The 72,089-nt window shown below is 32.6% G+C and overlaps 6 protein-coding genes and 2 long non-coding RNA genes across 14 annotated transcripts; 4 read left to right on the plus strand and 4 right to left on the minus strand.

Annotated features, from left to right (window-relative positions):
- The first annotated feature begins 2,982 nt into the window (after positions 1 to 2,982).
- Positions 2,983 to 5,644, plus strand: LOC101245657 (two-pore potassium channel 5). Its single transcript, XM_004240596.5, has 2 exons — positions 2,983 to 4,146; positions 4,861 to 5,644. The coding sequence occupies exons 1-2, from the start codon at positions 3,155 to 3,157 to the stop codon at positions 5,006 to 5,008; spliced, it is 1,140 nt and encodes a 379-aa protein (XP_004240644.1). The 5' UTR covers positions 2,983 to 3,154; the 3' UTR covers positions 5,009 to 5,644.
- Positions 5,645 to 7,551: 1,907 nt separating this feature from the next.
- LOC101263322 (uncharacterized) lies at positions 7,552 to 10,155 on the plus strand. 6 transcript variants are annotated; one of them, XM_010323559.4, is made up of 7 exons: positions 7,552 to 7,681; positions 7,916 to 8,002; positions 8,580 to 8,672; positions 8,995 to 9,110; positions 9,496 to 9,522; positions 9,632 to 9,773; positions 9,862 to 10,155. In XM_010323559.4, the coding sequence occupies exons 2-7, from the start codon at positions 7,992 to 7,994 to the stop codon at positions 9,914 to 9,916; spliced, it is 444 nt and encodes a 147-aa protein (XP_010321861.1). In that variant the 5' UTR covers positions 7,552 to 7,681; positions 7,916 to 7,991; the 3' UTR covers positions 9,917 to 10,155. The 6 variants fall into 6 exon arrangements, with proteins under 6 accessions (XP_010321861.1, XP_004240560.1, XP_010321862.1 ...); XM_004240512.5 differs by having other exon boundaries at positions 9,080 to 9,110; XM_010323560.4 differs by having other exon boundaries at positions 7,552 to 7,671.
- A 445-nt stretch (positions 10,156 to 10,600) lies between these two features.
- Positions 10,601 to 13,931, minus strand: LOC101263710 (uncharacterized). Its single transcript, XM_004240513.5, has one exon. It carries the CDS (start codon positions 12,992 to 12,994, stop codon positions 10,901 to 10,903), a length of 2,094 nt encoding a protein of 697 aa, XP_004240561.1. The 5' UTR covers positions 12,995 to 13,931; the 3' UTR covers positions 10,601 to 10,900.
- A 669-nt stretch (positions 13,932 to 14,600) lies between these two features.
- On the minus strand, positions 14,601 to 18,343 carry LOC101264013 (uncharacterized). Its single transcript, XM_004240514.5, has 9 exons — positions 17,380 to 18,343; positions 17,259 to 17,292; positions 17,024 to 17,173; positions 16,400 to 16,489; positions 15,627 to 15,692; positions 15,415 to 15,506; positions 15,277 to 15,324; positions 15,090 to 15,197; positions 14,601 to 14,797 (listed from the first exon to the last, which is right to left on the minus strand). Exons 1-9 carry the CDS (start codon positions 17,661 to 17,663, stop codon positions 14,761 to 14,763), a joined length of 909 nt encoding a protein of 302 aa, XP_004240562.1. The 5' UTR covers positions 17,664 to 18,343; the 3' UTR covers positions 14,601 to 14,760.
- A 7,216-nt stretch (positions 18,344 to 25,559) lies between these two features.
- On the minus strand, positions 25,560 to 30,596 carry LOC138349099 (uncharacterized). Its single transcript, XR_011221631.1, has 3 exons — positions 30,480 to 30,596; positions 30,233 to 30,353; positions 25,560 to 25,838 (listed from the first exon to the last, which is right to left on the minus strand). It is a non-coding gene; the product is annotated as an uncharacterized lncRNA (long non-coding RNA).
- A 124-nt stretch (positions 30,597 to 30,720) lies between these two features.
- Positions 30,721 to 34,652, minus strand: LOC101264330 (probable protein phosphatase 2C 47). 2 transcript variants are annotated; one of them, XM_004240515.5, is made up of 4 exons: positions 34,248 to 34,652; positions 32,602 to 32,775; positions 32,286 to 32,521; positions 30,721 to 31,565 (listed from the first exon to the last, which is right to left on the minus strand). In XM_004240515.5, the coding sequence occupies exons 1-4, from the start codon at positions 34,323 to 34,325 to the stop codon at positions 30,995 to 30,997; spliced, it is 1,059 nt and encodes a 352-aa protein (XP_004240563.1). In that variant the 5' UTR covers positions 34,326 to 34,652; the 3' UTR covers positions 30,721 to 30,994. The 2 variants fall into 2 exon arrangements, with proteins under 2 accessions (XP_004240563.1, XP_019070162.1); XM_019214617.3 differs by having other exon boundaries at positions 34,244 to 34,595.
- Positions 34,653 to 47,675: 13,023 nt separating this feature from the next.
- PIIGLB1 (PII-like protein) lies at positions 47,676 to 51,378 on the plus strand. Its single transcript, NM_001247577.2, has 8 exons — positions 47,676 to 47,978; positions 48,091 to 48,136; positions 48,239 to 48,266; positions 49,112 to 49,199; positions 49,306 to 49,373; positions 49,582 to 49,651; positions 50,844 to 50,879; positions 51,025 to 51,378. The coding sequence occupies exons 1-8, from the start codon at positions 47,789 to 47,791 to the stop codon at positions 51,096 to 51,098; spliced, it is 600 nt and encodes a 199-aa protein (NP_001234506.1). The 5' UTR covers positions 47,676 to 47,788; the 3' UTR covers positions 51,099 to 51,378.
- Positions 51,379 to 58,152: 6,774 nt separating this feature from the next.
- LOC101264632 (uncharacterized) lies at positions 58,153 to 61,763 on the plus strand. The gene is made up of 3 exons (XR_011221632.1): positions 58,153 to 58,542; positions 59,152 to 59,519; positions 61,121 to 61,763. It is a non-coding gene; the product is annotated as an uncharacterized lncRNA (long non-coding RNA).
- The last annotated feature ends 10,326 nt before the right edge of the window (positions 61,764 to 72,089 follow it).

Genomic DNA, 72,089 nt, shown 5'->3' on the forward strand with positions numbered 1-72,089 from the left:
CATTTTTATTGATCTTAGCTTTTTTTTTAGTTCTACGCATCTCTGGGTCTTCCTTGTTACTAACATAATCATTTAGAGCCTTTACAATCCCATAATTCCATAGGAGTGAAGCATATCTCAAGCGAAGGGTGTCAGCACTAATTCCACATGATGGTACTTCTAATCCATCACTCAAAAATTCAGTGTATGCAGCAACAAAAATTTCATAATCTCTGCATGGTATATCATCAATCAGAAAATATAATATTGTGATACTTATAGACTACTGCTTTCTTGTTAGGCAATAACAATAACATGACTGACTTCGAGTGGGTGAGATTTGTTCTTTCCTTGGTAACATTTAAGAGCTGACCAGTTGGTTCGCTCATTTTGCTCAAAAAATCCACTCAACTCAAGGTACTTTGGCAACATTGTAGCCATATTTTGAATCTCGGATGATAATTTTCTATTAGACCTATTTGAGGACATGGAATTATATACTTTTATGCACCGTTCCTTCAATGCTACGACTGCCAAGACCCAATAAAATTCTCCATTACTATTTACAGGGACATAAACATTATCTCCAAGTGTCAAGGCAGTCCACAAGGTATACCAAACCCTTTCATTATGCCAATGATTTTATCCTCATATTCACTAGCATTGTCAAATGTATGTTTTAAAAAAATAACTAGCGGTGGTATATTGATATTTAGACTGAATCTTTTGCTTCGACTTCTTGCGCAAATAATAAAATATGATATCTACATACTGCACACATGCATCAAACAAGTGTATCAATTTAATGTATATATTCATGTACTAAACAATACATATAAAAGTGAGCATGAATTTACCTCATCATTTCAACACTTATTGAGTTGAGACATTATGTAGAACCAGTCCTCATTCCTTGAAAATGCAACTACTAAATCAAGTTGGTCAAAATCAAGTTTTGAACAATTAGCTAAGTAGTGATACTCCTTGTTTCCTCTGCAATTGTGTAATCATTATAAATAATTATTTATTGGTCAACAAGAAGAAATTCTAATAATAGTTGAACGGCCTTACTTTAATTACTTTTTTGCATGATGCTTGTAAAGACCCTCGTTTATCCATTGCGATAAGGATGACATTAGTTCAGTTGGACCCTCGCCGTCAATGCTAAAACCTTCAAATGGATATTGTCGCTTTACATCACAACTGACAACTTCAACTTTCTTCCCTTTCTTTTTCGCTTTCGCTTTTTCTTTGTTTCACCTTCTCCTTCTCCATCTCCTTTGCCTTCTTTATCTTCTCCTTCTCTTGTTTTGCCTTCTTCTCCTTCTCCTTTTCCTCATTTGCCTTCTTCTCCCTCTCCTTCTCCTCATTTGCCTTCTTCTCCTCCTTTTCCTTCTTCTCCTTCTCCTCCTTTGCATTCTTCTCCTTCTCCTCCTTTGCATTCCTTTTATTTTCTTTCTCAATAATTATAGAAAGTGTTCGAGAAATAGATTTTTTCAACCTCCTACACTTCAAAGCTTGTGAAGTCTTCTTGGATCTTTGCACATCAATATCATGAGACATTTTCTTAAAAATATCAGTGAGTTTTTTAACACGACTAATAAAATAATCATGTTGCTGCTCACATCCTTTGCATAGTCAAAAAAGAGCATTTCATGTTAGAAGATTGAGTTGTTGTCATGGATGAAGCTTCTTGTATCATTTCATCTACAAGGTAAATAAAAAAATATTAAAATTTTAGAATTCATTATAAAATAATAATAGCAGTATGTTGCAACAGATGAATAGTCTGTTGCCATAAATTAACATTATGTTGCCACATATGTACCTGTTGTTGCAAAACATAAAATTTATGTCGCAACATATAGATCTTATGTAGCAACTAATGAATCATATGTTGACACAAATGTATCGATTATTGCAACATTTGAATCTTATGTGGCAATAGATGATCATTTTTTTTTGACATAAAGTGAGATGTTACGACATATGATAACTGTTTGAATATGCACCAACATATCACTAAAATGTTACGACATACGCTAAATATTTCAACAAATTAAATATATTTTGGACGCCTGAACAACACTATATTTCTAAAATCATATCAACAAAACGGACACAAAAAGAACAAAAAAATGACTTTTCACTGAATGATAACAATACATATACATTTCCTCAAAATAAGGATTTTTTGAGTTGACTGATTTTCTTTCAAAAATAATAAATAATACACGCCATTAAGTCAAGTATTCAATTTTTCCATCTACAAAACGTTTTATTGTTCATTAATCCAAAAACTTTAAAAATTGTAAAATATTTCAAAAAAATAACCTACCCATTTCTAGTATAGTCGAACACGATTACAGTTCAGAAAGATGAGAGAGTAATGGAGGACTGGAGAGGAAGAGTAACAACTACAGAGGAAGAGTAACGACGGATTTCTAAATTTCTATGGAAGAAGAAGAACAATCCTCCAAGGGAGGAAGAAAAAGAAGAGAGAAAGAGGAAGGAGGATGAGTTTTTTTTTTCTTTATAAATGATTTGGTTTGAATTATAAAAGTGTACTTTTTTGTATTTTATAAAAGATTAAAAAGTCTTGAAAATATTAATTTGATCCCATAATTACTTAATTACATTTGAAAGAGGATTTGACCAGCTCTTGGTCAACCTGTCACTAAAAACAAAAACGAGACTTATTTGACACTTTTCCCTTAAGGCATAATATATATATTAGACCCTAAACTTGACTTCAAATTTTAACTTTAACATTCAACTTTCATAATGCACAAATAGACACTTTAACTATCCAACTTTTAAATAAATAAATAAATGAATCCTACATGACACAATACACATAGAACACCACGTAGGACAAAAAATGACATGTTGAATGATATGTAAGACATTTGTGTCTATTTGTTCAACTTTATATAAATTTAACTGTCTATGCATATTCAAAATTAAAAAGTATAAATATAATTTGAAACCAAGATATAAAAGGGATATTCATGTATTATGCTTCACTTAATTTTGTCAATATTCAACTCCACCTTAAAAAAAGTATTTGGAAGAGCACAAATTCAAAATAAAATTTCTCAAATCCAATCCAATCCAATCCAATCCTGTTTGGGTTGTTGTCTAAATCCCTAAGTTAGCAGATTTTTTCCTATTAATGGCTGCTGAACCATTACTTCAAACACACCCTATAACTGAATCAGCTCCATCGTCTCCGATCAATTTCTCTTCCTCCGATTCCGATTCCGATGATGACTTTTTCGCTCCGACTTCCTGGTCTTCCAATAACTTGCAGAAGAAGAAATTCCGCCGATCCAGAACTGCTCCTGCCATGGTTTCCGTGAATGATCTCTTTGAATCACACCCTAATGAAGAATCTGACCACTTCGAACCTACTTCTCTAGTCAGACAGGCTGCTTTTTTGCTTGTTATTTACCTCTCTCTAGGTGTAGTCGTCTATTCTTTCAACCGTGACCATTTCTCTGGAGTTGAAACCCACCCTGTTGTTGACGCTCTTTACTTTTGCATCGTCACTATGTGTACCATTGGCTATGGCGATATTGCTCCAACTACTCCTTTAACAAAACTATTTGCTTGTATATTTGTGCTTGTGGGTTTTGGTTTCATCGACATTTTGTTGAGTGGGGTTGTCAATTACGTACTTGATTTGCAGGAGAATTTTATATTGACCGGCAGCCGATTACAAGGGCAGCGGCAATTAGCTAGCAATGACCATAGGCGTAGCGGATTATCCGCCTGTATGGACTGCATTGTCGATGTAGCAAAGGGCAGAATGAGAATTAGATTGAAGGTGGGTTTGGCTCTGGGAGTTGTGCTTTTGTGTATAGGATTGGGTTCAATGGTGTTGTATTTTCAGGAGGATTTGGATTGGGTTGATTCGGTTTACTTATCGGTAATGTCTGTTACCACTGTTGGATATGGTGACAGGGCTTTCAAAACTCTCCCGGGAAGGTTGTTTGCTTCAATTTGGCTTTTACTTTCAACCCTTGCGGTGGCGCGAGCTTTCTTGTATTTGGCAGAGGCAAGGATTGACAAGAGACACAGGAGAATTACCAACTGGGTGTTGCAGCGTGAAATCACCATTGAAGATCTGCTTGCTGCTGATATTAACAATAATGGTTTCATTAAGTAAGTTTCCTTATTTCTTCCTATCCAAAACTCACAAAACCATAGTATCTTATACACTACAAATGCTGCCATAAATTTGTATACACACTCGTTTGGTTAGAGATATAAGGTATAATCATTCCACTATAATATGTAGGGACATTTTGTAGGATTTTTATACTGAAATAACTTGTTCTCAACCAAACGAGTGCTTTGATAAGAACTTGAGGTTTGGTTTCACTCCTTCATTGACCGATAGGCCACATCTTTGGGGCTTTACGTAACTCATACTCTCGCTATAATTTGTATGTTTTTTACTTTCCTTTTTAGTAGGTTTCAAAACATTGCAAATTCTTTAATTCTATTTTTTCAGGAGACATGTTAATGAGCACAACATTGAAGTATGTTTTGGTATATTTTTACCTATTTTTAGTTTAAGATCACAAGATTCAATAGTTTTTTCTTTAGTTTTTTGGAACGATCATAGTCAAACATACAAATTAAAACGTAGGGAGGCAGTATAATCTAATTATCTTTGTCCTGTTTTATGTGACAGTTTTGTTTGTCCTGTAATAATGGAAAGGAACATTAGAAGTTACTTTCATAGAAAAAAGACACTTCCTTTAATAACCAAACCTTTTAAATAAATGTGAATTGGAATATTTGGAACATATAAAAGACATAATTTGGATGGAGGGATTAATTAAAATGCTAATCTTTTGCAATACTACACAGGAAATCAGAATATGTCATTTACAAGCTCAAGGAGATGGGAAAGATCAATGAGAAAGATGTAATGCAGATATGCAATCAGTTCAACAAGCTTGACGAAAACAACTCTGGGAAGATAACATTACCCAGCCTCTTGCAGAGTCATTTATAGCTGAAATTCTTTCACTACCGTGTACTTAATCTGCTAATTTTCGAGAAAAAAGGTTAGTATCTGATGTGTATGACATTAAAGTGTTATATTGCGTATATATGTTCTTGTATGTCAAGTGTTTGAGCCAAATGTGAACATTGACATATAGTGGTATAAGTTTACCTGGAGAGAATATGTGTAAGCTATGAGAGGGAACTCTGGTGAGGAAGAAAACTACAATGAAAACAAAGGAATAGTTGTTAGAGTCATTGATTTTCTGGTGAAACCCCCATCAATTATTTGGTAGAGTAACAACAGATGGCGGTGAAGCACCAACAACGGTTAATATCAGAAGCAAAGAGGGGTGTGATAAGGCTAGTCCTCCTCGAGCCTACTCCCGTCTTTTGAATTAAGCTTCTGAGTAAGTTGGTATAGACGCAAAAGAATCAGCTGACACTAGACTACAGTTAAGAGTTTGTGTGAAAGAGAAAACATGAAGAAAGAAAAAAAATTTATATCTCTCAAAAAAAAAATTGTGAAATTTGTTGGAGGTTGTATATATATTTTGTAAAGATTTATTGTATTATTTGAATGTGTAATATTGGATTTATTTGGTATATCTATGTATAAATCCCCTTCTATATTTCAGCACTTAAACAGGCTCTTAGTGGCTCTTAAACAAGCTATTCAATCTTTCTTGATTTGAATTATGTTGGGGATTTTGGCTCATAATACTACATTTTAAATTTGATCCTTACACTATTTCAGCTAATTATCCTGTCTTATTTCACGTGTCACTGTTTGATTTCACGCACGTTTAAGGATATTTGAAATTTGTAGTTTGAATCAATTTAGATATTTGTATAATTATAAATTATTTCATCAAGGATAAAAAAGATTTTTGAAGTTAAATTATTTTTGGAACTGACTAAAATAAAATGTGTACCACGTAAAATGAAATAGAGCGAGTAGAAGTTTTATACGTATAATTTTACAACAAATACTTGCATAATATGAAAGTTTTAAACTAGGAGAACTAGTCAAATTTCAATTCACACTAAATTTTCTTTGACTATTGATGCCTTTTTTAGTCATTGTTGAATTAGTGTAATTTCAATTCACACTACAAAAAGTAGATCGAAAATTGACCTTTTGTGGTCATTGTTCAATTAGTGTAATTTCAATTCACACTACAAAAAGTAGATAAAAAATTGACCGAACGATGCACAATTTTTTCCTAATTTTATTTTTAGTAATATCAATTGAGCACTACTGATTTTTGACGTATTTCTGTAGCATAAAAATATAAATTCGATTGAATTCTATCGTTATTCAACAGGTCTTATTAAAAAAAGTATTCCAAAAAATGATTGAAGTTAGAGTCAAGCAAAATTTTTTTTTTTAAAAAAAAATCCATCAAGATCAGTGTCAAGTAATTTTTTTGTTTTAGTAATCTATCGGTTCCGACTTTCGTGGAAAACATGTTGGTTTTAATTGCGAATGATAAGTTTATTAAAAAAAGAAAAGAAAAAAGAAATACTACTAAATATTTTCTGAGTTATGCATTATACTCCTTTTTAAGATATTATTTTATCATTTTAAAATGATAGACACTGTTTTTTAGTTCATTTCAGAAAAAAATATTACTTTATTACGATTAAACTAATGTATCTTTAAAAATGCATTTTTTTAAAACTTAAATAAAACAATTAACAGCTTCATGATATTTTTTTGGGCAATTTTTATATATAGCAAATAAAAAATTTATATTTGTATGCTATAGCAAAGTTAACATAATTGCCCTTCATAGCAAACATAGAAACTGTATAATTCGTTATACATATACAGTTGAAGCAAATTGTATAAAACGAAGTGTATAAAACAAGAAAGAGAAAGACACTTGGGCAGAGAACTGTATAAAAACGAAGTATATAAAACGAATCATATTATTATAAGTGTATAGAATGATTATATACAATTTGAATTTATATAAAATGAGAAAGAGAGAAAGACAAAAGAAACTTGACAAGGAATATACAATTGAATCGAATTGTATAAAGAGAGAAATTAGATACAATTTGAAAATTGTATAAAACGAGAAAGAGAGAAAGGCAAAAGAAATTGGGCAGAGGAGTATTTTTATTGTATTATTATAAGTGTATAGGACGAAAATATATATACTTGCATGTGTTTATACAATTTTCTCATGTTGTATACAAATAGAAATGCAATTTATACATTTCAGTTCTTTTTGTATAAGCGAGATTTGGGAGAGTGGCGAGCGAGATCTGGAAGAGGGGAGAGAGGAGAACAAAAATATATGTATTTATACAATTTTCTCACGCTGTATACAATTAGAAACAGTTTTTATACACTTGTGTTTGTATAAAAAGTGAGAAAGCGAGCGAGAGATTGGAGGAGAGTGGCGAGCGAGATATTTGAGAGAGAGGTGTCTGACAATTTTTTTGCAAAATATGGAGCACAATTAAATCAAACTCTAGTTACTCCGTTTATTTTAGGTTATCATGTTATTATATATAATTTTTTCCTATTTTTTTTATATTAAATATAAAGGCACAAAATGCGTTAGAATGACGGCGGTCACATAAATGCTTCAAATTCAGTCCACGTACCTCATCTGCTAATTGTTAGCATTTCTCTGAGCGTCTCAGATCTGATTTTAGGTTAATTGTGGTAACAATTTTCTTTTGTGCTTCTTCTCATGGGTTTATGATTTGATTAGCGTTTGGTTTTCTTCTGTATTGGACGGATTTGATGTACAATCAATTTTTGTGTTTCAATTCTGACTGCTGCTTGTTGATGTTTTTATCACTTTAATGAATTCAAAAATAATTAAACAGAGCAGCTGTATGTGTTTAATTCTTTCTCGAACCAGAAAATTTTATTGTTTTTTCACCATTTTTGCAGGCACAATTTTAGATAGTTGAGATGTTGATGGATGAGGCAAAACTCTTGCTAGGCTTTCCCACTAGTTTTTGCCCCAATGCTTCTCAGGTATATCTTAATCTTACATATAAAGATGCTCGTTTATTAGGATACCATCCTTTCGAATTTTCAACTACACACCTAAACTTTGTAGCCTTGCTGTTGTCGGTTGAGAATATAATTAAAAGTAACAAAAATGTGCTCTGTCTAACCGCTTACGTTTTTAGATAAGATGGTCACACACTTCAACGTGATATTAGAACAGATAGAGGTCTTGAAAGGAACAAAGAGAGATAGGTGATGGAGAAGAGGGGGCCTAAATGTGTCATTGGTGGAGGGATGATTATTTGGTGGCTTGCAGAAGGATTTGTTATGGAAGTTCTCTACCGTGTTGTATGAAATGGGACTGGAAGAAGGTGGCGAAGAAGTGGTGGTTGTAGGAAATATTTCCAAGTGAGGGAGACGTAATGGTTGGAGAAGAAAAAAAAAGAATGAAGAAGATTGCAAAAGAAAAGGAAGAGTAGAATGAAAATGAATGATGGAGAAAACAACAACTAGGCTTACTACATAACTTTGTGAAAATTTCCTTTTTACACACCCTCCATTCATGAAACTAATGATAGTATCATATTTCAAACAAATGCAGGTCAAAGCTGCTTATAGAAAGAAGGTATGGGAGACTCATCCTGATTGCTTTCCAGTTCATCTCAAACCTAATGCAGAACTCAAATTTAAGATGGTGAGCTTTCCACTTTGTAGACACAAAAAGTGTTTACTTTCGTCATTCCTTCTTATGATACCTGCTGCTGCTTTTCGCTGAAACTTCATTTTCATAAACTTGCCATGATCACTCGGTTATGCCAAACCAAGTTAGTCTTTCGGGACCAGCGAAGAAATAATTTTTTTTGTGAGAACCAGTATCTGTATTGGTCCTTTTGGTAACTCTCGTGTTGTATGAATTTCTTCCCTCTTTCTTGCAACTATACTCTTTCTAGGAGTGTGAGCAAAAGGGTAATTCTTTGTCTTTCAAGTTTCACCTGTGTGTCTACTTTCTGATGAAGGTATTTATGTGGGTCATTTCTTTTCTATGAGCTTTCATTTTGCTGGTCATTGCTTCTGAAGTTCAAAATGCGTGTGTGGGTGCAGATTTCAGAAGCATACACTTGCCTGCTTTCTGGTAATTCTCATGTCTTAGCACATCTTCAACATGTGACAGCTAAGAAGATTCATTTACTTGCTTGAAACCTTAACTGATGAAATATCAAATGAACATGATTTTCAACTAAAAGAAAGAACCTTCTTGTTCTTTCTGCTTACAATATTGTTTCTTTTCCCCACTCATCTTGTCCCTTTTTAAGAAATCTATCGTGTAGAATTCTTTTATGATATATTCCTTTGATGCTAATAGTTCTAGGATGGAAAACACCAGATAAATACAGCGTGTGCATTAAATCGTCCAGAGCCCTATTGGAGTTCATTTTATTTTTCCAACTACATTCTGTTTTATTTGTTCCTTACTTGTCTAAGTTGGGCTCATATCTCATTTTGAATGTAAATTACAGGTGCAAGACAAGAAGGTGAACATGTAGGTAAGCTACTGTAGATTAGCTCTTTATTGTGTGTGTGCATGTGGGCGCACATATAACATGGGATCAACCCCTGATCTTATTAGAAAGACGTACCATGTTTTGTTATCAGTTGGATATTCGCGTGTTGTAAGAAGTGGTGTTCCTAGAGGAGGAGGAGGAGGAGGGAGGACAAGAAACCATGCACTGATTGGGCTTCCCTTTCTTTTTATTATCTTGGGAACTGCAGCATTGGGAGGAACAAATGTTGCCAGGTATGTTGATTTTGAATTCTTACTTGCTTGAAGAAAAGTTAAATCAGATGATCTGAATCTGTGTTTTTTTTAATACCTTCCACATCAGGGCCTACAGAAAACAGAAGGCAGATTATCCTTCTCATAATCCTTTTCTACCTTGATTATTCATAAAATATTTGTGTATAAATACGGTATGTGTGAAGTTACTCCTCCATGAAATATAACATTTATGTAATTTTGAAGTTGTTCATTATGTAAAATTAGACTATAGTTTAGGTCATGGAAGTTCACTTTTGACTCCATTGAAGCCATGATCCCTTAATCGATGTTGTAATATTTTCTTGCACACAACTGTTGCACATTTGATAACTGAAATTCATAGCCTCCCTTGTTCTAAATACATTTTTAGTGCATCACAAAAATACTGATATTTGTTCATCATAAATAAGGTATGTAAGTGACATTTTGGCCCAACTACATGGGAATGTTGCCTTTTCCTTTGTTTATACCATTGTTTATTATAAGTGTCACTTTGGCCCAACTACATGGGAATGTTGCTTTTTCCTTTGTTTATACCATTGTTTATTACGCACATTTTCTTACACCTGAGTGCCAAATTGGTATAAATTTAGGGTGATAAAAAAATTGTTCCAAGTTTTGAATCCCATCTCACATAATCTATTGGAATAAAAGTAATGCCATAAAATAACAGTGGAAAATATAGGAGAAGCTTAAGCTACTCCTTCCTTTCTTTTATAGTTTTATTTACAGAGTATCATGAATTGTTACCTATGATCTTCACAATATTTTTAATAAGTACATACTAGATAAATAATGACCACAAGTCTCAACAACATTATTTCTTTCTTTTACTTCATGCCAAAGCAATTGATCCTTCAAAATTGCAGGATCAATTGCGTTTATCCCATAACAATTTACATCAAATCTCTCTAGAGATGTTTATTTTAACATGTAAGAGACCCGAAAATAGAATACAAGAATCCTTGACCAGATCATTTTGCCGAGATACTTCTGTCGTCAGCCCGTACGAATAATATGATATCTGAACTCAATGAGAGAACAACAATAGCACCTGTTTGAAGTTCAGATTGATCTTTCTCTTGACTGGACACTTTTGTTCTACCTCAACAATTCATCCATAGTACATCATCAAATTCACCCCTCAACTTATCTCCTACTATAACGTTCCGTTCTATGTCCAAAGCAGTCATAGGCGTACCTGATGGGTGCCATGCCGGAGTTCCATTCTCATATGCATTACATGTCAGTTGTCTCAACCCACTCCCATCCAACTTCACCAAATATAAGTCACCGTAGGGTTGGTATTGGTTTGGCAGTGACACTGGTTCTGCTGTTACTCCACCCAAGTTGCCCGTGAACAGAAGCCATTCACAGTCCTTACTAAAGCATACGTGGTTTAGCCTCTCTTTATCTACTTCATCAGATCCCTCTGGCCCTGCCACGTGGATCCTACGAAGACCTGTGCCGTTTGGATGAATCACATAAATGCTGAAGCAAGTGACATTATCCGGATTGTGCCTGTTGGAAGAAAATGCAATCAGCTTTCCATCAGGTGACCAGCTTGGCATTGTATCAATCCATGGCCCCTCTGTTAGCTGACGAATTCCTCCACCCTCCAGCTCTCCCTTAACAGAATCCATAATATACAGATTTTTGTGCCCTGAACGGCCTGAACGGAATACAATGTGCTTTCCGTCTGGCGAGCAGGAAGGGAAGGCATTATTTCCCGTCTCCTCTTTTGTGAGAACTTCTATTTCTACTGGAATTTCTCCGCAATCATCGTTAGTTAGATTTAATGAATTGAATGAAACTCGTGCTATTTGGACAGTTGCTTTTACAGAGTCGAATACAGGTCCGATTGACGTAAAAATCACATTGGGTTCAGCTGGAGACCAGGAGTTGCAGAAAGCTGTACGGCCTCTGAACAATGTCCACTTCTTGGAACCGTCTGATTTGATGATTTTGAGGCCTGAATTAGCATTGAAATCATGATTAAACGCAATAAAGTCACCTGAGGGAGAGAAGGAAGGAAATGATCCATTAAGCCTCAGCATTCTCAGTCCTTTTTCTGGAGAAATTATCGGGGCCAAGGAAGGAATTGTTGCATCTCCCGATGATGATTCACCTCGGAACCGGTGATAACTGAGAAACGACGACTTAGGAGAGAAGAATGGACTGTAATGGTGAGTGGTAGGGTTAAGCAACTCGGTCACCGAATAGAACTTGTGAGACTCCACATCGAAAATCTCAATGTGGCGATACTTCGTCCCCTGTCTTCTGGTAGCAATAGCAATCATTGATTTGGAGCTGTGTGAGGCCGCTGGAGTAAAGCAATGCACACCAGGAGGAGTAACTCGAATCGGATCAGTACGCAGATTGAGTGAATCTTCAAGCAAATCTACTCTAAAAATGCTCCACCAACCATCATCAGCTTGTCGGTGAAAATAGATAGTCGAATCACCAGACCAAGTTGGCCAGCCACCGTGTTGGCACACAACTATCCGCTTTTCTGGGTCAGATTCAGGGAAAACAACAATATCAGTAGTCAGATCATGGAATTCACCAGTAGGCCAACGACGGTCTCCGTACGATGCAACCGCAATCAGGTGTCCAGACTGCGAAATCGCCGGACTATAATCAACACAGCCGTACGGAGTCAAGCGGATGATGTTACTATTATCTTCTATATTGGTAGAGTAAAGAGCGGACGAGCTGGTGAAAACTTGTTTGGGTTGCTGATGAGCTGAAATATAGTAGAGTTGTTTATTTCGAAGAAATGGACGGTCGAGAAATAGGCTATCAATGGGAGTAGGAAGTTGTTCCATCTGTACCTGAGAGGAGGGGTGTCTCAAGTAAATGCGAGGAGCACCTGATCTCTCCGAGACGAATACAAGTGTTTGATCTTCATCGACAAACTGTCCGTTGTAATTGATGGAGGTACCGTCTGTGAGGCGATGTTCTACCGGAGAATTGAGAAAAGAAAATGGAGATTTGATGGAGAAGATGTCGAAGCCATAATTGGTTCTGCCGACGGTGGAGAAGATAATAGAGCCATGTGGTGACGACTGTGAATCCATGATACTATGGTTGATGTGCTTTGCAGGCTGGAAATGGCAAATGTTATGATAGAGAAATCTGAGCTGCAGTAGGAAACGGCGACGGATCGTAAGTAGGTGGGGACTCTTCACGTTAGGCATGACGTTTTGGTCTTTTTTTTTTTGTTTTCACGCCAATTTGAAGTGGACACGTAATATACAAGTGCCTTATCCCCAAAAGAAAGAAGACAAAATTATCTCGTTCGTCCGTGAGAGGTAACAGATATATCGTAAAATGTTATTTGTGGAAGGTGACATGTGTTGTATGAAATTTGTAGAGGTACGCAAAAGCTGGCACAGAGACTACGGTTTAGAAAAAAAAAAAAAAGGCAAACAACTTTGATAGCTAAGCTTTTGTTTTAGTAGGTGGATGCTCCTCCATAGTACACAATGGAACTCTAAACTTTTAGTTAAAGTTGTGGGACACTTGTTCACGTACTGATTCTTCTTATCTACTCTTTTTTTTTTCGGTTTTAGCACTACTCATAATTGGTCTTCATTATTGTTAACAGTAAGTGGAATTCAGATCTACAAATTAGAGATTCTACACTCCACTAAAAAGGCAACTAGATTCGAGAAAACAACCATATATTATTCCATATGTTTAAAAAGGAATGATCTATTTTTTTTTTAGTTTCCTTAAAAAAGAAGGGCAAATTTTATATATAGCAAATAAACAATTCATATTTATATGTTATAACAAAGTTTGCATAATTGTACTCCATAGCAAACATAGAAAATGTATAATTCGCTATACATATATATAGTTGAAGCAAATTATATAAAACGAAGTGTATAAAATAAGAAAGAGAAAGATACTTGGACAGAGAACTGTATAAAAACGAAGTTTATAAAACCAATTGTATTATTACAAGTGTATAGAACGATTATATACAATTTGAATTTGTGCAAAATGAGAAAGAGAAAGATAAAAGAGATTTGACAAGGAATATGCAATTGAATCGAAATGTATAAAATGAGAGAGAGAGAAATTAGATACAATTTGAAAATTGTATAAAACGAGAAAGAGAGAAAAGTAAAAGAAATTGGGCAGGGGAGTATTTTTATTGTATAACTATAAGTGTATAGGACTAAAATATATGTACTTGCATGTATATATACAATTTTCTCACGCTTTATACAAACAGAAACACAATTTATACAATTCGCTTCTGTTTGTATAAGTGAGAAAGGCGAGGGTGGCGAGCGAGATCTGGAAGAGGGGAAATAGGGGAACAAAAATATATCTATTTATACAATATTCTCTGCTTTATACAATTAGAAACAATTTTTATACACTTGTGTTTGTATAAAAAGTGATGAAGCGAGCGAGAGATTGGAAGAGAGTGGCGAGCGAGATATTTGAGAGAGAGACGCCTGACAATTTTTTGCAAACGTTAATGGAGTACAATTAAATAGTTACTCTATTTATTTTAGGTTATTAGTTTGCATATACAATTTTCCGTAAAAAGAATGATATTTATTTTTTATTTTTTGGTAATATTGTCATTTCGATTTTTAACATAGCATATTTAAAGCTATAAGATTAAACAACAATTTTGTATATTAGACATAATTTTTTTTTTTTTAAAACCACAAGATTATTCAAAAGAAAGGAGATTAGCTTGTTAAACAGCAAGTCAGCTACCCTGAAAATGAGCAATGCTTTTGGGCTATCTCATGGCAGCCAAAATGAAAATGAGCAAGCTTTTGAGCAATCTCATGACAGCCAAAAGAGGCACCATATTAGTGTTGAAGTTTTATTTGATATTTGGTGTAACTGTGGAAAATTATTACAATTTCATTTATTTATACATACAACAACTACTACCTTGAATTCTTGTTTCTTCATTATAGTCTTCCTCACCTCAAGTATGCTTCTTCTCCATTGCAATCTCAACCCCACTGCCATAAGATGGACGATACGATACGTTAGCAAAACAAAGGCGCATGCATTTGTGAGGGGCATGCCATTTCCATGAGTGTTATATATCCACATAGAGTGATTTGAACATCCTTTATCGAAAAGTAAGTAAAATAGTTATGTTTCGATACATAATAGTGAACACCACTGGTCTAAACTATGTGTGACCGTGTTATCCTATAGTACTCCTATATAACCAAGAACTACATTCTTGAAGTTTTAGAAATTGAACATGACACTTTCTATAAACAACAGGAAGCTCAGTAATACGACCTAAGAAATGCCTGTGGAAACAATCTTGAGAATATTTGGTCTTTTGCTTTGATAAGCAACTCGTATAGTCCATAACAGGGGATGTGAACCAGAGCCATGCCAAAATACCTGAAACCAACTGCCCGTTTTAGGATGTATTCAAATCGTAAAGAAGTAGAGAAGGTGAACATAGATAGCATGTTATTACCACAATGGTGCCCATGGAGTGTTAAGTTCCAAGAAAGGATACGGCCACCTGCACAACAGCGCAACTCTTTGAACCATAGACGATATACATATGTCTTTTACACATGAAAACAAGCGTATGATGGGTGTATCTATTTACCAAGATAAGCAGCACACATGTAGACTCCACTGGAAAACAATATAAGAACAGCTCCATAGTATAAAATAAGTGATACCAAACCAAGTAAATTGCTGAAACACAAAACAGTTGTCTCATATTAGGCTTACGGAATTTGACTACTTATAGCAAGCATTGTAAGGAACTCCGAAAAACTTATGGGAGTTAGGGATGGGAGAAACTGTTGCACTTACAAGATTGCTCAGGACTGAATCAAGAAGAAGAAATACAGCATTTACAGAGTGCATTAATCCAATCAGCTGCCATGACAACAAAAGTTCACAGTTACAACAACTAGTTGAGTAGATAAACTGCAATTTCAACGATTAGAATAACTAGTAGAGTTCCTTTTGCTTTCACTTTGTAAAGTTACATATTGAGCTAACAAAGAAATGGATTCTTATCCCACCATCACGATTCCTCCCTCTCTTCACTGTTTAAGAGCAATAATCACAAGTTTTTCCGTAAGATTTTAAAAGGGAGATCAACTTGTTTCCTTACTCTTAGCTGATTAAAAGGTTAGATCACAATTAGCTAGTAACTACGCTCGATGTTCTAAGATGAGAACAAATATGTTCCTTAAGGACGTTGAGGAACAAAAGCATTGTGGTCATCCAAACTTTCTCATGCAAATGCCATTTTCGTAGCTGAATTCACCTGTCCTTTCCTGTTTCTCCCCACCCTCTTTATGACCTCCCCCGTCTTTTTCTGGCTTAATGAATGGCGTAAGGTCTTCAATGAGTAGAAAGGACTATCATCACACACTTTTTTAAGTGTTCTGCGGGAGCTTGGTGAGTTTATCAAACTCCTTTGATCTCTGATTACTGATTACTATTAACAACGATTCGGTACACAATCCAGACTATCTTAGATGGAACATGATGCAAACTGTTATAGTGAACTTTTGACATGGAAAGATGCTTCTATATCATTTCTAAAAACTTGAACTAAATGAAGATGAACTCACCAGGGTGAGCTTAAAATTTTCACCCGTCATAAATGGGAGCAATAGACACCAAAAGACAATATCTGTCAGCATAACAGCACCTGCACAAATCTGTAGGAAAAACAAAACAATAAACTCGAGTCAAAAGTTGTAATACCAAATTCATATAAGCTGATCAAATGAAAACATGTTATAGATATTGTAAAGATGGAGGATTGCCCAAGTTCATGTAAAGAGACTAAGTTTTTTACCCACTCTAACACCCCCTTCACGCCCAGGAGCGTGAACGGGGAGTCCAAACAGAAATTAACCTCACTTTGATATCATGTAAAGATTGATATTGGGTCTAACTCAACCTCAAAAGCTAGCTTATGACAGGAGGGTTGCCCAATTCCATATAAGAGGCCACCAAACGATTCCCCAATCAATATGAGACTTTTACAGACTCTAAGAGCTATCGTTTACTTGCTGTGATTGCTGAATTAATCGTTGTTAATGCGATTAGGCAGACAAATTCATTTAGTCCATTCACCATCAAGACAAATCCTTCCTTTCAAACTTGTTGAACAAGTTAAGCTCCCCCAACTTCTCAGAGGTAGGAAAATTTGTTAAAAACATCCAAATTTGACATTTTCGAATGCTAACCTGATAAATAATTAGCATCAAATTTTCCAAAAATCCAAGCTGTTGCTCAGAGTTACTCTGTTCAGCAGTTGTTCTAAGAAATTTATCCGTTTCTCCGCGCTGATTCGTTGTATACAACCAGCATCCCCGGGCCGATATAAAAGTTCCCAGCTGCAACAGAACACATTATAATCATCAGTTTTAAACCACTTGAAATAGGAGGAAAAAACAAACAAACAAGCTGTAAGATTAATACCGCAAAATAGATCCCAACTAAAGCAAATGTCCATCTGAAAAACAATTTAGAATATCGAATCAGTTGAGAATTAGTAAATTTTACTGAATAAAAAACAATAAAGTGGAGAAGGAAGAAGTACTGTGTGTAGAATAGGAAGACGAAGAATCCTAAGTTAACAACAGTCTGATAAATCATAAAAGCCATAGCAACTAAAGCGGAAGCTCTAAAGCTGAGAAGCCAAATAGGATGGAGATTTCTCCAACAGGGGATCCACAGATCAGTCGACTTTATAATAATAGGTTCGTTTTCTTTTCTCCGCTTGTTGATGATGAATCTTAATGCGATTGTTGTTGGTATGATGAAGATTAGAGCACAAACAAAGACTTGCCATTGAAGCCAGTAGTCTAAACCCAAGGCAGACATCTCTGTTTCTCTCTTTGTTTTAGTTGATGGAAAATAGAAGTAGAACAGAGCTAGTAGAGTATACAGGCCATGGAAAAATCAACAGGATGACTCTTTTGCAGGCATACCACAACCGATAAGTTAAGATTGGTTGGTAGTTGCCATTTCTGAAACTCAAGCTTTTGAAAATAGCCTCTCGAAGAAACGTATAATAAAACTGTGTACGATAGATTCTTGTGATCCGACTCTTTCACGAATCAGGTGTAGCATAAGATAAAGTTGTGTACAATAGCTTATACACTATTTCATAGATTCTATGTATAGCCAGAGTTTTAATGCATCAAAATAACAGTAACTAATATAAATATGATATAGGTTAAGTATTAAATGTAATAAAATAATTTAAGAAGTAAATAGTAGCTAATATTAAAAGCAAAATACGATAAAAAGAAATTTAATATAAAAATAATACTTTATTTTTAAAATAACGAACGAGAAAAACTAAACATTTTCAACGCAGTGGTGTTCGAATTTTTGTCGGTAGTATAGTCTTTTTATTACGAGCCTGTTTTGGTTTAGCCCTCCATGAATTTCAAGTACTAAAAAAATCGTTTTAGGTGTTAAAGTTTGTTCTATAATAAATTATTTGAAAAGTACAAATTGATTAATAATTGGTTAAAGTTAAATAGGTATTTATTAATGTAAGGACAAGTTATGAATAAATTTATGCACTATTTTATATACGTATTAGTTATGTAATAATTAGTTATATCTTTTCCGTAAAAAACATGTTAATTTCTTTGAACTTTAGTTGATAGAATTTTAGTTAATTTAAAATTTGGTATGTCGACTGAAAACGACCTTATTATCATTAATATCCACTTTTCCTAACTTACATTTATTTTTTCTTTGCGCATATTTTTCTTCTATCTATTTTTAGTCTCGCTTTAGCTTTTCTTTTTTCCTTTCCAAAATAAAGAATAGTGAAAAGGGAATTACCGAGTAAAAAATCAAACCATCACCAATAAGGTGAATAGCTAGTCAAATCAACTAACCTATTTTATTATCGCGTTAGTTCAAAAATTATTCCAAAAATAATAAAAAAATCATGATCTATATTTTTTCAAGAAACTCTATATAATTTATCTAGTCATACATACGTAACTAAATTCTAATAGGTTCCAATATCATCAATTTGAGTTTGTATTTTCTTCCTTCAGATGTAGTATAATTCTAATGTTAACTATATTATTTTAAAACATTAATACTAATTTACGTTAATACTACTTTGATTTTTTTTTTTAAAGTCACAAAGAACCAATAGATTGCATTTGCAAAGCAGAGGCAAGCAAAAGTACCTGCCCCACCACGTGAACAATAACTCAAATTCAGTGAAATTGGACATAAATATGTACAAAATTTATAGGTAGGTTTACCAAAGAGGACCCATGGTGTTGAGAGTTCCAAAAAAAAAGTAAAGCCACCTACACAATATTTTTCAAAGTAAAATGTGACTATATATTATAATTTGATCTCATGCAAAAATATATTTTTATTACCAGATTAATAAACCATAGCAGCAGCTCCACAACACAAACCGAAGGAAATGACTGCAAATTGAAGCGCTACGTTGATTTCTCATACAGTTGTTTATCTTATATTCCAAACATACTTAGAATAAAATTTTGAACATCTTTATAAGACAACAAAGTTTAAGAATATTTTTATAACTAGAAAATTAAAACTAGTAGCAAAACTAGAATCAGAAACAGATTAAAAAAAATATATGAAATATTTTTCTTAAAGAAGAATTGTTGTTAACATGTGTCTAAAGAATCTTACTGATTCCAACAAACTTTGCAGAAACACGAAGTTACCAAGTTTAATGAACCAGTGAAGAACAAAAAAATAGAAGAACTGAAATTGATTCACAAATCTAAAATTTGTAAAACACGTACCAAAATCTAGAAAATTTTTAATAGAAAAAGATCAAGTCCACTGAACTCACAGTGTCCCTTAAGGAAATTATTCCCCTCTAGTATCTGAGGTTTGATTTGGAATATGACTTCCCAGGGTAAAATGATCTCAATCACCAAAGTATAAATACCAAAACTTCGGTGTCAGCTAACCACTCAACGGCAGTAAAGTACGCTTAGAATATTAGATTTAGTAGTTGAAGAAGAAGTCCATTAATTCTATATTAAAATGAGAGGAAATCCCTCAATTTATAGAAAACAAAGGGTAGTGCGAAAATGTTCTTATTGTGCCTTACCGGAAAGGTTACAAACCTTTGGAAAAGGCACAATCTTTCAGAAAGGTCGTCACCTTTCATAAAACTCACAACTTTCCATAAAAGTCATAATTTTTCATAAAAGCCGCAACTTTTCATAAAAGTCGCAACTTTTCATAAAAGTCACAACATTTCATAAAAGTCCCAATTCTTTATAAAAGTCGCAACTCTTCATTTTTCATTCATACCTTTTTAAAACCCAACAATCCCCCACATGAATGGGAAATAACTCGAAGATAGAGAAACGGACAAGTATGTGTACTTTACAAGCAAGAATTAATTGCATCTGGATAAGTAGGTTTTCCCTTGGACTTTCCGTAGTGAACATATATCGGATATACTCAGTCAATCGGTAGATGTGATATCTTTGAACCGTCGAACTTTGGTGTATACCTAGACAACCATATGTCACACAATTAACGTTTTACCATTTATGGTTCTTACGGTTGTGTTCGTTTTGGCCATGAACACCTCATGGTTTCATGAGTGTATAGAGAGATGGGCTTTTGACAATCATCTTCTTTGAAGCGGCTTACACTTCACACTCACATAGGTGATTCCTAATCGTGTTATCGCGTAGATACACTATTTGGTCAACTCTGTCAAACTTAGCATATCATTAAAACCATTAAGCTTTATTAACTCCTTAACAAGCCTTAATGTTGTATCCTTGTCCCTGAGCATTGTCTTCATCATGAGAATGGATTGAGTTCGTTGACAATGCCAAACCGTCATTCACAACTTTGTTTTTCTCCTTGAATCTAGATCTTGGGATCTCCAGTCTGCTAGATAGAGTTACCGCCGTGATGACTTGTCCTAAGCCGTAAATTCATTCCCTTAGATGATCTTTTAACTTCCTCTCTACTTAGGCCTTTTTGTAAGTAGATCCGACATATTATCCTTTGACTTTACATAGTCAATTCTGATAATTCTACTAGAGTAACGCTATCATGTCTATGTCGTATATGACGAGATTTTCCGTTATAAATCATGCTCCATGCCCTACCTATTACATCTTGACTGTGAAAGTGTATGCATACTAATGCCAATGGTTTTGGCCAAAATAGAATATCTATCAAGAAATTCTGGAGTCTTTTAACTTATTCACCGACCTTATCTAGAGCACCTAGCTCAAAGATCACTGTAGAGCTAGCGATACATGTCTCTTTTGAAATATTTCTAAGAGATTGCTCCTCTACCAATAGTAAATACATATTCACTCGTGAATTTTACTTCATTCTTCCGATGATTCAATTTGCATCACTATATCTCTCAATATTGTTGGATATTGTTATAATGCAAGACATAGTTTTAAGTATTATTTTAAATACTCCAAAACTCTATTTATTGTCATCTAATGAATTTATTTGGGATCACTTGTGAACGGAATCTGTTTAAAATAACAAATGCTATATCTGATCGCACACACTATATGATATACATCGTGCTTCCCAAAAATCTAGCACAATCCAACTGCGAGTCACTTTTGTTTTCACTCTTTTGAAATGCAAAGCTCACATTTATTGGACACTTGACAATATTGACATTCAAATATTTGAACTAGTTAAGTACCTTTTCAATGCAATGAGACTGTGAAAATGCTAAACATTATGGAGTTCTACGAATTCTTATATCTAAGATCGTATTAGCAACTCCAATAATTTTCATTCCACTTGCTTTATAGCATACGTTTAGTAGCATTTATGTCATTAGTGTCTCTATTGATGATCAACATATCACCAATATACAAACAAACAATGACCTTATGATATTAATGTGAATACATTTATCACTTCCATCATTCTTCAATCCATTTGCCGACATGATTTGATCAAATTATGTCATTGTTTGGGTGCTTCCATAATGTGACTTAACAAGTTCACACTCTTTCTTTTATTTACCAGGAACCACAAAACCCTCGGGTTGTTCCATGTAAATTTTTTCCTCCAATTCTACATTTAAGAAAGTTCTTTTCACATTCATTTGATGAATTTGGAGGTCATATACCACACTAATAATTTTTGCATCCGAATAGATGTAATTCTAATTACTAACGAGTATATATATATTGACAAGATCAAAACCTTGGTTTTGTTTTTGTCTAAAGCCTTTGACACAAAATCTTGCTTTATATTTTTCAATAGTTCCATCAACTGTTATTTTCCTTTTAAAGATTCACTTTGAACCAAAAGATTTATTTTCTTGAAGAAGATCAATTAACTTCCAATATTATTTATTGACACCATCTTTTCAAAGAATGAGTCTACAGAAGACACAGGAAATGTTACAAAATCATATTCGAAGGAAGTAAATGTCCTTTAACATTTACTAAGTCTCTGAATCTCTTTATTAAGTACATTATCCTTTTCATTTCCTAGACCTTTTAGACCTTTCTCTAGACTACTCAAGTCTAATTTTACAGTCCACAGTCATAGGTCCTATTTTAATTTTTTTAGAAATAGGAACTTGGACTTTGACTAGATACCCCTACACTTTGAAATATTTCAAGTTGGATTTCCTTCCTTTCCATTTATCATATGGAAAAGATTGTATTCTGATCAAACAAAATCGTTTTCTTTCTAAAAAGATAAAACTTTTTGTTGTTCCTTTTTGCAGTAAGGATAGTTCCTCCACACAAGTTTTTTATAAATCCGAACTTATAAATAATACATCCATCATTTCTTTCAACGTTCGGTTTTTCATTAGATTGAGGTGAATATAGCACTAGTTTGATGGATATTCCAATTTCCAAACATATTTCTGCATAATGAGATTTATACTCTCCATTTTTATCACTTCTTATATTTTTTCTCACTGATTTTCAACTTTGATATTACATTGTCTAGACATTTCTATTGCTTCATCCTTACCATTCAGCAAATAGACATAATCATTTCTAATGCAATTCTCAATAAAAGTAAAAAATATTTTTTTCCACCATGAGATGGTGTTAACTTCATATCAAAAATGTCAGCGTGAATCAATTCTAAGGAATTATAATTCCTTTCAAGAGATTTATAAGAATGCTAAACATACTTATATTCCACAAAAACTTGACATTTTTATTTATTGCACTAAAAGTTAGGCAAGACTTCTAAGTTGATCAGTTTTCTTACAAGGTTTTGTAATTGACATGCCTTAAGTGTTCATGTCACAAACATTGACTCAAGCAAGTAAGAACATATAAAAACATTGAGTTTGAAAAGCTCTTCGCGAGGTAGCTTTTTCCTCACTAATATTTTGTTCCTATTTCTTATAATTTTGTGTGATACAAACATTGTTTAGATTGTCAAATGTCATTTTCAGAAGGACATTTTCATAACTTTCAATGTGATTGTTATAGAACTACCTATGAACAAAGTTTCATTGGGTTCAATAAAGACAATATAGTCCAAATGTTATTTTTACAAAAACATAACAAATGACTATTCACCAATATTCATGTCTATGCAAATACATTTATTATAATAGACATATCTTTTCATGAAAAATCACAACATTTTAAGTGATATTATTTTTCCATAATAGAACACAATTATTTTGAACAAGTATATGTGTAATTTGGATGTTTCATACTAGTCACACAATATACTAGTAATAGAGAAACTCAACAACCACACTACCAAATATACTCTTAGAATTTTGTGGGTATAACATCATACAAAAGTATCATTGAATTTCATATCTTTTGCTCCAAAGTTAAATTAGACACAAAGTCTAATCATAAGCAAATAACCCCACATTTCAAATGTGACATCAAAAATATTTTTCAAGTATTTGTTTTTCACATATTTTAATGTTGGAAACATTGTTCTACGAAAGAATTATAGTGCTGTCATTCTCTTTGACAATGTTTACAGAATGTCAAAGTTCATTCCATAGAGACACAAAATCACAAATTCTAAGTTACTGATATTTTTCATCTATCATAAATAGACATACCACTTAGTATTTTAAATCATATATTATTATAAGTGGGAAGCTTCTAACCTCAAAGTTGAATTACCATTTTATCCTTCACTTAAATATTTTTTTTATTTTTTAAAATGTAAAAGTATTTTTAATAAATAATTAGACAATAAACTTTAAAATAATAAAGTTATAATGAAAGATAAATAGTCATTCAAACAAATGAAGTTCAAACATTTCAAAACATCTCTTATTTAATTTTAAGTTAAAGAATTTGAAGAGTTCCATTGATAAAATTATATACATGATTTTTCCAACAAAATACATTATTTTGATGTCTTCTCATGACAATAGCATGTGAATTGATTTATCTCACAAATTCTTCTTCAAATTTTTCATGTTTCTTTTGATCAATAAATTTTAGACATATATGTATATAGATAGAACTAATATTACATGTTTTGTTTCATTCTTTTCATCAAAAATTTATGTTTTTAATGCAACAGGTGATAAATAATTCTAGAGAGTTTTTCATTTGGACAAAACGTCTGCTCAACATTCATGAGGTAAAACAAACCTACTTGTGTGAGAAAGAATATGTATGTTGTTTCGTTAATTCATTGGGGTAAATTCTTGGAGAATATAGTATCTGAATTAGAATTTAATTATTTCAGTGCATTCGATGCATTCTTCAAGAAGGATATAGGCGTCATGAACATTTATTTGTTGTTTGGTAAGTATTATTTTTCATTTCAATGTTGCATATTTTTGCTTAGTTCATTGTTTGTTACATTCAATTTTTCGGTTGAAGGAAAGTAAATTGACTACTTTTTCTTAAATAATGGCAATGAAAAAGAAAATAAAAAGTTTCATTTACATGTCTGATGTACAAATCTTCTTTTAAAGATTATGTTTGTTATAACAAGTTGATTATCATGTAGTGAACACTCTAGGTTATTGGATAAGAGAATTGAATAATTCATGTAATTAGTTTTTACTCATAATTAAATCTACAAAAATTAGCATGCATTATAATTAATGTGCTTTTTTTGAATTTATAAATGATTTACTACTTGTATGAAAATAAAACCATGGTGTGATTTCATATTTGTAAATAAATACCCCTAATAACGAAAGACGAGAAAGCGTTGAAGAAGAAAAACGGTATTGCTATATATTTTTATATTCTGCAACTTATGTTTTTATTGATTAAATTTAGAACTTATTATTTCATTTAGGGATAATGCCCAAGTAGCCCCTCAACCTATGCCCGAAATTCCAGAGACACACTTATACTATACCAAGGTCCTATTACCCCCCTGAACTTATTTTATTAATAATTTTTTACCCCTTTTCGGCCTACGTGGCACTATCTTGTGGGCCCAACGCTGGTTGACTTTTTTTTTTTCAAAACAGTGCCACGTAGGCTAAAAAGGGGTAGAAAATTACTTATAAAATAAGTTCAGGGGGGTAATAGGACCTTAGTATAGTATAAGTGTGTCTCTGGGATTTCGGGCATAGGTTGAGGGGGGTACTTGTGCATTATCCCTTTCATTTATTTTATCTAGAAAAAAAAGTATTTGGATAAAGAATCTGTCACGACCCAAAACGAGCCGCGAGTGGCACCCACACTTACCCTCCTATGTGAGAGAACCAACCAGTCTAAACCCCAACATTTCAACCATAATAAACAGAATATAATGCGGAAGACTTAAAACTCATTAACGAAATCAATTAAATAACTTCTAAAGTTTATCAATTACTATCCCCAAAACCTGGAAGTCGTCATCACAAGAACATCTATCCTCAAATTACTAAATCTAAGAGTATCTAAGAAGCTAAAATAAGTAAAAGAAATGGTCCATGTCCGAACTTCAAGACATCAAGACGTGAAAGAAAAAATTCAGTCCGAGCTAGGAACAATAGCTCACCCTGAAATCTGATTATGCTGAAGTCTGGCTAGAGTTGCGGTTGAGTCGAAGTCGATGACACGTTTGCTGCACTTCACAAATAACAAAGAAAGAAACATACAAGTAGGGGTCAGTACAAGGCACAAGTACTGAGTAGGTATCATCGGCCAACTCAAAGTAGAAAGCAATATATATCAGATAATAACATAAAATCGACTACCATACTCAACAGATAACAACAACAAGTACCATAACCACTGGCCACAACCCAAGCACATCTATGAGGACTCACGCCTCCACACCATACTCGTTTGGGAAATATGTTCTTTAAATCTGAGTATATTGACATGATTCAAGATTCATTCTTTTTACTATCCTGGTGTCGGAACGTGACACTCCGATCATCTACTACTATCCTGGTGTCGGAACGTGACACCCGATCCTCTACTACTATCCTGGTGTCGGAACGTGACACCCGATCCATTACTACTATCCTGGTGTCGGAACATGACACCCGATCCACTACTACTATCCTGGTGTCGGAACGTGATACCCGATCCACTAACCTCATTCTTTTAGTTCATCAAGCCTTCTTTTATACCAAGGCATCATCATTAACAGAGAGGGTTTTAGGTTTAAGCTTCACAACCTCATCTTTCCAACCCATTACAATTATATAATCACATCATGCAAGCATACAATTAAGCATATAGAAGACTTTACAATACTACCCAATACATATCATTCGTTATTAAGAGTTTACTATGAAATAGCATAAACCATAACCTACCTCCACCGAAAAATCGTGATCAAGCAAGCTATCCCTCAAAACCTTTGCTTTCCTCTGTGTTCTTCTCTTTCCCTCGCTCGTTTCTCTCTTCTTTTTCTTCTTCCAACTCTTTTTTTTTACCATAATTACCATATAATTAAGTATAAAAGATGGTAAAAGTAACCCACTATTTATTCCAGGGTTGTCTCCTTTAACCCTCAAGTAATTGAATTATTAACATTAAACCACTAACTTTATAATCATAAGCAGGAATAGTCCAAAACACCCCTTAAAAACTTTTAACAGAAATCCGACCCAGTCAGGGTTACGCAGTCTGTGACGGTCCGTCGTGCCTGCGACGGTCCATCCTGCTGAGTCGTCACAGAGTTCAGAGACTCAATTTTTATTTAAGACCTGTGACGGTCCGTCGTGCCTACGACAGTCTGTCCTGCTCTTCCGTCGCGAAGTTCAGAGAGTTGTTCTCAGTACCCAATTTTTCAGAAACTAAGTGTTTTGGAACGAGACCCCCTCGACGGTCCGTCGTGCCCATGACGGTCCGTCGTGGGATCCGTCGACCCAGACAGTTATTACCAGAAATAAACTCTACTGCTCAAAACGACTAACAGGTCGTTACAAAATCTCATAGATTCTTTTTACTCATTTTAAGGAGTATATACTCCTTTTAGTTTTTAAACATAAAACAATATTATTAATAATCTTTATACTTTTTTTAAAAAAAAAAATGTGTATTGACTGATATAGGTAAACGAGCGGAGGGCGAGTACATAAATTATTATTATTTTTATTATAAGTGAGAAGATCTTAACTTTAAAATAGGATTATGATTCTACCCTTTTACTAATTTAAATATTATTGAAGAAATAATTAATAAATATTACTTAAATAATACTTATATGGTATTAATCCATTATGTTTCTAGATAGGATTAATTAAAGAAATGTTTAATTTGATTTTTATTCTAAAATAGAGTTCGGTAGATGAAGTGTTTCGTAACAACAAAAGACAGTAAATTATATTCAAAATATCCTTTAACATTAAAGAACAAAAATGTCCTTTGAATTACCATACATCTTAAAATGGCACATATTTAAATTTTAGTAAGAAACTTTACATAATCCCAACTTTAAACAATTTAATTCTCATATTATGTATATCATCAATTTTTAAATGACTTTTACAATTTCAAACTTGTAACTATAAATACCAAAAAATTAACTTCAAAATCACTTTATATTAATGCATACACTTAGTTTTTTCGATGTATAATTGTTGATGAATGATTATTGGTGGATGTAATTACACTGACACATTGTTCAACACAATTACTTTTTGTTGATGCATACGCTTTGTTATTCTAATGTATAATTATTGATGGATATTTGTTGATGAATGTAACTGTTCATCACATATGCAATAAAAAAGAGATAGATATGTTTATATTTTTGTTAGTTATTTAGAAAGTTCCTCTATTCTTATAAACTAAAACTATTTCTCTCTTTAATTTTTGTTATTTAAAAGTTTTAGAATTCATTAGCTATTTTATTATTTTTAGTCTACTCTATTTCATTTTATTTTCGAATTCATTAGCTAATTTGGTGTTACACTCTTTCTCTTTTGATTACTTAATTTTATGAATAACTATTTATACATATTGTAACTGTATTTAAATAATTTACGAATATTTATACCAAGTAGCGTGCAATACAAATATATTTTCTATTCTAAAATTCAATTTTTTAAGTATGCATACATTTTGTAGTAATTACAAGGGACAAACATGCAATGGTTCAAAATCTAGTACTAACAATAAGGACCAAAAAAAAGTACAACTTATTTATATATTATATTGAAGTTTATAGAAAATCAAAAGTCCAATTTATACAGAATATAAAACCACAAAAGTTTTTAGTCTACAAAAATCAGACACATTAACATTTCTCGTGGAGTACAAAACTACAAAAGTCTTTTTTCTTCAAACAAAATAACACATATTCTTTATCACATAGAAATGTTTTTCTTATCAAATAGTCTTCCAACTATAACAATTTGACATACTATTTTATGAAACAAAAATATGCATTTCTCATTTTTACAAACTAAAGAATTTTAAAAGCAACAATATTTGTGAAGTAAAATTCATTCCACAACATATGGTTTGTAGATTTTTTTCAAAGATACATATAATAAAAAATAATCAAAGATGATAACTCTTAGAAACTATTTTCCTCCTTAGATAATTTAATAAGAAGGAAACCTGGTAATCTTTAAACGGAATACCATTAAAAATTTCACATTCTCACTTCGACCTTGCTAAACAAAGTAACAAATTATGGAGAAGTAATGCATTTATCTTCTACTTCCATGATCAGATTCTCTCAATCAGTAGAATACAAAAAATACTAACAGTATAATAATTTCCTTAAGATTGTTGTTCATCTTATATTCCAAACATACTTAGAACAAAACTTTGAACATCTAAGACAACAAAGTTTAAGAATATTTTCATAACTAGAAAATTAAAACTAGTAGCGAAACTAAAATCACTAACAGATTAAAAATATATGAAATATTTTTCTTAAAGAAGAATTGTTGTTAATATGTGTCTAAAGAATCTTACTAATTCCAACAAACTTTGCAGAAACACGAAGTTACCAAGTTTAATGAACCAGTGAAGAACAAAAGAATAGAAGAACTGAAATTGTTTCACAAATCTAAAATTTGTAAAACACGTACCAGAATCTAGAAAATTTTTAATATGAAAAAGATCAAGTCCACTGAACTCACAGTGTCCCTTAAGGAAATTATTCTCCTCCAGTATCCGAGGTTTGATTTGGAATATGACTTCCCAGGGTAAAATGATTTCAATCACCAAAGTATAGATACCAAAAATTCGGTGTCAGCTAACCACTCAACGACAGTAAAGTACGCTTAGAATATTAGATTTAGTAGTTGAAGAAGAAGTCCATTAATTATATATTAAAATGAGAGGAAATCTCTCAATTTATAGAAAACAAAGGGTAGTGCGAAAATGTTCTTATTGTGCCTTACCATAAAGGTCACAAACCTTTGGAAAAGTCACAATCTTTCAGAAAGGCCGTCACCTTTCATAAAAGTCACAACTTTCAATAAAAGTCATAACTTTTCATAAAAGTCATAAAAATCGCAACATTTCATAAAAGTGATAACTTTTCATAAAAGTTGCAACTCTTCATTTTCCATTCACACCTTTTGTAAAACCCAACACTAATAGTTATATATTATCTCATAAAATCACTTTCTATATCGAAAAAAGACAAAGAAAAGTGACTTTCTGAGATAATCAGTCACCAAACACAAAGGTGCGTAATTGTATGTATGCATAGTGCATGTGTGTGTTAATTATACCAGGCTGTTGTTGAGGGAGTTAGAAAAGAAACATATACTAATGCAAAATACCAGGTTTAGGTGAAGATGTGAATTAGAGGAGAAGGTTAGTGTAATGAACCAAAAGACTATGTCCGTGAGAATCACTGATCCACGCGTATATAAGCACGAAATTTGATGATGATACATGGGGTTCAGAAAAGGGCCGTAGCACAGGAGTCTATTGTACAGAGTCTTACGTTCTGGTTATATGATAACAACTTTACCAAGTACGCGAAAGGCTCTCCTTCTCATCACCAAACAAAAAGTTAGTTGCTTAAGGACAAACCTGGCATGAAATTTGCAGCAGCTGGTAACTCCAAAAGCTGATTGCTCCTTGGTCCCCGTCGCCATGATCAAATGTTTGGTAACATTTCTTGCAGCAGAGCAGGTAAAAGTCGAAATACCTACTATAGCAAAACAAACAAAATCATACCACTCTATTACCATTATCATCATGATGAGTGAATCCTATCCTGGTAATTTTGATGTGAGCTCTGCAGCCACCTAAATATATATGGGAAAATTTAACTTACCTTCGTGTCAGGGAGTACTGGAGGAGGAAGAAGACTATATGGCAGTACAGTAGCTAGCTCTGTTGTCGCATTTCATAGCTTCATACGACTGGTAGCTATGACTTGACAACTATAGAGACAGTTAGTACTCAAAATAATATGCAACTAACCATATGTTATTTCAATAGAAAAATTAAGAACAGTAGGAGCCATCTGCTGATAAAATAACTGCAGTGCTAAAATGCATGAGCAATAACGACTATTTCCTCCTAAAGAGAAACATTCATATTGAATTATCGACCATATGTACACTGAACAGACCAGAACAATAATGTTTCAATGGCGAATTTAGTGAATTTCGAAATTAGTCTGCTATGTACAGCTAATAAAATGAGTTACACGAGAATTACGATACAACAAAAAACCATCAACTGAGCACATCCTCTTCGATTCTATGTACAGAAAACCCACAAAAAAAAAAAGCAGGAAGAAAGAAAAAGCATTCGAACGAACCACAGAGGAAGAATCCTCTAAACTCAACGGCTTCCACTGTTGTCCAACCAACTCTGTAAGCTGCACAAGGCTTCTGCTGAGAAGCTGCAGCATCTTAAACGCCTTTGTCGTGACTGTGATGGTTCTGGATGATCAAGGGAAGCTAAGCACACAATTACCACAGTAAGATTGTCGAAGGTACTGAGACGCAGGGCCTCCATGACAAGGTCTTTGGCACACTGTTCAGGATCATCATGCCGTCTCAGACCACGACGCACAAGATTAACGGCTTGTTGACTTGACATAACATCCCAGATCCCATCACAACCAATTATAAGGAATTCATCATCCTCGGTCAAGATGATCTGTCGGAATTCAGGCTCCGCAATCAGAGGAGAGGCAGAGCCACGAGGCAGCTTCATGTCCCAGTCCCCCAATGCCCTAGTCACTGACAGGACACCATTGAGATAGCCATCATCAATAAATCCACCCAACTCTTCAACACGTCTTCTCTCCGATGCATAATTAGGTCTATGGTCTTGAGACATATTAACTGCCTCTCCCTTGTGGCAAAGGACTGCACGACAGTCTCCCACATTCGCCACCATTAAAAGCCTGCAACAGGACCGAGTACCACTTTAGTTTAAAAGAATACAATCAAAAGCTTAGTTGCGTGGACTCTTCACTTTTGATGCCGCACCCGTCTCGGATTCTTCAAAAATACACTACTTTTGGCAAATCCGACATGCACCTGTTGGCATTTTTGAAGAGTCCGAGCAACATAAGTAAAAAGGCAGGTTTCAGAAAATCCATAAAAATAGAATCAACTCCTGTAGCCCTCCCTCCCTTTTCTTGAGTTATACAGTCATCTATGCTTAGATACATGGAAATGCACTTCTGAAGGATTAAAAAATAAAGACAGGTTTGATGCTCATCCATCGAGCAACATACTTGAGTAAGGAATGAATAACTTATACCATCCGCTTACAGAATTAAAAACCATATGATGCGTCCACACAGTGCCAAGAAATAGAATTGAGCATATAACAGGGTTAGTAAGATTTAAAGGCAATCATGACAATTAGCAGAGGATTTGAACATTACGAGTTCGAGTTCAGAATTCTATTGCAACTCATTCAATTTACTGGATCCAAAACCAATTATTTGTATTTTTTTAGTGAATCTTTTTAACACATATACGAGACCAAGCCAAAGTTATTGGGTTCAATAAACCCGTAACCTAAATAGTACATCCACTTCTTACCATGAGCATGACCAATTTTGTACAGAAAGGAGAAGCATTTTCACACACATACAAAAGAATCAAAACTTTACCTTCCCAATATCAGCACTGTCAGTGCAGTAGTTCCAGAAGAACTGCTCACACTACTCTCATCAGCCAAAGCAAGGTCAGCAAGAAGAAACCCTTCTCTTACAGAATTTTTCACCTCTTTTAAAAATGTGTCATCAACTTCTGATGTCTGAGGGAAATTGGTTTCCTCAAAAAGGAATCGGAGTACATGCTTCCTCACATAAGTTGCCGCCTCAGGTCCTCCATGACCATCAAACACCTAAAAGATAATGAAAACACGAATCAGTTAGACCAGCCCTCCAATGACCATATATAACATGTTCCAGAATTGATAATTACCCCATAGAAGGCACAAGGCTTAGGGAACCTGACGAGGGAGCCTTGATGTGCAGAAAGATCATCTATCCTTATATGCTCATCTTCCATGAACCTCCGTGGGCCAATATCTGCAAAGCTACCTGAGCGAATGCTAGGAACAAATTGCAAAATTGTATTATCTGGTGAATTAGAAACCTGAAATAATGATTTGATAAAGATACATCAGTACCCAAATGAAAAGAGATAGTTCAATAACAGGCACTAATATAATGTACACATTTAGCATGAAAATTGTGGAATAACAAAAACGGCGATATGACATGGCCTGGTTCATAAGCAAAGGTAAAATTAGAACAGAAAAGATGAATAGTGTAGGAGAAACGACCTTTTCTATCTTCCATAACAGCAGGTAATCTATCACAATTAAAAAAAAACCTTACATGTAAGCACATTTTTCCTGTTTTGGAGAGAAGGTAACTCCACTTAATAGAGAATCAAGCTACTGTTTGCCTAATGAATATGTTTATTAACACATAGATACCTTACGAACTGCTTTGAAGCACATGTTGATTAGCACACAAATAAACACTTAAAGGGGTGCCCTTATACAAGAGTCACGTAACTGCTTGACCTACTTACAGTTCAAGGAGCTTCAAGAGGCACATTTTAAGCATAAATTGTCTGTTTTACTATAATCCCCCACGGTCCCCTTTGTACAAAACCGGATGATTATTTTCCCAATTAACACCTAGAGGAATGTCTTCTTTGAACAGCAAGAAACATTTTATGCTGTCTAGTTGCCATCCACCAAATCCACTGGAAAGTGGAAACTTTTTTAATGAAGCACCTGAGATATACTGTTAACTATACTTATCAATAGCACATCATAATTAATACCTATAGTAAAAATTGGCTAGTTATTCTAGCTTACACTAATAACCTAAACATAATAGTAACACTACACACAACGAACGCCTCCCCTTTCTAGTGTTCTCCTCCGGTCACACCCTATACCTTTTTCTGCTCATGAAACAACTCTTATGATACTATGAGAGGGGTCCAAAGTTAGTCATAAATGAATACAGGTAAACCACAATTGATATGATTTACAACATTTCACACCATATCACCCTTAGGAACAACAGTTCCTTCCTAAAATCTAGTTAACTGCAGCTATTGAGCTTAATGGGCTGTTTGTCAATGAAACTTTACTTTTATCCGAATAGAGTCAACTCTGGAAAACATGTTTTGACTGTAAAATTCCGGAAGAACACCAAAAAGTTGTTTTTCACTTCAAAATATTCACAAAAATTCAAAAACAACTCCACATAGCCACACAAAACAGAACTCAAATTTTCACATCTCTTTTCAACTCCTCCCAATTTTCATGGCCAAACACCCCTAGAGTTAACACTAGCCAAAAATGTTCTATTGTTTCCCTATATGGGTTTCCGTTTCATAACAATCTATAAGCATTTATGAGATGAGTAAGTATTCAAAGATGTACTAATGTTAAATTTTGTTCCTTATAAGATCAAATCTTCAATCTTCAATAAAAAGCACAGAACTTGTTATGACATGAAACAAGTAAAATCTGATATACCCAAAAGATGGGTATCCCTGAAAACGTAAAGAAGACAACGAAATAAGATAGTAAACTAACCCACCACATCAGAACAACAAGGGACATCCAAAACAGTGATGGTCTGTTGTACTGGTACCATAACTTCAGCTCCAGCTACCATGATTAAAGTCCACTACTTTTTATATCACAAAACAAACAGTAAACTAAATTCGTCTTCTTCTTGAAATTAACAGGTTAGAAATGAAAGTATGAAGAGTGGTTTTCTCTGTGAAACTTTTTGGTGTGCAAAGACTAATTTTGGCTTCAACTTTTCGATATATATATATAAGAAGCAGTGACTGTGACCGCCGGTGGGGAACCGCCGGTTAAATAAAAGTCGTAGAGTAGGGGCGCTAACAATTTTGTTTTAAGTATTAATCTGGATTAGTTTATTCATATAGTACTAATTAGCTATTTCTTTTATTTTTATCCTTTGTCCTAAAAAAAAAGAAAAAGATTAGTGATGGGCTTATTATATTTTATTTATTCTATGTAGAAATTAGAAAGTGAGATAAAATTATTCTTTATTATATTCTTTTGTATTAATTTATGTGATATATTTTAAATTTTGTGTTGTAAATTAGTTTATTATTGACTGCAATTTTTTTTAAAATATTTTGAATTATCAATTATTGTGATTTACAATACTTTTTACGTAGTTCATAAATATATAAATTTCATTTTAGAAAATTTGAAGATTTTATAAGCAAATTTATGATCAAATTTAAATTTTTTGACTGTAAAAAAAAAGTATTATCTTATATTCAAGGGAAAAGGATCTGATATACCCTCAACTTTGTCATTTAGAGCTGATATACTCCTTGTTATGAAAGTAACTCATATATATCCTACTTGTAAACTAATGACTCACATATACCTTTTTACTCTAACGGAATGAAAAAATAATAATCTTAATCTAAATTTTTATTATTTTTTTCTAAAAAATATAATTCCATATGAGTAAATTTAATGCTCGTCAAAAATATTTTTTTTGTTTCAATGACTAATTTATAATTATTATTTTGATAATGAAATTCATTTATGTTTCACTAATATTCTTGTAAAACTTATTGTAGATGACCAAATTCTTTCTTCGAATACAAAATTAAATTACAATACACACAAAAAAATAGTTTAATTTTTTATTCTTTAAACTAAGGAATGAAAGAAAAAAAATAAAATAAGAATAAGAAATTCAAATAATTATAATAAAAGAAGTCAAAAAATAATTTATGTATAAAAAAAATTAAAATATACCTTGAACTTTGATAGAAGAATCATATGTACCCCTAAATAATTTTTTTTTACAAAAATAGAAGTAATAAATATAAATTTAAAACTAATTTTTTAACTTCCGCTAAATGAAGGGTATATGTGAGTCATTTTATGACGGCAGGGATATATGTGAGTCGTTTGTATAACGGTAAGGGCATATATGAGCCACTTTTATAACGAGGGGTATATCAGCTCCAAATGATAAAATTGAGAGGTATATCAGACCCTTTCCCCTATTTTCAATATTATGTCATTTTCAAGTAAATTGTAATAGCTTAGTTCATTTGATGCATATTTTTTTAATCAACAAACTATATAATGTAGAAAAACTAAATATATATGTTCTTATAACTTTATTTAATTCTGCAGAGTCTTGATATAATTTGAAAAAATTATATATTTTTCATTAAATTGTTAACTTCACCAATTATAATTGATGTGGTTGAGCAAAAAGGCATGGGCCATGGAGGGAATAGAATCAATCAATGAAGAAACTTCGATGGTTGGATACGTGACTGTTTCTTCTACAACTTGTGTGTGAATGGTTGAATTTTCTATTATTGTTGTTGTTTAAAAATAAATAAATTAAAGTTTGGTTTTTGAAGTCAAACCCACTATGCTGAACTTGTAGCTAATATTTTATCTAGATTTTAAATTAATATTTAATGGTCAAGAAAATGACAACTTAGCAATTTTCATAATCTTAGACCAATTTTATTGGAGTATATTAGTGATGAAAATGATAAAAGCAAGATTTTTCAACAATTGTATTATTTTATTCTTAATAAGAAGTTTAGAATTCTTGCTAGTCTTCTGGACTCTCTGTTATATGGACTATAAATGTTAAAGTGAGAAAACTTATAAAATCATAAAATTGTAAAATTATAATTAAAAATAAAATGAAGAAATAAATTTTTTCAGGATGAGGCGTGGGTATCTTGCTCTCTTTAAGGAGATTCAAGCCCACTGCAATAAATGTTTTCACCGGGCCAGCAGTAGTTCTCTTTGACTTATCTCCTCCAGGATATAACACCCTTCACAAAATATAACTCAACAACCCTAGACAAGAGTTGAGTCCAAAGCTCCACAAAAAAAACATCCCTTCAACTAATAAGAATTCTCTTTTTTGACTAAACTCTTTCACTCTATATTTTCTCTTGTATGTTGTGTGTACAAACCAAAGGAAGACCATCACTATTTATACTATAAGAAGTCTTCCTAGCAACGAATAGGAAGATAAATGTGTAGTAAATAGTGAAGATAATGACCTTAAGAGTTACATATGTTACAAAGAATAATAAAGCAATAAAGAATGAAATAAAGGTGAGGGATAACCAGTGCAAATGGTTGATGAAGAACTTGTCATTTCCAACGTTCATTGGAACGTTTATTCTCAAAATGAATTCAGCCAATAAAGCCAAAAGTAAAGGCATTACATGGCTACCAAAACTGCCCACCATTTGCTGAATGTTTCAGTATTCTTATAACTCCAATATAAAACAAATTAATATATTAAATATTAATATTAAAATGCTAACCAACAATCCCCCACTCATTTTAATATTAGTCAAGAGAATATATCAGCTGAAGGAAGACTATCATGCATAATGAAGGTGTGCTATGCATTGAACCTTCACTTAGTGAAACATTAACTTTCACTCCAGAATCGTAGTGGTCTTAGACTTGAACTATGACTGCTTAAGGGAAATGAAATATCACTGCTCACATATAATAATCAAGGCGTTGATATGAGCTTTAAAGTCAGTACGTTATCGTCATGTGCTATCCCGGTTTCATGAGTGCTTTTGAGAATAAGCCTAATTCTCATAGGAAGTGACCTACTTCCACACATCACATAGGTGAAATCTGTCGAGAGCGCTTTTGTAAGATTAACACTCCACCCATACGGGCTACAGATATTCATTTAGAGTTTTACCAACTCAACCTTCACAAACTACAGAAACAATGCACTCACATTATAGGGATGAAATAATAAGATAGTGCATTTTTCACAACAAGTCATAATATGATTAGTTTTTCCCTTTGAACCTGGTTATAGAATCTATAATCCCATGTTGGGTTTCCTAATATATGACTCAATGATTTGTAGGCTTCAATCCCATCCCCCTCAATGTGCTCCAATCCTTTTCTCTTGTCAAGGCCTTAGTAAGAGGATCTGCAAGATTATTACATGATTTGACATAATCAACATTAATGGTATTATTTGTCAAATATGATCTTAAATTATTGTGTTTCCTCCTTATAGGTCAGGATTTACCGTTGTAATAACGATTTTGAACTCTACCAATTGCAGCGGTGCTATCACAATGAATTAAAATAGGAGGATTTGGTTTTTCAAAATAAGGTATTTGAAATAATAAATCTCTTAACCAATTTGCTTCCTCACTAACTGAAGCTAAAGCAACCAGTTTAGTTGTAACACCCCGTAGCCAAAATAGACCAAAAATTAGTTTTTCAGAAAAATCTGCAGGTGCTACCAACGGTGGCATCGACGGACCGTAGCCTGAACCACGGTCCGTCCTGCACAACCGTCGATGGGATCAGAAAATCCCAAAAATTTCAGCCTAGAAAAATTGATTAAGTCTTGGACGACGGACGGGCTTACGGTCCGTAGGTCAAACGGTGGTCTGTAGTCCGTGACCGTCGATCAAGACTCCCTTCAACCACTCTCTGACAAGAGCTATGAATGACCAGCATGGTTCGTAGGTGGACCTACGGTCCGTAGGTGGAAAATTTGCAACCAGTTAATGGGAAATGCAGTTGGGTCAACTTAAAATGATCATAACTCTTAGCACAAAATGAATTAGGTCTACCATGACCTACCCACAGATAGATAATTGAATTATCTTTCCATAGCCACCGACCTTGCTAAAATCAGACCTCCGAGTAAAAATATATTTCTATTTTAGTAAAGGCCTGTCGAACAGGACCTCACGACGGACCCAACGATGGGGCGTCGGGCTCACGACGGACCATCAGTCGTGGCCGTTGTGAGGCCCGACGGCAACCTTCCCAAGGGTCTTTTTGACCTTTCCTACTCCATTTAAACCCTAAGTTATGTCGTTTTGACCCTAAATCATCAGATTTTAGTCAATTTAAGCTTAGAAACATAATTAAAACATATCCAAGTCAAATCATTAAATCAAAACTTAGAAAATTAGAAGCAAGAGAGGAGAAAAAAGCTCAGGAACCCTAGTTCAAGAACGCCACAAGCTCCAGCAGTTCCAGCCCTAAAACTTAAGTATTTTTCTGTGGATTTCATCACCAGGTATGTGGGATTTCACTAGTGAGTTCCTTTCACCCATTGGGTCCTTAGTTTCAGTCAGTTCTTGATTCTCTTAACATGATTAATCCTAGGGTTTCTAGAACTTTGATATAACTTCATGAATTTATTAAATATATGTTCCAAATCAGATTATCATGTTATTACTCAGATTATCGCATGAATTTCAGAACCCTAGCTTTGTATTTCTTTAGTTCTTGAATTACACATGCTAGGTCATATATTTCAGACACTTCAGATATACATGCTTCAGTTATAAATGCATAATTACAAGATTAATTGTTGCACTGTCAGTTTGCATGTTCAGTTTCGAGCTATCCAGTATTTACGGAAATTCAGATATAATCAGTTAATTTACAAAATTCATTGAGAGTAGCATAATACCGAGTTGGACTAGAGTTTAGCGTACACAATAGTCCCAGAACTACTAGCCGAGCAGGTTGTAAGTCTCCTCTGTGGGCAATCAGTTTAGTGATCACGCAAACATGCCTTTATACCTTTGGTAGGGTATATTGGGTCCTCTCGATGGGGTGTATACATCGGACTCCACATTTAGCTCATGTGGTTTTATTATCGGTTATTAGTAGCTCCCACAGTTCAGTCAGACTCTCTGCATTGACCATTTATCAGTATATTCATTATTGAGTTTCAACATGTTATACATTGGTCATTGTATCCAGTTAGCTTAGAAATCAACACATCACGTTCAAATTATTATACTTGTTTTTGTGCTTGTTCAATTATGTTTTATTTCAGCTTTACTCTATCCTACATGCTCAGTACCTTTCAAGTACTGACGCATACGTGTGCTACATCTTCTCGTGATGTAGGTTTAGGTTCTCAGCATCTAGATCACGCATAGATCGATTTCCCTCTCTTCAGTTCAGCAGATTTAGTGGTGAGTCCTCATTCTCCGAGGACAACAGTCATGAGTTTCATTTCAGTCTTTAGTCATTTAGTTTTAGTTTTTGCTAGATTTAGCTGGGGTTTGTCCCAGTATTTTTAGTCTAGTTTAGAGGCTATTTTCAGACATAGTTAGATTCAGCTTAATATTGAGTTAATATTTCTTTTGTATTAAACTCATTGTTTTCAAATATCTCAGTTATAGAATATGGGTATTCCCTATATTTTCATTTTAAGTATGATTTAGCTCGGCAACAGTTTGTTTTCTATAGTATGCTCATGACCATACCAGCAGGGTTAACTTGGGATCACTTGTAGTCCTGGATTTCGTGTCCGAGTCTCGGGGGTAGCTTGGGGCGTGACATCAGCCTCCATGATAGAGTTAGCAATTATAGTTTCCTTTTTCAATCTCCAACAAACAGTACCACCACCTAAAGTAAAGACATAACCAGTGGTAGAACAGGAATCACCTAACAAAATATTTCAATCTGCATCACAAAAGCCTTCAAGTATAGCAGGATATTTTTTACAGAGCAAATCATAAATTTTTGTTCTAATTAATTATCTCATAACTCTTGTTGTAGCATGCCAATGTTCATTACCTTGCTTGCTTGTAAACTTGTCAAGTACTCCTACTGCATATGCAATATCAAACCTAGTGCAATCAGTCACATATCTCAAACTTCCAATTATACTAGCATATTCCTTTTGATTTATTACATCATTTTCACTTTCAACAGGAAATAAGTGAACACTTGAATCAAAAGGAGTAGCAACATGCTTGCAATCATGAAAGTTATATTTTTTTTAAAATTTTCTCAACATAATGTGATTGGTCAAGGAAAATTCCCTCACATGTTCTTGTTATTTTTATTCCAAGAATAAAATTTGTCTCACCAAGATCTTTCATATCAAAATGGCTTCCAAGAACATTTTTAGCTTCATCAATAACATTCATATTAGAGCCAAAGATCAACAAATCATCAACATATAGACAAATAATCACATCTGAATTATTCCAAGACTTATGATATATGCATTTATCACACTCATTTGTTTTAAAATCATTTTCAATCATGCAGGAATCAAATTTTTCGTGTCATTGCTTTGGTGCCTGTTTCAAGCCATATAAGGGATTTAGTAAGTTTACATACTTTGCTTTCTTTACCTGCTTCAACAAAACACTCGGGTTGATCCATATAAATTTCTTCATTTAGGTCTCCATTTAGAAAAGCAATTTTTACATCCATTTGATGAATTTGCAAATCAAGAATTGCAGCCATAGCAATTAAAAGTCTTCTGGATGTAATTCTTGTTACCGGAGAAAAAGCAACAAAAAATTCTAGGCCTTCTAGTTGTTTAAAACCTTTTGCAACTAGCCTACCCTTGTATTTATCAATAGATCCATCTGGTTTCAAATTTTTTCGTAAGACCCATTTACAACCAATAGATTTACAACCTGATGGTAAATCAACTAGTTTCCAAGTTTTATTAGAAATTAGTGATTCCATTTCATCATTTACAGTCTCTTTCAAAAAATAGAATCATGTGAAAATAATGTTTTTTTCAATGTCAGAGGGTCATCTTCAACTTCTTTATTTTTCAAAGTTGAAGTAGAAGAACTAGGTATGAAAAAATATTTTGTTCAATCCTTTGACCCCCAATATTTTTAGTATCAAAAGGAAATTTATTTTCATGAAAAATAGCATCACCAAATTCTATTACAATATTATCTTCAAGATTAAAAAATCTATAGGCTGTACTATTTGAAGCATAACCAAGAAAAGTACAAGTAGTAACTTTCTTACCCAACTTTGTAATCTTGGGATCCATTAGCCTCACAAAGGGTAGACAACCCCAAACTCTTAGATATCCCAAACTTGGCTTGTAACCTTTTCACAATTCAAAAGGTGTCAGTTTTGAATTTTTATGAGGTACACGATTCAACACATAACAAACAGTTAAAATAGCTTCACCCCAAAAATTCAAAGGTGCATGTGACTCAATAAGCATGACATTAGTCAAATCAACCAAATTTCTGTTTTTCCTTTCTGCTATTCCATTAGATGAAGTAGAGTAAGGAGGAGGAGTTTCATGAATTATTCTCAATGATCTAACAAAAGAATTGAACTGATTTGACTCATATTCACGGCCTCTATCACTTCTAGTTCTTTTTATTTTCTACCAAACTAATTTTCAACTTCATGGAGATATGTTTTGAAATTTTCAAAAGCATCACTTTTATTTTTCACTAAGTAAACATATGTAAACTTAGAATATCATCAATGAAAGTGATAAAATATCTATTACCTTCACGAGTTAGAATTTCACCAAGTTCACAAATATCAGTATGAACTAATTCTAAAAAATCCGTTTTTCTTTCAACTTTAAAATGAGGTCTTTTAGTGATCTTGGATTTACTAAGTAGAAGTAGAAGAACTAGGTAGGGACAAAATATTTTGTTCAATCCTTTGACTCCCACTATTTTTAGAATCAAAAGGAAACTTGTTTTCATGAAAAATTGGATTACCTGATTCTATCACAATATTATCTTCAAGATTAAAAAACCTATAGGCTATTTGAAGTATAACCAAGAATAACAGAAGTAGTAACTTTCTTACCCAACTTTGTAATCGTGGGATCCATTAGCCTCACAAAGACTAGACAACCCCAAACTTTGAGATATCCCAAATTTGGCTTGTAACCTTTCCACAATTTAAAAGGTGTCTGTTTTGATGTTTATGAGGCACACGATTCAACACATAACAAGCAGTTAAAATAGCTTCACCCCAAAAATTCAAAGGTACATATGACTCAATAAGCATGACATTAGTCAATTCAACAAAAAGTTCTATTTTTTCCTTTCTGCTACTCCATTAGATGAATGAGAGTAAGGAGGAGTAGTTTCATGAATTATTCTCAATGATCTAACAAAAGAATTAAACTCATTTGGTTCATATTCACGGCCTCTATCACTTCTAATTCTTTTTATTTTTCTTTCAAACTGATTTTCAACTTCATTGAGATAAGTTTTAAAATTTTCAAAAGCATCACTTTTATTTTTCATCAATTAAACATATGTAAACTTAGAAAAATCGTCAATGAAAGTGATAAAATATCTATTACCTCCACGAGTTAGAATTTCACCAAGTTCACAAATAACAGTATGAACTAATTCTAACAAATCAGTTTTTTATTCAACTTGAAAATGTGGTCCTTAACTACTTATTATTCCAACATTAACGATCATTAATATGACGCAAAGGAGCATGCCCAAAATTGATAGAAGAAAGCATATAAACAGAATTAGAAGTTTTATTCATCTCACATTCAACTTAAACATCCCATCACATGCATACCCCTTCCTCACAAAAATACCCTTCTTCACTATTACATATTCATCAGATTCAATAATCTATTTAAAGCATGCCTTATTAAGAATAAAATTAGACATCAAATTTTTTCTCATGGAAGGAGTATAAAGTACATCTTTTAAAGTTAATACTCTTCTAGAAGTAAAACACAATTCAACATCTCTCTTTCCAAGCACTTGAGTAGTATGAGCATCACCAAGCATGATGATTTTGGGCTCCTCAAAATGAGTATATTTTTTAAACCAGTCTTTGTCATAACTACATGACGATTTGCACCAGAATCAGCACACCATCCATCAACATTCTCAACCATGTTTATGTCGGTAATTATCGCCATAAAAAGCTCTTCGGTAACGTTTGCCTAAGGGTTAGGACCATATTTCCAGAATTTGCAAAATCGAGCAATATGTCCACTCTTGCCACAAACAAAGCATGGTCCCTTTTCTTGAATTTGTTGATTTTGTGCTTGGTGATTTTCACCATTATTTTTCTTGGGAGGTCTACCATTATTTTTTTAAAAATTTTTTTCTTCTTAGGCTTTAAAAAAGTATTTTGTGAGTTTCAGGAGTAGCATTATTCGAAGTAATTTAATTTATCTTCGATGTGATTTCGTTCTCTTATGTTTGTAAAACTGCATCTTGGCCCCTTACTTCTTCTTCCATGCGGATTTTCATGATCAAGGTTTCAAGAGAGGTTTCCTTTTGTTTGTGGCGCATAGTTTTTTTGAAATTCCTTCCAAGAAGGTGGAAGTTTATCCACTATGCCACAAACAATAAGATTATGTCCAATTTTAACCTCTTCGGACCTAAGCTCTCCAACAATCATGATAAAGTCTTGAGCTTGATCTACCACTGATTTGTTGTCCACTATTTGGGAACGAAAAAATCTACTAGCTGTATATTTTTTTGCTTCAGGCTCTTCGATATCATACTTACTCTACAATTCCTTCCAAATTTTCTTTGCACTAGAGTAAGTTCTATCATAATAATCATTAAAATTATCAAATAGACAATAAAGAAGATAATACCGACACTTATAGGAATCACCATCATAATTTTCCATTTTCTCTAGATGAGAAATAGTTTGATCATCATTCATAGAAGTGATGTCTTCTTTATTAGGATTCTTCTCAGTAAACACATAAGAAACTTAAGAAGACTTAAGTAGAAAAATACTTTACTCTTCCATCTCTTAAAATGGTTACCATTGAACCGAAATGACTTGTTAAGATCTCCCATCTTGACATTCGCGGTTTTTTCGATTGTAGCCATCTTGAATCTCCTTAAAATTGTTAATCTTGACATCCGCGGTTTTTTCAATTGTAGCCATCTTGAATCTCCTTAAAATTGTTAGTGAAAAAACTTACAAGATAATAAAATTGCAAGATTACAATTGAAAATAAAATGAAGAAATAAATCTCTTCAGGCTGAGGTGCGGATATCTCGCTCTCTTTAAAGAGATTCAAGCCCACTGCAACAAATGTTTTCACCAGGCCAGCAGTAGTCCTCTTTGACTTGACCTCTCCAGGATACAATAGCCTTCACAAAATATAACTCAAGAACTCTGGACAAGAGTTGAGTGCAAAGCTCCACAAAAAAGAACACCTCCCTTCAACTAATAAGAAATCTCCTTTTTGACTAACTCTTTCACTCTATATTTTCTCTTGTATGTGTGGGTATAAACTAAAGGAAGACCACCACTATTTATACTACAAGAAGTCTTCCTAACAATGAATAGGAAGATAAATGGTATAGTAAATAGTGAAGATAATGACCTTAGGAGTTACATATGTTACAAAGAATAATGGAGGAATAAATAATGAAATAAAGGTGAGGGATAACCAATGCAAATGGTTAATGAAGAAGTTGTCAATTTCAACGTTCATTGGAACGTTTATTCTCAAAATGAATTCAGTCAATAAAGCCAAAAGTAAAGACATTACATAGCTACCAAAACTGCCCACCATTTGCTGAATGTTTCAGTACTGTTATTACTCTAATATAAAACAAATTAATATATTAAATATTAATATTAAAATGCTAACCAACATAAATATATTATAATTAAGAAGTTGCTATCAAATATATTTTTTATATTTAAGTTGTTACACTTTTAAAGATTAAATCTGACTGTTAATATTTTAATAAGTTAAAATAATATTTTAAAATTCACGCCCCGAGTCTATATTTTAGGTGTGGCTAGCTCTATATTGAGATTATAAACACTATGCATACAATTACAATTTAAATAGCTTTGTAAATAAGAAATATGGAAGTAGAGATGTTTGAAAAAGCAATTGAAATATTATCTAATTTTACTTAACTTATCTATGAAACATCTACTAAATTGAGGCTAGGTGTCTGGACAAGATTCGTAAATACCTAACTATTTTACTGAAAATAAATAACAATTAAGTAAATTTAGAACCCACCAAAAACAAAGAGGTTTCACCAAAATGTAATGGAAAGAAATCTTACTAAAGTGTCTGTTGATGATCACAAACACCTGAACCTGCATCATTTGAAGATGCAACATTAAATGATGTCGGTATATGAATATGCGATATGTAAAATAGTTAAATAAAATAACAAGCTAAATTAAATATATTGAAATGAAAAAAGTAAATATAAAGGTAGACGGTAAGATAACCAACAGAAAAGTAAAATATGCACATTTACTCTAATAATCAAGCTTAACAACTGAAAATGTATACAATAGTAGCAAATGTTGAAATTGATTAATACTTTTGTTGGGGAGTGTCTCTAACCGGCAACTATCACATGAGTCTATGATGATATAATGTCTTACTCATGTTTTCAGCGTCATCTTATACTTTGTCAGAATAAGGATAAGCTGAACCATGAATCCAATATCTTATTAGCCCTTATCAGGGCTTTCCGAATGATTTGTCCCAACCAACGACACGATCCAATCATGCTCTAGCGGCACAGTTATGAAATTTGAGTTATCAAAATTCTTATCCAACTCGATGCTCATTGGTATTTCCAAAATTATGTAATAATGCTCAATAATTGTAGATGTCCCAGTTAAGGAAAATGTTCCACTTTGCTAAGACTCTCTATGTTGAGTTAATACTCAAAAATGTTTCTTTGTAACTGACAGATGCTTTTAAAAATTATGCTTTATGCGAACTCACTTCACCTCCTCGAAATTAAAATATGCTCTCTTTACGGCTAATTATGTTTTTCTTTCCGAAAATAATGCATTTGAAACAAATACATGCTCTTGAAGCTCTTCCAAAATAATGCTTTAAAATTTGAAATTTAATTTACTCATGAAAACAATGCATAAGAAATCAATATGATAATGACTTCAATAACTCTTACCAACTAAAGGGTACAATGCATAAGAAATCAATATGATAATGGCTTCAATAACTTTTACCAACTAAAGGGTTTATGTAGCATATTAAGTATGAATCAACAATCAAAGATCATTAATAAAATGTGAAGAAATGAAATTTCTATATAACAAAGTTAAATTCTACAATAAGAATATAGAGTAAATTCGAAAATTATTGATCATAGAGTAAAAACCTTACTTTGATGTTACAGATTAAAACAAAAGATGTAGGACACGAGGAATGATTTACTTCCTCATAAATGACGATCTTACCTATCTTAACGTTTAATATATCCTGGCAAAGAATCCTAACATGAAAAAGAGTAATCAAGTAACATTTTCTTGAGATTCTTGAGCTCTCTTCTTGAAAATCTTGTGACCAAAGATTAAATTTTTTTATCAATAATTCATGAATAGATGGAGGAATTTGAGTTGGAAAGCTTGAATTCCACGAGAAAAGACTTAACTTTGGTGGACGAGGATGACAGGAAGAAACCAGTTTTAGGGCTCGAAAGAATGGTAAAAAATGAGGAAAATTGAGCTAAAATCGACTTAAATAATTTTCTATCATCCAACAACATTTCAACCGGTGAAACGGCTACACAACATTGTTCAAAGCCAAAAAACATATGTTCAAAATAGAAAATCTCTTAAATCTTACTCAACTAGTTCTAGACCGGCATTTTGTTGGTTTAGAATTGTTCATCGCCGACGAAACGCATCTTTAAAATAGAATATGTGATGAAAATAAAATGATAATAACTTTTGACTAAATCTGGATGGCGGTTGAAAGAACACTCATAAGTCTTTAACTTGATAAGTAATAGAACATCTAACTCTTCATATGCCGATAAATATGGTCATTTGACGTTAACTCTTGCCTGAACAGATGTGCAAACTTAGTCGGAAGGAAAACTATTAAAACTTAGTCTAAACCACTGTTGATTCACCTTTCACACTTAGGAATGGACTTTAAAACGCTTGTATACTTAATTATGACGAATGATTTATATCCTTAGAGTTGAATTACGAGGTGTTCGCAATCTCAAACAGTTAAGAATCCATCATTCAATTTTCACTAAATCATTAATCCATTATTTATAAATTAATATTATTTTTTCAATTTCAATTATTAATTTCGATTCAATTTTAAACCGTTTTTAAACAAGACTTATTTTTTCTTTTTTAGAAGTATCACTTTAATCATTTTCCTTTTGTACTTGTACATTTTTTCCATCGATAATAACAAGAGAAAAGGTAAAGAATCCAAATTATTCAGAAATGGCGTTACTTCACTTCACTTCACTATTTTTAAGGCCATAGAACTCATCGATTATCAGCTCTCTCTTCTGCAACTCAACGCCAATGGCTTCTCCCTCACTTTCAAAATCCAATTTCTCCCTTCACTCCTTCTCTTCTTCTCCATCCTTGTCACAGTTCCCTCATTTCACTTCCATCACCGTTGTTCAACCCAAATTCTTCCCTTCGCAGCTCACCTTCAAACGCTGTCAAAATGCTCCTTCTTTCCCGATTATCAGAGCCCAAAACTCTCCAGGTTTCAATTTTGCTTAAACCCCACTTCATAAGTTCACTTATTTAGTAACGGGTCAATGTTTTTTTCTTCTTTTGTTGCTTATAGAAGTAATGGGTCGGTTTTGTGTTTTCAGATTTCGTCCCTGATGCGAAGTTTTACAAAGTTGAAGCAATTCTAAGGTGATAGCATCATTTTTCTTTACTAATGTATTCTAATCTGCTTTCTATACTCTGTTTACTGATTCAATTTTGCGTCTTCTGCAAATTTTGGAATGGACTTAGACCTTGGAGAATTCAACAGGTTTCTTCGGTAAGAACTTGATTATTTTCATATGCATGCGCCAGTTTTTAGAAAAAAAAAATTGAATCTTTTCCTTTTGTGATCCTTAAGGTTGCAGGCCTATATGATTGCTTAAATTGAGGCTCTTTATTGAACTTTTTTGGGTTTCTTTTTACTCAACCCCTATTTTGCATTCTATGACATCATAGTAAAGCCTATATATTGTGGAAAATACTTTTACAGCACAGCTTTAATCTCAGTGGTGATCAAAGTTGTAAAGAGCCAAAGGGTTAATTGAAATGCTGCTAGCTTGCTCTACTGATAAGTTTGAATTTCACCTTGGTTCTTTCTTGTTATACAGTCTTATATCTCCATAGATCTTAATATGTGTATACCTTTTTCTTTGCTATATTGTCATATAATTACCCTATGGATAATCCTTTTGATAGGACAGTATTGAGTTGCTATTAAGCTTTCAGAAACAATTTCTTATTTTTTGATACTAAGAAGTATTGTCATGGATAAGTTGAAAAAAGTTTGAGGGTAAACGGACTTTAGATCAGGATGTCCTAATAATATCTAGCACGGAAGGCACACTAAGGGGTTCGATATATTGAATTTAGAGGTTGGAGTGAAATGAGGTAAAACGCCCCAGGCGTCATCCACACACATTCATACAAAAGAAAAAAAAATATTCCTCCTGAAACACTACAACATTTAACAATATGGTGAAGTGAAGCCCAGATTCTGTGATGACTATTGAACTCCATTTCACAACTAGATTGAAGGGAGCCATTTTCTGTAGATATTTCAAAACATCTAATGTTTGAAGCTAAAAGGCTCCATTATTTACTCATGTTTTCTGAATTATGAAGGCACTACTGAAAATGGGCATTCGTGGTGTCACTGTTTCGGATGTTCGTGGTTTTGGCGCCCAAGGTGGCTTGACTGAGAGGCAAGCTGGTATGGAAATATTCATCAATTTTAAGTGTTTATTTACATTGTCTTGAATATTTCTCGATTAAAAAGAGATTCTTCCTTGGGTTTTGAAGTTATCTGCTGCTTTCAGGCTCTGAATTCTCTGAAGACACGTTTGTTGCAAAAGTTAAAATGGAAATTGTTGTCAGCAAAGACCAGGTTTTGAATTTAATAGGCCTTGACCAAGCTTTCTGTGAGCTATCATTTAAAATCATGTGTTAGAAGTATATGATTATAGAAGTATATGGTTAAGGTGTCATTTATCTCTCCTATGTATATAGAAGTTTTATCTAAGTGGTGCTCCTTGCGATATGATTGTGCTTTTTAGATGTTAGTTCTGATATAACCTGTAATGCTGTCTTATTAGGTTGAAGGAGTCATTGCCAAGATAATTGAAGAGGCAAGAACTGGTGAAATAGGTGATGGAAAGATATTCTGTAAGTTTTTCTCTTCATGATCTTGGAGTTTTTGATGTAATATCTCTAACCAAGCTTGAAAGCATTCAGTTAATGTTTCCTCAATGAGTATGCTGTATATTTTCATATGATGATTCATGACATATCTTCTGTACAGGGTAAGGTGTAACACATAAATCATAATCTATTAATCTTTAATTTACTGTGTTGTTTCCAAGCAAATGTTTGCCTGAGTAATCTAAGTGTGTTGCACATGAAGTGGGAAAACCAATGCCAGCCAGCCTTTTAATACGTGCTTGCAATGACAATCCATATATGTATACGAGAAGAAACAAATAGAGATACTATCCCAAAATTTTAAAATAAGATAAAAAGCTGTAGGAATTTCAAACTTTTTGATCTTTTTACCTTCTATTTTATCAGACAAGAAAATCCATCAGTGACATTGTTCACAATAGTTTAATTGAAGCCCAAATTTGTTGAGCTCTCCTTTGCTTTGATGCTTATTTTCTTAAATATTTAAACGTCTTGTGAGAAAACATGATTCCAGTTCTAGCTTATAAAGATACATACATTTATAATTTATCGACACACACACACTCTTCAATGTTTTCCTCTCAAGGCCTTTTATTTTGTGAGTATGTTTCTCATGTTAGAAGCCTATCTTTGATCTTAATTTCATTTATTCTACCAAAATGTCGAGCCAAGCCTGGAGTGGATCATCACACAGGTTGTCTGATGCTACAAGAGCTTATTGTGTGCTCAAGTTAATGGCCATATTTGTATTAGCAAGTGGTTTGTTAATGGACATATTTTTTTCTTTAGTATTAAAACTAAAAAAGATACAGGTATGTATTCAGAAGAAATTTATTGAAGAGCATAAAACACAGTTTCCAGTGGTAATTAGTTCACATGTATGTATTTGGGAGGGATCCTTTACTTTTGGCCAAGCCTCTATTTTGCAAGGGATCTCTTGGGTAATATTAGCGCAATCACATTACATAGTTTTGATCTTGCTAACGTTTAAGCATGACATGTTTTTCCTTGCAAAGAAAATCTTAAACGAGTGAAAGAGACCCTGAAGTTTCAAAGTGGCTGTTAAAGTTGGGCCATCTATTGGCTGTTAAATGATGTGCTAGACATTATTGTCTTTATGAAAATATTACAAAATGTACTGAATTGTTGATGCTGTTTTTTTTAAAAACTTTGGCAGTGACTCCCATCTCCGATGTTATAAGAGTTCGCACTGGTAAGTAGAATGTTTTGCTTAATGATACTCCATTTGTATTTATAAGTTAGATAGTCTCCGTAGGTTGATTAATCATTTAAATTTCATATCCTTCATAGAGGTTTGAACTTGTCCCTTGTAATGATTCTATGGTATGCTGGAACAGGTGAACGGGGAGAAAAGGCAGAGAGGATGATGGGAGGGCATGCTGATATGTCCTCTGCATTATCAACTTCTTGAGCGGCAACGCCTCTATCTTGAAGTTGAAACGTTTAATCATCTTTAGTTGTGTGCAGTCAAGTAGGGAACAAAATAAATAAGTTGGAGACTTACCATGTACCTGTGGTTTCAGTAGCCAATTTCCATAAAAATCGTAGCTTAACAGCCATTTCGTATATGCACACTTCAGCTCAATCGTGGTAACTTTGCCCCCTCCCCCGTTTTGGGTGAAGTTGTGCTGTAATATGTTGGTCGATCACTGTGGATATTGAATGATAAGCTATTCAAGCAATTTCCTAAATGAGCCGTTCATATATATCAAATCTGTAACTTTAGCCTTTTTAGATCCCCATGTGTGTACTCTCATGTGCAATATATATTGAACCATTAATTCAGGCTGATGCCAAATTTCAGCAGCATTGGTCGCAGTGAGATATGCACTGCGCCCAGCTTCAGACATAGCTGCTGCAATAACCGCTCTGCGGTCACAGGATTCTGGTAGTCCAAAGACTCATCCTCATGAAACTCATCTCCCACCATTATTTTCCTTGTTACCAAAAAATATAGTCTCATTATTGGAAGCAATATAAAGTCTACGTTCACTTCACTTTCTTAGGTTCATTTGTGGAATTACACCGAGTAGGTATGTTTGTGTTGTTGTTACTTGATTCCTTTGTTATTATACCAAGCTTGTGCAAATCCACGTATCAATAGTGACAAAATGACCACTTCTAGTGCTGCAAAAGAATCAATCATATACAGACAGAGAATGAAGGTGGCTAAACTTGTAAGTACTAAGCTTATATGACACTATTAAAAGAATATCTTTTTTTTGTATTTTGGAAACTAATTTTAGTTTAAATTATCTATTTTATCCTAAAAAAAATACTTTTTATAATCAACAATCTTTCATGATATATTTTGAGATCAATCCAAATAAATAGTTAGTGACAAATAGAAAATAGTTGTATTACTTTCATCTCTGGTCATTTGATTCTCCGCCAAACCCACCATTTGTTGGAATTTTGAAAGCATCGTGTGCATTAAGAATCTTTGAATTCAAACATATAGTACACTATACATTTGCTAGTACGGATAAACACAGGTTGGATTTAGAATTTTATAATTTATCGATAATGGGTTATCGATTTAGTGGTTTTAGTAAAAGTATACTTTTTTTTTATTATCGGATTATTGATTCTTAATGGTATGAAATTTTTCCTTAACGGATCAATCAATATATTATTCGGTATATAAAGTACTTGATTTGCTTTTGTAGTTTTGCAAAAGATGCAATCTATTAACACGCGTGCATGGTTTATTTGGCTTTGTCATCTTATTTCTAAGTGATTTTTAATGATATTTTTTTATGTCAAATCTTAACAGTTAACTCAATAACTGAACAATAAATTCACTGTAAATTAATATCTTAATAATTCTGTAACGATTTAGCATATTACAAATTGATCAATAAGTTAAACCGATAAATTTCAAAATTATAATGATTTAGCGTATTATAAATTAATAACCGATAAGTTCATTTGATGAATCGATCAATACGCAATCCTAATTATAATAGTGACAAATAGAAATGGTAGAAAATAGTTGGTCATTTGATTCTCCCACAAGCACACCATTTGTTGGAATTTTGAAAGCATTGTGTTATCTCAATAATCCTGCTGGCGTTCTCAGCAGCAAGTGATCTTGTCAATGAAGAATCCTCTTCTTTTTTTTCTTTTTCTTTTTTTAGTGAATTAAGAATCTTTGAATTCAACCATATACACCATAGATTTGCTAGTTATTTTGAATTTTAAGATTTATCGATAATGGATTATTAATTTAGTTGTTTTAGTAATAGTTTTGAATTTTTTTTATTATTGAGTTATTGATTTTTAATAGTTTGAAGTTTTTTCTTTAACAAATTTATCGATATATATTTATATAATTTTACTTATAAAGTACTTAACTTAGAGCTTAGTTTCATATTTAATTTCCAGATGTCTCAAACTCACAGTTATATTGGAGCGCGTCAGTGTTTGTTTTTGCAGTCTCAAGATGCAATCTATTTACTCATGTACATGGTTCATTTGGTTTTTCATCTTATTTCTAAGTGACTTTTAATGATAATTTCTCAAAATATTAATGGTTAAACCAATAACCGAACCGATATTTTAATAGTTCTATAACAACTTTAACATGTTAACGAATCAATAACTCATAAATCAAACTGATAAGCTTTTAAATCAAACCAAATTGATTAATATGCAACACTATTTATAACGACTAAAACATCTGATAGATTCAGAATTTAAAGTTACTAGATTAAAAAGGCGCGGGATTAGATTTATACCTTCCTCGGGTAGGGTGATTTTGGAGTGGTGAGGGAATAAAGGCATTAATTGGCATCCTTCTAGATTGATCTTAGCGCGGTAAACGCGGTTAGACTTTATCACTACCAATTCGAGAATCAAATACCTAAAAAAACTTTAAAATGAAGTCAATATATACAATATACACTTTCTCACAATTAGTTGTGTGATTCTCATAATAATAATAATAATAATAATAATAATAATAATAATTATTATTATTATTATTATTATAATAATAATAACCTGACTTCTATCATTTTTCTCGTGTGTATTAGCCCATGAATCTGACGTCATTGAGGACATTCAAATTTTATTTTTTTAAAAAAAGATTATATTAGGGCCAGAAGCATTACGTATAGTTTCCTCCGTTTTAAAAGTCCGCTATCAATTTCTACAAGTCCATTTATGTTTGGGAAACTTACATAAATAAACTATCCTAAAAAAAATATTTATCATTTATAACAATAACATTTTTTTCACTTGGTCACTTTTAATTCATTTACAGTACAAGTTGAATAAATATTACAAAGAACAATTTATTATTCAAATATAAAATATAAGTTTTAATGATGGATAATACATTTATCACACATTTTAATACACTTATAATACAATGTGTCAATTTTTTACCAAACAAACATAATAATTTTCAAAAAACAATTATAATACATATATGTTGCATACATAATTCACCTTTAATACATAGTACAGATTTAACATAATATTATTTTAAATAGTAATAAATAAAAATTATTGCTAAAATCAATAATTATTTATTAAAATGTATCAATTCATCTAATTTTTCCTTTGAGTTTTATGAGTTATAAGATTTTATATGTACCAGTATATATATTTGCCATAAATCCAAATTGGTCATGCACATGTTTTCTCCAGTTACAAGTTCCATAATATGTAGAAAATTTGCATGACATGCCTACTAATCGCAAAATATACATAATTAATTAAAAAAAACGTATTGAAAACATTTTTAAATTTGATAATATTATTCGCTTTTCCTTGTTCCAAAACATTTCATTATATTTATGCCTACTAGTTAGTACATGTTAGAATGTATGCCTTCACTTAAGCAGTATTGGACCAGGTCCCTTACTACACTAATAAATAAAACAGAAAGTTAAATGCAGTAAAATCAACACGATGATTTTACGTGGAAACCTCCTTGCTTAAGGGAGTAAAACCACGACCTGTCTCACAGGATTTTCAATCGTTTTTACTAATCTTCAAAAGCAAAAGTAAAACACGATTACACCAAATGTAAGAAAGAGTTATCAATCTTAATGTTAAGCAATAGTTCCTCTTGCTTAACAAGCCTAAGTAGAAAACTATCTACCCACTAAGTTATCCCACTTGGACAACCTAGACTTTTAACACTACACAACAATTCCTTTATAGATTAAGGAATGATTTACAGTTTACGAACAAGAGAATGTATTCCTAAACAACTATACGAAAAGCTCCAGAGATTGATGTTGTTGTTGGAATACTTCTGCCTTTGTTTTCTAGCAGCCTTTGCAAATGTTCTTGAAGAGGTTTCTCTCAAGTTGAAAAAACTCCACAAAATGTTTAGGAAAGTGCCTTTGATATGGTCAAGTCACTTTCCTACACTTCTTTGCCATTGGCTGGAAAAGTCACACTTTCTGACGCCATCGGGAAGTGTGCACCTACTTTATGTACCGTCTCCAGCTCGCGGTCAACTGGCTCGTCATCATGAGAGCCTGGTACTTCTACTAGGTCCCTGGGTTTGTTTCATCTGCACTACTCAAGTAAGAAACCTGCAATACTCAAGTAAGAAACTGGTACCTTTAAAAGGTCCCTAAGTTTGTCAAATCATCAAAACTACAAATAACAGTACGTATTGGTACTAACGAACGTACACAATCCTCTCTTTTTATGCAAACCTTATCTCAAACTTTTAGAATCACTACCTACCAAACTAATTAAAAAGGACTTTCATGACTAAAGACACTTTTATGTACTTATATATATAGTCACTTAGCTAATTGAAACATCGATTCATAACAATTAATTAATATTCGAGTTTTGAATATGAAGCAAGTATCAATGGAGATGAATAAAGGACCCTGGAGTTCCGATGAAGACTCTAAACTCATCCATTCCATCTCCATATTTGGACAAGGACGTTGGGATTCACTTGCTCACGTTGCCGGTATAGATATATCATGTTGTTAGAGAGATCACAAGCATACAGTGTATAATATTTTGTTTCTATTATCAAAAAATAATTACGTATATATTGATATATATAGGTTTAAAGCGTAGCTGTAAGAGTTGTAGACTAAGATGGTTGAATTATTTGCGGCCAAATTTACGACGAGGAAAAATAACTCCTCAAGAGCAGGTCCTTATTCTACTCCTTCATTTTCGCTTCGGAAATAGGTAAGTTAAGTACGTATAAAATATGTCATATAAATTGAATAAATGAAATAATTGTATTTTATAAAGGTTGAACACATATATAGATAGCAATTATTATTATTATTATTATTATTTAATATATAAAAAAAGATAGTGATATAGTCAATGATTTTTCAACCATGGGAGATAAGATATGGTAATAATTATTTCATTTTTTTTTCAAAAATAAAAAATCGATGGTCAAAAATAGCAGAGAATTTGCCTGGGAGAAGTTATAACGATGTTAAAAATTACTGGAGAACCAAAGTGCAAAAGCATGCAAAAGAGCTTCATTGCGAAATCAATAGTCAACAATTTCGACACTTCCTTCTCTATCAATGGATGCCTTCTCTGTTGGCTCAACAAATACCGACTTCTTCTTCTTCTTCATCTTATTTCGAATTAATCGTGACGGGGAATTATTCTCCTAACAATATCAATGCATATCTAAATGTTAATATCATTTCATCAACAGATTCATTCTTAAGGGAAGATGATAGTAATATTTGGAACAACTTGTCTAGTTTTGAGGATGGAATTAATATTCCTCGTGATTTTTCAACCCCTTCATATATGAAACTTCATAATTATTCATCTCATGATGAGGATGATCAGTACTACTTTCACAATTATTGGACAAGTGCAGAAATGCCAAGTTTGTATGAAATGGACCATTGGCTCTGATTACGAGTATACGTGAATCCAATGATGTCTTTATACAATATATATATATATATATATATATATATATATATATATATATATATATATATATAAAGAATTTACAAAATTATCTATAAAATATTTAATTAGTGAACCCTAACTAGTTAATTAGTTATCATTGTATTGTAATATTTACTTGAAATCATTATCAAAACTCATCGTATGAATTTTCTCTCACCTCTATTATAATGTATATATATGCATGCACACCCATCGCGTCAACATTTTTCCATGCATGTACGTACTATAGAATTAAAACGAACCTTTGTTTCATTGCCTCACTTTTAATTTAAGATGATTATATGATTTAAAAATCTATTTTTATCCCTAATTAAGTTAAGTGTCAAATTAAACTAAAAACATTTGAATTAGGATGGAGGAATTATAAAATAGCAACTTTCCTCACTACAAGCTCGATATAAGAAACTACTTCGATCGTTCCTTTTTAGTAGTCATTATAAGGTTTGACACAATGTTGAGAAAAAAATTAATAAAAAGTGTTTTTTGATGAATACATTTCTTATTAGTTCTTTAATATATATATATATATATATATATATATATATATATATATATATATATATATATGCCTCTTGATTCTAAAATTATAAACTTTAAGGATAAAGTTGAAAAAAGATAATTAACATCTTTTGATTATTTAAATGACAACTACTTTTGGTAACAGCTAAAAGGAACAAATGAAGTATAATATAGAATAATAACCTATAAGATAATATGAATTTCTTCGTTACCATTCATATGACATTCTTATTAAAAGTAGATGTTCTTCAATACTTATTATTTCATAAAAATCAATAATGACATACAGTTTCTTATTTTACCCTTAGGAGTTATTAGTTTAAAGATATGAATTTGACCAAACATAGGAAAACTAAATAATTAATTTATGTTCACGTCAATTTAACTAATCAAAATATATTAATTTATATTTATTTATTGAAAAAATGATTTCAAGATAACTAGAGTCGTCAAAATGAGCTTAACTCATGGGGCCCACCCTACCCAACCCGTTATTGGGGGTAGAATTGAGATAGGATTTTGAAACTCATTTAAAACTAGTGCTTATAAGCCCGATCCATATAAATTCTTGATCATTGATGCTTGACCGGGAAGAGGTCAAGGTCAGCTCATGTACCAAAACTATTTATTTAAGGGTAACTTACAAAAATCTCTCTAGTGTATGAGTTAATTACTTAAAGACACACTATGTTGTAATAATGTGAATCTTATGAAATTTGGATACGTCCAGATACATGTACTCAAAATTATGTTAATTTTTTCTAGATACATTCTATCTATGTGAATATTATGTATTTAAAATATATAGACAAATCTCTCGGCCCTTTTAAGGTTTAGCTGAGTTGAATATTCTTATGTCCTTCTAATTAAAAGATCGGCCTGTCCTAGCCCATTAAATTATCTGGCCCGCAAAGCTTGGGCCGAATGGATTGGGCCAACTATTTTTGACAACTTAGCTCTAAAAATAACACTAAATAAGAGTTAAGTAAACTTACCTAGTTTATAAGAATGTAAAACCTAAAATAGTGACATATAAATAGAAACTAAAAGGGCTAGTCAGGTAGCTACTACATGAGTGCTGCTCACCTTTGCTCTTGGCCGCCAAATTTGTACCCTCAACAGCTTCATCGGAGGCGGAAACCGAAGCTCTTCTATCAAAGCCCTCACTTGACAAACGTCGTATCACAAAATTCCCTTATCGATGGTTACTTCAAACACAGTCACATCCAACAAGCAGAATACCTGTTCGATCAAATGCCTCATAGAGATGTCATTTTTTGGAACACAAATGCTCTCTCTGGGTAGCGCAACGCCAACAAGCCGGAGAAAGTATACAACAGATGTGGAGAAATGAACAGATGTGGAGAAATAAGACCAATGAGCTCACTTTCACGGTATGTGTTAGCTCCTTCTTGCATTTTTTATTACAAACATTTGATCCCTCAGCTTCATTGTCTCGTGCTCTGTTTGGGGATAAGTCTCAATTTATTTGATGAGGGGTTATGTTGATTTGGATGATTACAGGGGTTTAGGTCGAGTTTTTGATGAAATTTTGGACAAAGATGTTATGTTGTTGAATGTTATATGAAGTTTGGGTGCACAAGTGTGGTACAAGAGCTTTTGGTCAAGGCAGAGCAAGGTGGGGTTCGTGGGTTTGTTTGAATTTGTTTGAACCCAGTAGTTTTTCGATAGTCTTAATCCTGGCTTTGCCTAAGAACAAGAAGCTTAATGAAGCTCGATTCATTTTTGATGATATGAGTGAGAAACATGTGGTTTCTTGGATAGCAATGATAAGAGGGTATGTGTAATATGGAGAGTTATGAAGACTTTGAAATTGTTTAAGTTGATATTGAACTTGAGTTCTCATCATAATCATTTTACATATTCAACTGTTTTAGATGCATGTGCAGGTTACTCTGCTGTTTTGGTAGGCAATCAAGTTCATGTGCATCTTGACGTAGTCTTGTTGACCTCCCTTGTTGACATGTATGCTAAATGTGCAGAAACAAAAGTTGCTTCCTGCATTTTTGAGTCCATCCCTTCAAGAAATTCGATCATTGGAGATTATGCAAACATGGGCTTGCAGAGAAGGCAATGCAAGAGTTTGAGAGGATGCTGAAGAGTGGTATCAGGTCTTGGGATATTGCTAGCATCATATGGTTTGCACTCATGTCTAGAACTCGGAGAGATTGCAGCAAATGGTATCTACACATTGGAGCACAACCATCCTGCAGTATACTTAGGTGCTTTCAAAAATCCACGGAGACAAAGGAGTGTGCAGTGACATAACTAGTTTCGAACTTTGGATAACTTGATGAAGAAATGGCGTGCTACAAAGCAGAAGGCTGGTAGAATGTCTGTCTACTATGAGGCAAGTGGTTTTCTACATAACACTTTCCTTATGAAATTATTAAAAATCTATACATTTTTAAGTTTTTCCTTTTTAGTATCTTAATTTTTATGCCCAATAGAACATAAACTTTTAGAAACCAAATCATATGGGATATAGCATGTAAGTTCTTGTGCCAAAAAACTTTTATCAAATTTGATCATTTTTCTCTTATAAATATACCTTTAACTGTCAAGGTTTTGAATTGAATTTAAAAGATTCGATATTCTATTTATTTGTTTGAATTTGAATCATGATAGTTCATAGATACACTCACTTCATTAGTTGTTGATTTACATTATTTGATGCTCATTAAGAATTATTACTATATTGATATGTAGTCAAGAGTTATTTATCATCAGACATGAGGTCGATCAGAATTGCAATTTTTGGAAATATTTTTTCTTTTATTACTACTGTATATAAGGAAAAATATCTAATTTTGTAGTTTGCACATTATTTTTCTTGTCTCTTTTATTCAGATTGAAATTTGTAAGATCATACATATTTGATAAATTTTAAAAACTTTAAGGAATTTTTATATGCTACTCAAAATGATGTTGTCATGAAAAGGATTATACAATCCTACAAAGTGTATTCATATATTGAGATTACTTAACTTGTTACAAATAATATTTTACTTTAAGACATTATTGTAAGCATAAATTTAATGCACATTAGGATCTTAGACTATAATTTACTCATAGGCATTATACAAACATGTCTGAATACATTATTGTGGAAAGTGATTTTTACAATAATGTCTTTAGGTATGTTTCTATAATGCCTCTCAGTAAATTATTTTGTCTAAAATACTGACATGCATTAGGTTATTGCTTACAATATATAATATCTTAAGACAAAATATTATTTGTAACAAATTTAATAATATTTTCATATAAATTGAAGACTTAATATATGAATGTACTTTGTAGGATCATTGTAAACTTTTTCATGAAAACATAATTTCTAGTAGCATACAATTTCTTTTAAAGTTCTTAAAATTTATTAGATATTCTAGGTCTTACTGATTTCTTTTTGAATAAAAGGACAAGATATTTAATGTTTAGACTACAAAAGTGGTGTCTTCCTTGTATATAGGAGTAGTAATAAGAGAAAAATTATTTCCAAAAAGTAGCAATCCCGATTCATGCATGATAATAAATCACTTGTGATTATATAATTTTTTTAATGAGTATCAAACAATGTGATTTAGCAACTAATGAACTGAATTTGTCTAAATTGAATATCTAACTTTTTTTAAATTTACTAAAAGCTTTGACAACTAAAGTTATACTTATAAAAGCAAAAATGGTCAAATTTTATTTTTTTACAATGGTAAAAGATCAATTTATCCTGAGTTATACTATAATTTAAGATTATTCTATCATTATCTAAATAATTCAAATATATTTTGGTAGAACTATCTAAATAGTAGGGTTTACAAAAGACTCATAATTTACTCCTTTGCTCAATAGATGAGTCATTCGATTCCTCTCCCAGTTGCATTTAAGATCTGCACTACACAAGAATACTAGAAGAATGCATATTGACTTCTAATGAGTCGAGATTGATTTCAACAGGGGGAAAGATTGTATTGAATAGCTAGCCATGAGCCTTGTAGGGCTTTGAGCTCTTCCATTATGGGCCTTGACATTGAATCCAGGGGCCAATCCCCTCTATGATTTCTAATAATGCCATTGATTTCTTCAATACTAGAGCTGAACTTGACAGAACCATCAGTGTTAAGCATGTAAGTCTCAAGAGGAGCAGAGTTCCAATTGACTAAGATTGTATATGGTTGTCCTTTAGGTATGGATATTTGGTCGATGAGAAGATGGTACTCAATGACTTAGAGGTTTCCTTTTCATTTTGTTTAATAAGTTTTTATTCCTTTAAAACCAAATATTCCAAAAAAAGAAAAAGAAAAGAAAAAGCATGAAATTCCAAGAGAGCATAACATTATAGGGTTCCTTTGGTTCCTATTTTTAGAGACTGATGGACTTTTGCAGGCATTTTGATGTACTATATAATGTGAAAGGGGATATGCTTCCTAGAGAAACCCTAGCTAGCATAGTTCTGCTATCCATGTTGAGGAACTTGTTTTGTTGTTCATATTGTCAATAATTTGTTGGGAGTCACTATTGTCAGCCTTCATTTGGAAATATGTTTCCTTATATTTTACTATATAAGGAAGGAAATTCAATTCTATAGTCCACTCATGAATTTTTTTGTTCTTTTTTATTCAAATTGAAATTTGTAAAACCTTGCATATTAAATAGATTATACACTACTAAAAATGATATTGTCATGAAAAAATTTTCTAATGATCCTACGAAGTACATTCATGTATAGTGTTTTTAGTTTAAAATGAAAATATTACTTAACTTGTTTCAAATAATGTTTACCTCAAGACTTTATCACAAGTATAAACTTAAAAGCACATCATCATCTTAGACAAGATAATTTGCTGAGAGGCGTTATAGATATATACATCAAGATATTATCTTGGAGAGTGACTTCTATGCCTCCTTCTCGTAGTGGTAATCACAATTATCGGCGGCGAAAAATTGTTGAGAATTATACAATAACCATAGTGAGTGGAAGAAGAACCAATCTATAAAAGAAATAATTAATACATCAATATGCCTTTTAACTTAACCTCAACTCATATTTATGCACTCTAACTTTGGATGTGCACAAGTAAACATTTAAATTTGTATAAAGTTGAACAAGTACGAGTTCTACATGACACAATACATGTAGAAAAAATATGTCTATTTGTTCAGCTTTATTGAAGTTTAAGTATTTACTTGTACATAAGTAAAGTTTGTGGGTATAAATTTCAGTTGAGACCAAATTAAAAGACATATTTATTTATCGACAACGCCTTTATACATTGGTCCTCCTTCAACTCACTAGGGTTATCATATAATTCTCTACACTATTTTTTGCCGCCGACAATTGTGATAACATAAGACTAGGACAAGGAGGTGTAAAAATAACTGTCCACGATAATATCTTCAGGCAATCTATAACGTCTCTCAATAAATTATATTTTCTAAGATCTTGACGTGCATTTTAAATTTGTGCTTACAATAAAGTTTATCTTGGCGTTAGATGTTTTAACTTTTAAGTTTTGACCAAAATTTGGAATTGCCTAACATTTTTTGCATACTTGCTCATATGAGAATTTCGTCAGCGTAGTTGGCTTTGGAAGGTAATCTTTTACCAAATAGGATGGTTAGTTTAGGTTTTGAGGCTTCCATTTTTAGTTTGTGTTGTTAGGCGTTTTAACTTTTAAGTTTTTGCCATAGACGTCAGAATTCTGGATCACCAAAAAAGATCATGGACTATAGCAAATGAAAATCAACAAAATTAGGGATTTATTTGTTTTGAGACTAGTTTTACCTTAAAAATGAGCCATTTTCCGTCATGTCCAAATAACTCCATTGATTACGTCTTAGCGGACATGCACAAAAAATTGGGCAAAAAAGATGTCGAAATTCAGGATCACCAAAATTTAATGAACAATTGTACAAGAAAATTGTCAAAAGGGGTTTACCTGCTTTGGGGCTCGTTTGACCTTGAAAATGAGTTGCTTTGGCCATCAGAGCCAACTGACTCTATAGCTAACGTCTTAACAGACATCCACAAAAAACTTGAGCAGAAAAAACGTTAGAATTCTATAACACACATATGTCGGCAAATTTGAGCAAAAAAAACGTCAGAATTCTGGATCATTGAAGATCCATGGACTATAACATACGAAAATTGGCAAATTGGGTGGTTTACCAAATGCGAGACTCGTTGACCTTTATAATGGGCCGTTTTAGCCGTCAGGACCAACTAGCTCCATACCTAACGTCTTAACAAACGTCCACAAAAAATTTGCACAAAAAAGCCGTATAAATTCTGTATCACCAAAAAACACCATGGTCTGTAGCAAAAGAAAATAGACAAATAAGGGGTTCACGTGTTCCAGGGATCGTTTGACTTTCAAAATGAGTCATTTTGGGCGTTAGAGTCAAAAGACTGAATAGATAAAATTTTAACGGACATTCACAAAAATTTTGAGAAAAAAAGCCGTCGAAATTTGTAATCATAAAAAATTCATCGACTATAGAAATGAAAATCGACATAGCTAACTGGCTCCCCCCATGTTTTGGTCGAATAGAAGAGAGGCCCCCTATGTTTTGATCGTCAAGGTCAACTGATTCCATAACTAACGTCTTAATAGACGTCCACAAAAAATATGGGCAAAAAAGACGTCGAAATTCTAGAACACAAAAAATTAATGGACTATAGTACACAAAAATCAGCAAAATTGGGGGTTTATATTTTCTAATGCTTGTTTGACCTTCAAAATAAGTCATTTTGGCCGTCAGGGCCAATTGAATCCATAGCTAACGTCTTAACAAACGTCCAAAAAATATTTGGGGAAAAAATTATCAAAATTCTAAATCACCAAAATAGATCGTGGACTATAGCCCATGAATTTTTTTGATACGAAAATAAAGAAACAAAATGACCAATTTTTTATGGACGTTTGTCAAGACCTTTGAAATGGAACCAGTTCGTCTCGCAGGTAAAACTGGTGCATTTTTAAGTTCAAACGAGCCCTAAGCAGACAAAGACAGATTTTATTGATTTTCGTGTGCTATATCTTACAGATTTTTTTTATCTATAAATCCCAAAATAAAATGACTGAAATTTTACATGGACGTTTGTCAAGACATTAGAAATGAAACAAGTTCATCTAGCGAAGAAAAAAGGTACATTTTCAAGTTCAAACGAGCCCAAAGAAGGCAAAGACAAATTTTAACGAATTTCTTGTCCTATAGTATATAGATTTTTTCATCTGGAAATACCGAAATAAAATGAATGAAATTTTTCATGGAAGTCTATAAAAAATTTAGAAATGGAACCATTTAGTAACGCGGGGAATATGGTGTATTTTCAAGTTTAAACGAGACCCAAAATAGACAAATACATTTTTATCAATTTTCGTGTGATATAGCCAATTGATTTTTTTCTTTGGAAATCTCAAAACAAAATTGTCAAAAAATTTCATGGACGTCCATTAAGACTTTAGAAATGGAACCAGTTCTCTCGGCTGGAAAAATGGTGCATTTTCATATTCAAACGAGCCACAAAGCAGGCAAAGATGGATTTTACTGATTTTCATGTGATATATATCCCATGAATATTTTTTTTATTCGGAAATCCCAAAATAAAATGACCAAAATTTTACATGGACATTTTTTCAAGACCTTAGAAATGGAACAAGTTCGTCTAGCGGAGAAAAATGGTGCATTTTCAAGTTTAAGCGAGCCTAAAGCAGGCAAAGACTTATTTTAACGATTTTTCTGTGCTATAGCATATAGATTTTTTTTAATACAGAAATCACGAAATAAAATGACCGAATTATTTCATGGATGTCTGGTAAGACCTTAGAAAGGAATTAGTTAGTACTCCGGGAAAAAATGGTGTATTTTCAAGTTCAAAAGAGTCTCAGAGCAGGTAAAGGCAAAATTTACCAATTTTCGCGTGCTATAGCCAATTGATTTTTTTTCTTCGGAAATCCCTAAACAAAATTGACAAAAATTTTCACGGACGTTTGTTAAGACCTTAGAAATGGAACAGTTCTCGCTGGAAAAAATGGTGCATTTTCAAGTTCAAATGAGTCTCAAAGTACACAAAGACAGATTTTACTAATTTTTTTTTGTATATAGCCCATGATTTTTTTAATTTGAAAATCCTGAAACAAAATGACCGAAAATTTTTATCAACGTTTGTTAAGACCTTAGAAATCAAACGAGTTCCTTCTAGGAGAAAATGGTGTATTTTCAAGTTCAAACAAGCCCAATGCAGGCAAAGACAGGTTTTTCCAATTTTCATGTTCTATACAAAATGAACTTTTTTAGATCTGGAAATTTCAAAAAAATGACCAAAATTTTTCACGGATGTCTCTTAAGACCTTAGAAATGGAACCAGTTCATTACACAGAGAAAAATGGTGCATTTTGAAGTTCAAACGATCCCCAAAGCAGACAAAGATAAATTTTATCATCTTTCACATGTTATAGCCCATGCATTTTTTTTGATTCGTAAATCCCAAAAAAATGGCTGAAATTTTATATGGACGTCTGTTAAGACCTTAGAAATAGAACTACTTCGTTCTGCGGGGAAAAATATTATATTTTCAAGCAAAAGAGCCAAAATAGACAAAAATAGATTTTACTGATTTTTGTTTGCTATTGTCCACAAATTCTTTTTATTCGTAAGTCCCGAGATAAAAGGTCTAGAATTTTTCAAGGACGTTCGTTAAGAATATAAAAATGGAACAAATTCATTGCGCGGGAAAAATGGTTCATTTTAAAGCTAAACGAGCCCATAAGATGACAAAAATAGATTTTATCGTTTTTCGTGTGCTATAGAATATGAATTTTTTTAACTAAAAATTGCCAAAAAAAAGGACAAAATTTTTCATGGATGTCCGTTTAGACCTTAGAAATGAAACCAGTTGTTCCGCGGGAAAAAATGGTCCATTTTTAAGATCAAAGGTAGTTTTGACTAATTTTCGTGTACTATAGTGCAAAGATTTTTTTTTATCTGAAAATCCCGAAATAAAATGACCAAAATTTTTCATGGACGTCCATTTTTACCTTAGAAATCGAACTAGCTAATCTCACGGGAATAAATGGAGAATTTCCAAGTTGAAACAAGCTCCAAAGCAAGAAAAGATAGATTTTTCCGATTTTCGTGTGCAACCCATGAATTTTATTTCCTAGAAATCCTGAAAGAAAATGGTTAAAAAATTTCATGTATGTCCGTAAACACCTTAGAAATGAAACAAGTTCATCCCACGGGAAAAAATATTTCATTTTCAAGTTCAAACGAGCTTTAAAAATAGGGAAAGACACATTTTAACGATTTTCTATGCTTTAGCCAATGAATTTTTATTGATTGGAAAATCCTGAAACAAAATGACTAAAATTTTTCATAGACGTTCTTTAAGACCTGAGAAATTGAACAAGCTTGTTTTGCACGAAAAACTGGTTCATTTTCAAGTTCAAACGAGTATCAAAGAAGAAAAAGACAGATTTAACCAATTTTCGTGTGTTATGGCCCATGAATTTCTTTTATTTATATAACTAGAGAAAAAAATGATCAAATTTTTCATGGACGTCCGTTAGGACCTTAGAAATAGAAAAAGTTCGTCCCGCCGAGAAAAATAAGACATTTTCAAGTTCAAACGAGCTTCAAACCATGTAAAGATACAAATTTTATCAATTTTCGTGTGGTATAGCACAATGCTTTTTTTATCTGAAAATGTAAAAAAAATGGCCAAATTTTTTCAAGAGCGTCTTTTAAGACCCTAAAAATAGTTCATTTTCACGTTTAAACGAGTCTCAAAGCAGGCTAAGACAAATTTTATCGATTTTCTTTTGCTATAGTCGATAAATTTTTTAATCTAAAAATCTTAAAACATAATGACTGAAATTAATCATGGAAGTCCTTTAAGATCTTAGAAATGGAACCAGTTCGTTCCGTGGGGAAAATGGTGCATTTTCATGTTAAAACGAACCGCAAGCAGATTCAGCCAAATTTTACCGATTTTCTTTTGTTATAACTCTTTGACTTATTTTTTATCTGGAAATCCAAAAATAGAATGACCAAAATTATTTATGGACGACCATTAACATCTTAGAAATGGAACTAGTTCATTTCGAGGGTAAAATTGTGCATTTTCATGTTCAAATGTCCCCAATGAAGGAAAAACAGATTTTATCAATTTTTGTGTGCTAAAACACATGAAATTTTTTTATCCAGAAATTACAAAGCAAAATGGCCGAAATTTTACATGGACGTGTGTTTAAGACCTTAGAAGTGGAACCAGTTTGTCCCATGGGGAAAATTATGCATACAAGTTCAAGTTAGTCTTAAAATAGGCAAAGATAGATTTTATCGATTTAAATATGCTATAGCCAATGAATTTCTTTTATCCAGATATCCTAAAATAAAATGACCGAATTTTTTCATGTACGTCCGTTATGACCTTAGAAATTAAATCAGTTTGTCGCGCGGAGAAGAATTGTGTATTTTTAAATTCAAACGAGCCCCAAAGAAGACAAAGACAGATTTTACCGATCATCGTATTATATAGACCATGATATTTTTTATCCGGAAATTTAAAAATGAAATAGCCAAAAAATGTCATGGACGTTCATTAAGACCTTAGAAATGGAATCAATTTGAAAGTTTAAAAGATCTCCAAATCAAGCAAAGATAGATATTATCAATTTTTGTGTGCTATTAGCAAATGATTTTTTTTAGATCTGGAATTCCCGGAACAAAATCACCAAAATATTTCATGGACGTCTGTTAAGACCTTAGAGATTGAAACCGTTTATCGCGCAGGGAAAAATGGTGCATTTTCAAGTTCAAACGAGTCCCAAAGCAGGCAAAGTCATATTTTATCGATTTTGATGTGCTATTATCCATGAATTTTTTTATCTTGAAATGCCGAAACAAAAATTATCGTAATTTTTCCTCGACTTCTGTTAACACCTAAGAAATGGTATAGGTTCATCGCGCGAGAAAACATGGTGCATTATTCAGGTTCAAACGAGCCCTAAAACAGACAATGACATATTTTACCGATTTTCATATGCTATAGCCATTGGATTTCTTGATTTGAATCTTCTAAAAAAATGACATAAAGTTTTAAATAGACTTCCGTTAAGACATTAAAAATGGAATCACTTTGTACGATAGGTAAATATGGTGACGAGCCTGAAAGAAGGTAAAGACGAATTTTACCGATTTTCGTGTGCAATTGTCAATAGATTTTTTTATCCGGAAATCCAGAAACAAAATGACCTAAGTTTTTCATGGACGTCCCTTCATACCTTAGAAAAGAAACTAATTTTCCGCGCGGGAAAAAATAGTGCATTTTGAAGTTCAAATGAGACTCAAAGATGACAATGACAGATTTTACTAATTTTTATTAGAGCCGTCAATATGGGGTAAGCCCGTTGAGCCGGCCTGGCTTAACCAATGATTTAATAGGGCCGGGCTAAGATTTTTGGATTCCAATTAAAAAAGGGCTTTTTAGCCCGGCCTGAATAAGTCTGCTCATTTGGGGGGCTTGAGAAATATCGGTAGGGGCAGCCTGTGGGCCAATAAAATTAATTAAAAAATATAATACAATATCAAAATTTAAAAATAAAGAGAGTCCAAAATCAAAACAATTAGGTTAATATTTCTATTTAAATATTTATACTTTTAGTTCAAATTGTTTTAATAAATATCAAGGAAAATGCACAAGTACTCCCTAGACTATGACCAAAATCGCAGAGACACACCGTTACTAAACTAAGGTCCTATTACCCCCTGATTTTTTTTTTGTAATTTTATACACCTTTTGTCTTATCTGGCACTCTATGTGACTCCACGCAATTGAGTCGCGTCGGAGATATTTGGATGGCACGTAAGCCAAAGAGGTACACAAAATTACCAAAAAAAAAGTTCAGGGGGGTAATACAACCTTAGTGAGGTGTGTCTTTGGGATTTTGGTCATAGTCTTGGGGGTACTTGTGCATTTTCCCCCTAAATATTATAAAGATAATTTTATTTTTGAATTTGATTAACAAGTAGTGACATTAAGTTCTAATTTGTTTCTATTAAGATTAAAATGTCTGAATTTTAATACGCATTTAAATATTAAGATGTGCATTAAGATATATATGTGTAAATCTGAATAAACATCTGAATATTAAAATATTGTCTTTAAATCTGAACACTAAATTATTGGGACAGTTTGTTTTCAATATATGAATGCACATATGAAATTAAATGTTATATCAATAAATATTGGGATAATGCCCAAGTACCCCCTGAACCTATGCCCGAAATCTCAGAGACACACTTATACTATACTAAGGTCCTATTACCCCCCTGAACTTATTTTATTAATAATTTTTTACCCCTTTTTAGCTTATGTGGCACTATCTTGTGGGCCCAACGATGGTTGACTTTTTTTTTCGAACTAGTGCCACGTAGGCTAAAAGGGGGTAGAAAAATACATATAAAATAAGTTCAGGGGGGTAATAGGACCTTAGTATAGTATAAGTGTGTCTCTGAGATTTCGGGTATAGGTTGAGGAGGTACTTGGGTATTTTCCCATAAATATTATCAAAACCTTGTTAGTAAAATGGATTTTTTTCATATAAAATAATATTTTGAACATTTTTTACCGTAACAAGGTAATATGATGTATCTTTTAAGAACTCAACATCAAGTTACATCATTAATATGACTATTTTTTGCACTCAAAATACTTTGAGAATCTAATATAATGCAATTTAAAATAGTTTATATAGAGTAGTAAATATATATTTTAGGAAAATATTTTATTTTATTTTATTTTAGAAATTTTTTATTGTTATCGATCAAATAACTAATACTTTCTTATTTTTTAAAATCGTGTTAAATATTATATCATGGGAGTGCTTATCAATTCAAATATATTGATTAATTTATGAAAGTAAAAGATGTATATTAAGTTAACATGGATAAAGAAAATTATAATGACAAGCATGTAATTAAATATTAGTTAAATAAGAAAATAACTTTTATGAGTTGTTATGATTAAGATGAATTAAGATAGGAGTCTTATTTTTTAGTCTAAATATTGTTAAGGTGTGTTACATATCTGATTCATTCAGATATATCCAGACCCATTAAGAACTGAATCTGAATAATTAAGATCCAGTTCTTAAAAACAAATACACTTAATGAGACAAATCTGAATGATTAAGATTCAAACCCCATTAAGTTCAAACAAATGAGTCCTAACATAATGTAATATTGTTTTGTTGATATTTATAATAATATTTTTAAATTATAATTTATAATTTATAATTTATAATTTAATTTAATAATTATAAAAAATATATTTTTTTAAAAAGTGGGCTGGCTCGGCAAGCCTGTAGGCCACGTACTTGTAGGCTGGGTTGATCATTGTCTGGCCCACATCAAAAATGGGCTAGCCCGACCTGACCCGTAAAATATCAATGCTTGTATGGGTTAGCCCGGATGGGGTGGACTAGCCCATATTGACAGCTCTAATTTTCGTGTGTGATATTCTATGGATTTTTTTCATCCAGAAAACACGAAACAATATAGATAAAATTTTTCATTGACGTCCGTTAAGATCGTAGAAATAGAATTAATTTGTCTCACGGAGAAAAATGATGCATTTTTAAGTTCAAACGAGCCCCACAGAAGATAAAGACAAATTTTACCGATTTTCTTGTGCTAAACCCATTCATACTTTTAAAATTCTTAAATTCTGAAATGAAATGGCTGAAATTTTTCATGGACATTCGTTAAGATCTTAGAAATGGAACTAGTTCATCCTAGGGGAAAATGGTGCATTTCAAATTCATGGACGTTTGTTAAAACCTTAGAAATTGAACAAGTTCATCCCACGGGAAAAAAATGTTACAATTTCAAGTTCGAACGAGCTCCAAAGCAGGCAAAGACAGATTTTATTGATTTTCGTGTTTATAACCCATAATTTTTATAAGGAAATTTTGAAACAAAATTGCCGAAATTTTTCATGGACTTCCGTTAAGACATTAGAAATTGAACAAGTTTTTCCCGTAGATAAAATGATGCATTTTCTAATTCAAACGAATTTCTAAGAAAGCAAAGACAAATTTTACCGATTTTTGTGTGCATAGCCCATGGGTCATTTTTTATTTGGAAATCACAAAATAAAATTGTCAAAATTATACATGGACATCCGTTTAGACCTATGAAGTCGAAACAGTTCGTCTCACGGAGAAAAATGGTGCATATTAAAGTTCAAATGAGTTTCAAAGCAGACAAATAGAGATTTTACTGATCATGTGCTATAGCCTGTGGATTTTTTTCATCCGAAAATCTCAAAACAAAATGACCGAAAATTTTGGTTGTCCGCTAAGACCTTAGAAATGAAACCAGTTTGTCCCGAGGGGGAAAATTTGTGCATTTTAAAATTCAAACAAACCCAAAGTAGGCGAAAGCAGATTTACATATTTTTGTGTGCAATAGCCCATAGATTTTTTTCATCCAAAAATTTTGAAATAAAATTGCCGAAATTTTCATGGACGTCCATTAAGACCTTATAAATTGAACAAGTTCGAATTGTAGGGGAAAAATAATTTATTTTCAAGTTCAAACGAATCCCAAAAGTAGACAAAGACAAATTTACCGATTTTTATGTGCTATTGCCTATGAATGTTTTTATATCCGGAAATTTCGAAATGAAATTGTACAAATTATTCATAGACATTCTTTTAGAACTTAGAAATAAATCCAGTTTATCCTTCGGGGAAAATGGTGTATTTTTAGATTCAAACTAGCCCAAAAGCAGACAATGACAAATTTTAGTTATTTTCATGTGTTATAGCACATGAATTCTTTTATGAGGAAATCCAGAAATAAATGACCAAAATTATTCATAAATGTACGTTAATACCTTAGAAATTGAACCAGTTCG

The sequence above is a fragment of the Solanum lycopersicum genome, chromosome 6 (assembly GCF_036512215.1).
Source record: "Solanum lycopersicum chromosome 6, SLM_r2.1".
Taxonomy (NCBI): domain Eukaryota; kingdom Viridiplantae; phylum Streptophyta; class Magnoliopsida; order Solanales; family Solanaceae; genus Solanum; species Solanum lycopersicum.

Coding starts and splice junctions, on each gene's coding strand:
- LOC101245657 (XM_004240596.5), top strand. CDS start 3,155: ATGGCTGCTGAACCATTACTTCAAACACACCCTATAACTGAATCAGCT. Junction 4,147..4,860: donor AACAATAATGGTTTCATTAA/GTAAGTTTCCTT, acceptor AATACTACACAG/GAAATCAGAATATGTCATTT.
- LOC101263322 (XM_010323559.4), top strand. Junction 9,111..9,495: donor ATACACTTGCCTGCTTTCTG/GTAATTCTCATG, acceptor TGTAAATTACAG/GTGCAAGACAAGAAGGTGAA. Junction 9,774..9,861: donor GGAGGAACAAATGTTGCCAG/GTATGTTGATTT, acceptor CTTCCACATCAG/GGCCTACAGAAAACAGAAGG.
- LOC101263710 (XM_004240513.5), bottom strand. CDS start 12,994: ATGCCTAACGTGAAGAGTCCCCACCTACTTACGATCCGTCGCCGTTTC.
- LOC101264013 (XM_004240514.5), bottom strand. CDS start 17,663: ATGTCTGCCTTGGGTTTAGACTACTGGCTTCAATGGCAAGTCTTTGTT. Junction 15,198..15,276: donor ACTCCATGGGCACCATTGTG/GTAATAACATGC, acceptor AGTTGGTTTCAG/GTATTTTGGCATGGCTCTGG. Junction 14,798..15,089: donor TTTCCACAGGCATTTCTTAG/GTCGTATTACTG, acceptor ATCTTATGGCAG/TGGGGTTGAGATTGCAATGG.
- LOC101264330 (XM_004240515.5), bottom strand. CDS start 34,325: ATGGTAGCTGGAGCTGAAGTTATGGTACCAGTACAACAGACCATCACT. Junction 32,776..34,247: donor TCCCTTGTTGTTCTGATGTG/GTGGGTTAGTTT, acceptor TCATTATTTCAG/GTTTCTAATTCACCAGATAA. Junction 32,522..32,601: donor AGCCTTGTGCCTTCTATGGG/GTAATTATCAAT, acceptor ATTATCTTTTAG/GTGTTTGATGGTCATGGAGG.
- PIIGLB1 (NM_001247577.2), top strand. CDS start 47,789: ATGGCTTCTCCCTCACTTTCAAAATCCAATTTCTCCCTTCACTCCTTC. Junction 47,979..48,090: donor CAGAGCCCAAAACTCTCCAG/GTTTCAATTTTG, acceptor TTGTGTTTTCAG/ATTTCGTCCCTGATGCGAAG. Junction 48,267..49,111: donor GAATTCAACAGGTTTCTTCG/GTAAGAACTTGA, acceptor TGAATTATGAAG/GCACTACTGAAAATGGGCAT.